General features: G+C 40.9%; 2 protein-coding genes, 2 long non-coding RNA genes and 1 pseudogene across 5 annotated transcripts; 3 read left to right on the forward strand and 2 right to left on the reverse strand.

Annotated features, from left to right (window-relative positions):
* Positions 1-7804: 7804 nt before the first annotated feature.
* On the forward strand, positions 7805-28869 carry PGK1 (phosphoglycerate kinase 1). Its single transcript, XM_032251356.1, has 11 exons — positions 7805-7993; positions 13514-13564; positions 17360-17515; positions 17632-17776; positions 20951-21054; positions 21689-21808; positions 25293-25407; positions 25658-25837; positions 27486-27663; positions 27932-28030; positions 28397-28869. Exons 1-11 carry the CDS (start codon positions 7929-7931, stop codon positions 28435-28437), a joined length of 1254 nt encoding a protein of 417 aa, XP_032107247.1. The 5' UTR covers positions 7805-7928; the 3' UTR covers positions 28438-28869.
* LOC116532263 lies at positions 22153-24984 on the forward strand. Its single transcript, XR_004260803.1, has 2 exons — positions 22153-22981; positions 23866-24984. It is a non-coding gene; the product is annotated as an uncharacterized LOC116532263 (long non-coding RNA).
* Positions 28870-31762: 2893 nt separating the features above from the next.
* Positions 31763-41989, reverse strand: TAF9B (TATA-box binding protein associated factor 9b). The gene is made up of 8 exons (XM_032251357.1): positions 41840-41989; positions 41115-41196; positions 40239-40375; positions 40023-40157; positions 38909-38984; positions 35623-35733; positions 33856-34070; positions 31763-33779 (listed from the first exon to the last, which is right to left on the reverse strand). The coding sequence occupies exons 1-7, from the start codon at positions 41888-41890 to the stop codon at positions 33907-33909; spliced, it is 756 nt and encodes a 251-aa protein (XP_032107248.1). The 5' UTR covers positions 41891-41989; the 3' UTR covers positions 31763-33779; positions 33856-33906.
* LOC116532262 lies at positions 34489-35227 on the forward strand. 2 transcript variants are annotated; one of them, XR_004260802.1, is made up of 2 exons: positions 34489-34913; positions 34949-35227. It is a non-coding gene; the product is annotated as an uncharacterized LOC116532262 (long non-coding RNA). The 2 variants fall into 2 exon arrangements; XR_004260801.1 differs by having other exon boundaries at positions 34489-34909.
* Positions 41990-55795: 13806 nt separating the features above from the next.
* Positions 55796-57393, reverse strand: LOC116532310 (annotated as a pseudogene).
* Positions 57394-71355: the final 13962 nt, after the last annotated feature.

The raw sequence follows: 71355 nt of genomic DNA on the forward strand, positions 1-71355 counted from the left end.
GGTGGCGTGTGCCTGTAATCCCAGCGACTCAGGAGGCTGAGGCAGGAGAATTGCCTGAACCCGGGAGGCGGAGGTTGCGGTGAGCCGAGATCGCGCCATTGCACTCCAGCCCGGGTAACAAGAGCAAAACTCCGTCTCAAAAAAAAAAAAAAAAAAAAAAATTATTTGCAGTGAGAAATGTAATTGTCATGGCCAGTAGATACCAGAAAGTTGCAGTTCACAAAGCTTATTGTGTATTAGATTCACCTCGGGTACTTCAGTGGTTTTATAACTTTCCTTTATGTGCATCACATTGTTGTTCCATCTGGAGTTTCACCGGACATATGATTTAATAAACCTAGTGGGGCTCGGGCATCTGTGTGGCAAGCTACATGGGACTAGGCTGTTTTTGTAATGGCTCCTCCATGACCAGGTCTGTACCTTGCCATTTTCCAGACTCTCAAGTTTCAAACCCCCATAATTGTTACTCTCCCAAGCCTGCCCTTTTCTGATACTATTCATTGCACTATTCCTTTTAGCCTTTCTTTCAGCATGAAAATCAAATAACTTATTGTTCACATTTCAGAACCCTAGTTAACAGACTAATGCATAATAACATTTGTATCCTTGGTAGGTTCAATGCAGAAAATCTGAGCAAGGGAGCTACTTAGTTTATCAAAAGCCATTTGAAGATCATTATCAATTTTCTTTACACATCTAGCTGTCTTTGCATATGTCCCAGAGGCTAAGTGATTCAACAAAAGCTCCTTGTGTTTTGTGTTCTCATTGTTGATGATCTCTGCCATTTTACTATGTGGTCTAGTGTGACTGCACATGAAACCATACTTGATGACAAGAAAAGGGACAGAAAGAAGTCTCATCTACCACCACAGAGAATACTGAATGCATCAACTTCTGTGTGAATTTCTACTGTTGTTTCATGGTATCTGGATTCTCTAGCCAGTTTATAGCCCAAGGACTTGCCAGTCTTCTTGATTTCCTTTTCTGTAGGTTCACTGGGGCACACTGGTATCCAGTGAGTTGTTTAGGTAGCAGCGACTACTGATAGCTTTGGGCTCTCAGAAATCTTGGGCTTTCCTAATGTAGCTCATGGATGATCTTGTTTCTCTAACCCCAATTTTTAAAAATTACTTATTTATTTTGAATAAGTAATACATTAACATGGTTCAAAAATTAAAACAAAATAACAAGATTTACATTTAGAATCCCCATACCTACTCCTGTCCCCATCTAAGTTACACTTCCTACTCCCATAAATAACTACATTATTCGTTTCTTATATATTCTTTCAGTGTTTCTTCTTCTTCTTCTTTTTTTTGTAGAGATACGGGGCTTACTATGTTGCCGAGGATGGTCTTGAACTCCTTGCCTCCAGCGATTATTCAGCTTTGGCCTCCCAAAGTGCTAGGAGACAGTCGTGAGCCACCGTGTCCTGCTAGTGTTTCTTTATGCAAACACAAGTCATATATATATATATATATATCTGTAGAGACAGGAGACAGAGTTTGTCTCTGCCACCCAGACGAGAGTGTAGTGGTGCCATCATAGCTTACTGCAGCCTTCAACTCCTGGGCTCAAGCAATTTTCCACCTCAGCCTTCTGAGTAGCTGGAATTACAGGTGTGTGCTGTGCTACCATGCCTGACTAATTTTTGTATTTTTTGTAGAGACAGGGTCTGACTTTGTGGCCCAGGCTGGTCTTGAATTCCCCACCTCACTCTCCCAAAATGCTGGGAATTACAGGCATGAGTCACTGTGCCCAGCCAAAAAACATACATTTTTTTTTTTTTTTTGAGACGGAGTCTCGTTCTGTCATCCAGGCTGGAGTGTGGTGGCACAATCTCGGCTCACTGCAACCTCTGCCTCCTAGGTTCAAACAATTCTCCTGCCTCAGCCTTCCAAGTAGCTGGGACTACAGGCGTGTGCCACCACACCTGGCTAATTTTCGTAATTTTAGTAGAGACAGGGTTTCACCATGTTGGCCAGGCTGGTCTCGAACTCCTGACTTCAGTTGATCTGCACGCCTCGGCCTCCCAAAATACTGGGATTACAGATGTGAGCCACTGCTCCTAGCCAAAAATACACATTCTTATTTTCCCCCTTTGGTACAAAAAAGGTAGCATATTACTGTACGCTGTTCTGCATCTTGCTTTCTTTCCCTAAGTACATCCTGGAGATCTTTCCATATCAGTACTTATAGAGCTTCCTCATTCTTAAGGTTCCTATAGTACAGTATTCAATTGTATCGATGTACCACAGTTTATTTAACTAGTCCTTTATTGACAGACACTTGGGATTTTTCCTGTCTTTTGCTGTGACAAACAACAAGAAAATGTACATACATAAATACACAAAGTACAGATTTATCCTTATACTGGATTCACAGAAATGGAACTGCTGGCTCAAAGGGTAAATGTATGAAATCTTTGTATCACTTAGAGTTTACCTGCTGTATGTGTGAAGAAGAGATCCAACTTTTCTCTATAGCTATGCAGTTGTCTCAACACCATTGATTTAAAATAAAAGTCAATTATTACACCACTGATTTGACTTGGTACTAATTTTCTATGTGCATTTGGTACTATTTATAAACTTTTGATTCTGTCCCATTGATCTTTCTACTCACGTTCCAGTGACTCAATGTGTGCTTTTCTCATTTTGCAAGGTTAGCTCATCATAGTTTTATTAGGGAGGGGACTGTTACTGTAACAAAGATTGTACACAAGTAGTTTAAACAAGATAGAAGTTGATTTCTCTGTCATGTTAACAGTATAGAAGTGAGTGGCCCAGGGCTGGTGAGGAAGCACTACCATCACTTAGGCCAAAGTGGCTGCCCCAGCTTCTGCCATCTCCCAGTCAGCAGAAGGCAGAAAAGGGCCAAAAGACAGCATGAACTTTCCTTTTTAGGGTCGCTCTGTGGAAAGGGCTTACATCAGTTGCCCAGAACTTGGTCACATGGCCACTCCAAGCCACAAGGAAGATAGAGAGATGTAGTCTCCTGCTAGATAGCCATGTGTTTGATTAAAATTTAGGAGTTCTATTAGTAAAGAAAGGGAAAAATGGTCTCTATTACAGTGATAATCTGATGGTAAGGACCTCAATGTAGAAGGTATTGGGGCATTGTAACCTAAATAGTGGCATAAACTTTCCTCCAGGAATTCACAATAGAGGATTGGTGCAGAGAAGTCTAGGGTTCACATAGGCTCTACCTCTTACTTTCATATTTTTGAGGTTCTCTTTGCTCAGAATTGTATTTACTGTTTGTTAGAGCTCTTGCATGCGCTTTCTCTTTCTTTCTGTATAAGTTGCAGTGTGTGCATTTTTTTCTTTTGTTCTTTTCTCACTGCTTTACTCACAGGTCCCTGGAGACATCAAGCTATTTCTGAGGCAACTCTTTGGGCTTGTTAATGTATTAATTGGCAAAAAGAAGCCTCTCAGGGAACAAAAGCCTGAGTCTGTTTATACCTCTGAATTTCCTATCTCTCTTCCTTTGATATCTCCCTTGAATGTGATAAAGAATAGTCAATTTAAGTGGCTCAAGTGGCTCTTTTACCTTTACAGAAGGCCATGCTTGTATATAAAAGGGGATCTGGGTAATGGGTAACTAAACTAAAGGATAGGAAAAAGCCACAAAGGAAAGATCCTATAGCCTTAGAGAAACCATATTATTTATCACCTAAACTGGGATGCTTTAAAGAGTTCAGGGAGGCTGGGCGTGGTGGCTCACACGTGTAGTCCTAGTTACTTGGAAGACTGAGGCAAAAAGATTCCTTGAGCCCAGGATGTTGTGTCTGATTGCAGTGAGCTGATTGCTGGACTGCACTCCAGCCTGGGAGATGGAGTGAGGTCCTGTCTTTAAAACAAGCAGACGAACAACCCCCCTGCCACCATGCCCCCCCCCAAAAAAAAAACAAAAAACCACAAGAAGATTTTCTTTTGGCACACACATGTTTTGATAAGTTTCTTAGTTATATCTGTCTCTAATATTGTGTTACTGGCATTTTTCTGAAAAATGTATTTTTTTCAATATGCTCTTATTGTTTTAAGTATTTTCATAAAACTGCCTGCAATCTGTCTCACAGTTGCATTTTATGGTTAACAAATGTAACATTACAGACATCTTCAATTGATTTTTTTCTCTATAGATCATGTCTACCTAAAAGGAAGAAGTGTAGGCAAAATATGGAGGGGTCATTCGGGCCAAGATTGAGAACTGCAGCCTGGGACACACTTCCAGGTTGCCTTGAAGAGTACTCTGGAGAACAAAGGGGAGACTGGAATTTTTTAAGAAAAAAGGATGAATCAGGAGAGGGAGTGATTGCAAAGTTGTCTGTCAGGAATTCTCATTGGTTTAAAGAAATAACATTGGGCCTGGTGTGGTGACTTACACCTGTAATCCCAGCACTTTAAGAGGCTGAGGCGGGTGGATCACTCAAGGTCAGGAGTTCGAGACCAGCCAGGCCAACATGGTGAAACTCCATCTCTACTAAAAATACAAAAATTAGCCGGGCATGGTGATGTGGGCTGGTAATCCCAGCTGCTTGGGAGGCTGAGGCAGGAGAATCACTTGAACCCGGGAAGTGGAGGTTGCAATGAGCCGAGATCACACCACTGCACTCCAGTCTGGGTAACAGAGTCAGACTCTGTCTCAAAAAAAAAAAAAAAAAAAATTGGGAGCCTAAGGCTGGTGGATCACGAGGTCAGGAGTTTAAGACCAGCCTGGCCAAGATGGTGAAACCCCATCTCTACTAAAAATACAAAAATTAGCCAGACGTGGTGGTGGGCGCTTGTAATCCCAGCTACTCGGAAGACTGAAGCAGAGAATTGCTTGAACCCGGAAGGTGGAGGTTGCAGTGAGCTGAGCGAGACTCCGTCTCAAAAACAACAAAAAGCCAGCAAGGGAGTCTCTCTAGAGCAAACTAGCAAGATGGAATCTCGTATCGATATCAGAATCTAATAATGGGAGTTATATTTCATCATTTTTGCCACATTCTATTGGTTAGAAGCCAGTCATAGGTCCAGCTCACATTCAAGGGGAGGGAATTATAGAAAGATGTGAACACGGCTGGGCGCGGTAGCTCATACCTATAATCCCAGCACTTTGGGTGGCTGAGGCGGGTGGATCACGAGGTCAAGAGATTGAGACTATCCTGGCCAGCATGGTGAAACACCACCTCTACTAAAAATACAAAAATTAGCTGGGCGTGGTGGTGCACGCCTGTAGTCCCAGATACTTGGGAGGCTGAGGCAGGAGAATCGCTTGAACCCGGGAGTTGGAGGTTACAGTGAGCCGAGATGGCACCACTGAACTCCAGTCTGGTGAAAGAGGTAGACTCAATCTAAAAAAAAAAAAAAAAAAAAAATGTGAACACTAGAGGGCAGAGATCATGGGCACCACCTTAGAATTCTTCCCAGTGTTCCCTGGGAAATGGCTCTGAGATTGAGATTTGTATGCAGGTGTATTACTGGGGGTTGCTTCTGGGAACAACACCTGTAAAGGAGTAAAGAAATCAGATTTGGATAGAGAGGGAGAAGTTTCAGTAGAGGCTTCAGTCAACCCCACAGACAGTTCTGAAGCAGAGTTGGTCCTTTAGAGATGTCCTGAAAAGAAGCAAGGAAGCCAGGCCTTTGGAACTGCATTGAGCAATCATCGATGGATGCCCTTGGGAAGTGAGTATAGCCTTAGGCAAGGCAGATTCCTTCATCAGAGGGCAGTTTCTGGGGAGAGACTCAGCTGTGAGCCATAAGCAACCAATACTCCCAGCAGCTAAGAATGAGTGCCTCAGTTCTGAAACAGGGAATCTGAGTGACGCATCACCTGTCCCTGCTCAGTCCCTGCCTGCAACCAATAATGCTGGTGGCAGGCCAAGTTTTCATTTGTATAGGAGTATAATTTTGTAACTTCACTTCAGCCTCTCATTGGTCGCTTTATGCAACCGATCAGACTGATCATGGGCCACTACTTCATTTGCATGGGGTGTACACCAAATGACCAATGGGAAACCTCTAAACGGTATTTAAACCCCAGAAAATTCTGTAACCAAGTTCTTGAGCTGCTTGCTCAGGCCTGCTCCCACCCTTTGGAGTATACTTTTGAAACAGATTCTGCAAAGATCATAACTGAGGAAATTATGACAGTGAAAGTGATCAGACCTACCCTACCTTCTTCTAACCTCTAAAATATCTTTGCTCATTCCTGGGTATAGGTCAAACTAGCTTTGGGAAGGAATTTACAAACTCTGAAACAAAATTGATAATAGCCCTTTCCCCTTCTTGCCTGGGGATCAGTCTGCCTTTGTAGGACTAACAAATTAGGTACAAGATTAGAAATTACGTTTTAGGGGCCATACAGCCTCTGGCTGCAAGAGTCTGAACCTCCCCAAATTGCTCTTCGAATAACATCACTGTTGCAAAACCTAGGATCAATGCTTGAGATATTTTGCAGACCCTGCATTCTGATGCAGAACATGACACTACTCAGACTGATACTCTGACTCAACTAGTTCCTGCGATCCCACCTAGGAAGAACTCCCTTCAGCAAGAACTTACTTTGACCCTCTTCGATTTCATCTTCAGCCCGACCAATCAATACTCCCCGCGTTCTGAGCCTATACCCCTCAAACTATCCTTAAAAACTCCGATCCCCGAATGCTCAGGGAGACTGATTTGAGTGATAATAAAACTCTGGTCTCCTGCACAGCCATTCTGCATGAATTACTCTTTCGCCATTGCAATTCTCCTGCCTTGATAAATTGGCTATGTCCAGGCAGCGGATAAGATGAACCCATTGAGCGGTTGCACTTTTGTTTTCAATAAATATCTGCTTTTATTGCTTCATTCTTTCCTTGCTTTGTGCATTTTGTACAATTCTTAGTTCAAAACGCCAAGAATTTGGACACCGTCCACGGGTAACAGGACTACAAACAAGGCTGGCTAATTTTTTGTATTACTTTCTTTTGGTATTTTTAGTAGAAATGGGGTTTCGTTATGCTGCTCAGGCTGGTCTCGAACCCCCTGGCTCAAGGAATCCGCCGGCCTTGGCCTCCCAAAGTGCCAGGATTAAAGGCGTCAGCCACAGCCTGGCCCGCTAAACTTCTCTATGCATCAGTTACTTCATTTGCTTAACGAGGATGACAGTACCCACTTCGGCGTTTTGTGAGCATTAGTTAATACATGAAAAATGCCATATGTGTTTGCCATTGGCATCAATCACGCCATAACTAGAAAAATTACATTGCATTTTTGAGTTGAAAATGGTGGGGGCCAGAGTGGACCTAGGCCTTTTCCGACTTCGGAGAGGTCTTTACTGTTAAGTAGGCCTTAAGTAGCAGAATTCCATGAAGGGAGCCAGGAAACCAGGGTTTTTCAAAAGGAGGTGGTATTTGCGCTGATGCCTGGTAGGGCAGTCACGAATTCCAAAGGTTGGGGGTGGCGCCTTTTCCAAGGCAGTCCTGGGCTTGCGCAGGGCTGCGGCTGCTCCGGGCGCGGTTCCTGGAAACGCAGCGGCGCCGACCTTGGGCCTAGCACACTCTTCACGTCAGTTCCCAGCGTCACCCGGATCTTCGCCACTTCACTTGTGGGCACCCCGGCGCTGCCTCCCGCTCCTCCCCTAAGTCGGGAAGGTTCCTTGCGGTTCGCGGCGTGCCGGACGTGACAACTGAAAGCCGCACGTCTCACTTGTACTCTCGCAGATGGACAGCGCCAAGAAGCAATGGCAGCGCGCCGACCGCCTTGGGCCGTGGCCAATAGCGGGTGCTTCTCACGGCGCGCCAGGAAGGGGCGGTATGGGAGGCGGGGCATCGGGGGGCGGTGTGGCCTAAGTTCCTGCCCACGCGGTGTTCGGTATTCTGCAAGGGTACAGAGCGCACGTCTGCAGCCGGCTCTCTCGCTGTCTGAATCACCGACCTCTCTCCCGGCTGTATTTCCAAAATGTCTCTTTCTAACAAGCTGACGCTGGACAAGCTGGACGTGAAAGGGAAGCGGGTCGTTATGAGGTAATTCTGCACGTTTGCCCTCGTGCCCTGTGTGTTCTGTCGCAAACCTCTTTGGCCCTAGCTGACTTATTCTCTTGTCTGCCCTAAGTTGCTTTTAGCTTTCAGCTGGGCCCCAGGAGTCCTAGGTTCGGAGGGCGAGGCTGCTCACAGGTTTGGTGATTCTAGCCCCATTTTCCCAGCCCAGAAAGCCGCCGAAGTCACCCTTCGGGGATGGATCCCACTAAGGAAGGGCTGAGATTGCTGCTGGGACCCATTTTGTCTTTTTTCCTATTGCTGAAATGGAGTTCCGTTGCCTCCACCTCCCACTCGGCAAGATAGGACTTAATGCTTATCCTGCAAATCTCTAGGCTTCAAGGAAGGGACCTTGAAAGGTCATTTTGTTAATTTCCCTTCCCCCACTGCCCTAGACCGTCCCAGACAAATGAGAAGCGGCCCACATCTCACAGGTCTCTGCACAAAAGGATATGTTTCCAAGAGGATGTTGGTTTAACTGTTCAGGAGTAGACCTCTTGTCCCCCGCCGCTAAATAATTGGGGTGGAAGGGTAGGGCGGGGCGCACCGGAGGAGGCCCTGCAGAGCTTATGTAACAGGCCTCTGCTGCCCTGCAGTGTGGTAACGTTGGACTCTTGGCCACACGATTTGCATCAGGATTATGACATACTAGGTAATGGTAGAGCAGGGTGTGGCTGCTCATACTTGCTGGCCTCCAACTGCATCGCCACGTGTGGCTAGAAAAGCAGAATATTAGAGGCAGGGGAGGATTCCTCGTGCACTTTGGGTCTCTTGCTCTGCGCATGTGGATCTCTGGTCACTTACCAACATGGCTTCTCTCTTACCTGCCAGAATTGTTAAGTATAATGTGGAGCTTTTACATTTATCCTTTTGTCACGTGTGGTATAATATTTGTGCATACCAGGAGCAAGGTGCAGGAGGATGATGTGGTATGTAACTGTTGGACTTGACTGGTCATATACCTTAACAGGATCCAAGAGTGGTGTATTTGAGGGGCCATAAAGGTTTGTGTTGATAGCATTTTGCAGCCTTGACCTTTTCTGGTAGTGGTTGATTGATGGGTAGGCATGTGGCTGGTGTAATCTAGCCCCTTTCCCAATTTGGGCCAGTTCAAATGAGGGTTTGTGTTGGATATTAACAGACACATAAGTCAGTAGGGGAGCTCCCTTTATTCTAGCTTCGACATATGAGGACACGTTTGAGTTAGGAAACTGTATGAGTGCCCTAAAAGTACACGTAGCTCTCCCCTTCACTCTAATTTCATTTTGGCCAATATTATGTTGCAGGCAACCTTCTCTGCCCTGCTATGGAGATGGGAGAACCCAATAATTTATGTCCATGAAAAATACCTATGTCATTTCCCCAAATGACATAGGCCTTTGTAATCTGGACAGAGTAGGAATCACAGCCCTGTTAGTACTAGAGGAATGCCCTTTCTCGCCCTCATACAATCCTAATAAAAGGGGATAGACCCTGTAAAAAACAGGACAGGTGGACATTGGCATGCAACTAGCTCTTAGGTTTTAATTAGTTTCTCATGTCTCCACTGCGTTCAAGGCTGACCTTTCCAGATGCATGGACCAACTAAAAGACAAGGAGTGGGACATCATGCTGATCATCTTCCTATAATTGCAGTCTTGGGCTTTATTTCCTCCCTCTCTACGGAAACTGGCTTGAGGAAGCTAGCTGGGGGTGGGATTGGAGGAGCTGCTTAACTTTTCTCCCTGTGGACCTAATGAAGTTTCAATTAACACACACACTAACCCCAAGCCTTGAAATGATTAGCAAGTCCTGTTTTGCTGATGGAAAATGACCTGTTCAAGGTTACTGAACTACCAAGTTGGTAGCAGAGTCAGGACTAGAATTTGGGTTTCCTTGGCTATCAACTAGATCATCTGAATACTCGAGGATACGTTGAAATAGACCTTTCTTCTGTAATCTGGATACCCTCTACTTATTGAAGCTGAGGACAGGAAGTTACATCATTCCCTGATTATTAATGTATTTCTTTTGAACAGAGAGTCACATTGTATGCCTACTTTTTTGGAGGCCCCTAGGCAGCCATGCAGTGTCAGCTCAATTCCTTTTTGTTTCAACGTGGTGATTGCTGGCAGTGTTTCCGTAATGGGGCTTCCTGAGTAGTGGCTGCCTCATTTATCGTCTTTGTCCTGCAGAACTGATCTCGGGTATTTGCTGACTCTTCTGGTCCACTGATTTGGATTGCCAAGGGAAACTGATTTGTTGAGGGAACATGGGATAGCCAGAAACCTCTGACTTGTTAATTGCCAAGTTCCACCTTAGTTTTTTAGGACTTTAGTTCACTTTACAGCCTCTTTGAATACACTTCTGCTTATTTTTGCAGTCATTTCTTTTTTTTTCTCTCATAGGTTGCCAGTCATCCGTTGCGTGCTTGTAAAGCACTTCCTTTTTGCTTGCTCCCACCTTTTTTTTTTTTAAAACCTCACTGGTTTTCCTTAACTTGTTGTAACTTGTAAAGGAACTGCCTTGGTGTAGTGGGAAGAGAAACAGGAAAAAATTGAGAGCAGAGGAAAAAAGTCTCTAAGATAGCCATAATATCCCAGTTTTCTAGTTAGGGGAAGTGAAGCATTGATGGACATGGTTCCTTTGAGAGTTTTTAATGGAACTGGACCTGGGATCTGAGATTTCATGTGATAGAGACTTGATATTCTTATTCCAGCTAAATCAGTGTATTTTTTAATGTTTTATTTTGAAATAATTGAAGATTCACAGGAGGTTACAAAGTTAGTAGAGTGGTCTTGTGTACACCCATTTCCCCCGATGGATGCATCTTACCTAATTATAGTACAATATCAAAAGTAGGAAATTGACATTGGTATAAAGTGTGTATACTTCTCTGCCATTTTATTACATGTGTAGATTTGTGTAACCACCACCACTATCAAGATACAAAACTATTCAGTCACCACCCAACAAGATCTCCTTCATGCCACCCCTTTATAGTAATAACCGGCTCCCTTCCTAACTCCTGGTAACTACTAATCTGTCCACTGTTTCTAAAATTTTGTCACTTCAAAAATTCTATACAGATAGTATCATATGGTATATACCCTTTTGGGATTAACTTTTTTCACTTAATATCCTCAAAATTTATCCACATAGTCACATGTATCAACAGTTCATTTCTGTGTATTGCTGAGTAGTATTTCATGGTATGGATGTGTCATAGTTTGTTTATCCATTAAAGGATATTAGGGTTGTTTCCGATTTGGGGCTGTTAGAAATAAAGCTTGTGTGAGCATTTGTATACAAGCCTTGGTATGGACATATGCTGTCATTTTTCATGGGTAAACATCCAGGAGTGGAATTACTGGGCCATATCCTTTTGAGGTATCCCCAGACTATTTTCCAAGGTGGCTGCACCATTTTACATTTCTACCAGCAGTATGTGAGTAACGAGTTTCCCTGCATCATTACCAGCACTTGGTGGTGCCATTATTTTTTATTTTAGTTACTCTGTGTTCAGATGGATATGTAGTGATAACTGACTTTGTGCCTGAAGCAGAGCTCAGGCATGTTATAAGGAAATAAAAAAAAAAAAAGGAAAGTGTGCATATTTTATGTAAAATGAAACAAGTAGAATGTGTAAGCAAGAGCAGTTCCTGTGTTGGAGTCCTCAGAGGAGAAGCTAAAAGCAAAGCTGTTGTGAATGTAAGAGATGAGGGGAGGTAATCCAGAGGGCACTGAGGAGAGAGTATAAAACAAGTCTAATTCATTAGTAACTGACACCATGGCAGCTTGGATAGACAAGACAGATTCTTAGGTGTCTCTGCCCAAAGATATTCCTCCCTGTAAGGGTTGGGGGTAGAGAGTAGCACTGCAAGAAGTGGCGTGTGCCCACCCTTTTTCCATTAGTCCTTTTGAGCATAGGTCTTCTGGGAGGTTGCATGGGGGAAAATGACCCATGGTAATGGGATACTCTCTCTATTCTTTGGAATGTACCTTAAGGCTGGCAGGCTCCTTGTTCAGGATATTTAAAGAAGTTGCTTAGAGAATCAAGTGGCCTGAAAGAAGAGTGTATTTCTTTCATCAGAGGCGTACTGTCTTTAATTTTGAACACTTTAAAAAATGTTTTAATATAGATTTCCCTCAACCTACCTTTGGAAAGGCTGTTCTTCGGTGAGGTAGATTGGAATTCAGGCCTAGTGGGTATAGGAAATTGGGGGTCTTCTCAGTATGTCTGTAGGAGTCTGTAATTGCCTTAGCCTTATAGAGGAATGGGTATTTAAAAAGGCAGAGGAAAAAGTTGGAGGCTTATAATCAAGGATAGCAGCAGTCTTCTTGATTAGGTCATACTTTACGTAGTCCCTTTGCAAGTGATGCTAGCTGTTGTGGTTGATTACTTGTTAAATCACAGAATTACATTTTGGAGAAACATAACAACAGCTAAGACTTTTACGGCACTTACTGTGTGTCAGGTACTCTTCTAAGCATTTTACAAATTGCGAACTTACTTAATTCTCTCAATAACTATGAGGTAGATACCGTCATCTCCATGAGAAAAAATCACTTAAAGATGATCTTGGCAGGCAAAACTCTTGGACCTTAAAAATAGCTGCCATGCAGTATTGTTTTCATTCACATTGAAGTAGGCTGAGGTTCCACGGAGTTCAGAATAATTGGTTCTTAAGAATGGTAAAACAGTAATCTGTTGGGTAAGAGAGACTGCAGTACATTATTTTCTTGTGCCATCTTGATTACTTCCCTTCTAATTTGCCTTTTTGTCAGGTGGACCGGGGCACATGTCCCACCCTCTCTTCTAAGGCTTTTTGAAAGATGCTGTCTTATGTTGTGTGTATATTGCTTGAAAGATATTGTGTGAACTTTGTACTAGACACTGGGTTTCTTCCCCCTAGTCTTAAGGCCTCAGACTTTCTCCATAAAGAATGATTTTCTCTTAATGTGTTTTATTTTTTCAGTTAATTTTTTTCTTTCGAGTCATGTTAATTTCACAAGGACGCCGAGATAGTATCAAATGAATAGGATAAAGATGCATTCCTTATTATTCATCACCCCTCCAGCTGCTACTCAGATACTATTGTGCCAGGCCGAGGCAGACATCTTTTTAGATGGAACTGGTGGCTTTAGCTTCTCAGATCTTCAGGGCTAGTTCCCGTGATTTAAGTTATTTTTTTTTTTTTTTTTAAATTCTTTTTAAAGTGTGAGATACATACCTGAAAGAGCACAAATTATAAGCTCAAAGAATTATCACAAAATGAGCATATTTGTATGATCATAGAGGTTAAGTGATAGAACATTACCAGAACCCCAAAGCCTTTGGTGTTTCATTCCAGTCACTACTCCCTCCATCCTCCCCATGACTAAGCACTATTTTGACTTTTAATGCCACTGATTATTTTTAAGATGAGATTTGGATTTCCAGCTTATTTAACTGGTTCATTAAAAGTGCATCTCCTAATCTTTGATGGAACAATAATTTGATCATGGCTCTGAATCTTTCTTTTTTAGAGTCGACTTCAATGTTCCTATGAAGAACAACCAGATAACAAACAACCAGAGGTAAGGTCCCTGCTAAGCCTTGGGCTGGGTTTAAGATGTGTGTAGGTACATAGGATGAAATGGTTTTCCTTTCATATTGTAGTATAGAACTGGAGCAATTTAAGACATATGATTTTGGCTTTCTATCAACTCACTATCTGATATGCTTTCTTATTTATGAGTATATTCAAATATAAGCGAAATCTTAAGAAAGTGATTCCCCTCCCCTTGTTTTTTGAAAATTAGAAGAATTTGGAGTTCACTTTCTTTTTTCTTTTTTTGAGACAGGGTCTTGCTTTTTCACCCAGACTGGAGTGCAGTGGTATGATCATGGTTCACTGCAGCCTCAACCGTCTGGGCTCAAGCAATCCTCTGGCCTTAGCATCCTGCGTAGCTGGGACAACAGGTGTATGCCACTATGCCTGGTTAAATTAAAAAAAATTTTTTTTTGGTGGAGATGGGGTCTCACTATATTTCCTAGGCTGGTCTCAAACTCCTGGACTCAAGTGATCCTCCTGCCTTGGCTTCCTAAAGTGCTGGGACCACAGGTGTGAGCTACCATGCCTGGCAGAGTTATTCATTTTTAAAGAATAAAAAAATTGGCTGGGTGTGGTGGCTCACACTTGTAATCCTAGCACTTTAGAAGGCCGAGGCAAGAGGATTGCTTGAGGCCAATAGTTTGAGACCAGCCTGGCCAACGTAGTGAGATACCATCTCTATAAAATACAAACACATAAAAAGAATATAAAAGTTTAAGGTTACGTGGCTTCTCTTGCAAAATGAAGAACTGTGTAAAAGAAGGATTTTAAAAGTACCAGTAGTTATTGAGGTTACATATAGTTTTACAAGTCCCCGTTCCAGATGGCTCAGATAAAATCAATTTTTGAGGATTTTCATTTGTTTTCGCTTCCAAAAAACAGAAAAGACTTCAGAAGTACATTTTCAGTCAGTTTAGCTGCTCCAGCGTCTTGGATCGTAGATTTAGAAACAAATTTTAAGTGAGAGTACTGTTCTTGCTTTTGACTAGATTGTAAAATATTTTTATTTATTTATTTTTGTCTTTATTTTCTTTTTAATTTTTTTTAACTTATAGATTACATATATTTATGGGTCACATGAGATATTTTGATACAAGCATGCAATACATAATAATCACATCAGGTTAAATGGGGTATCCATCAAGAAGATTTTTATTTACTTTTTTTCTTTTTGCTTCTTTCTGTCACCTAGGCTGGAGTGCAGTGGCATGATCTTGGCTTACTGTAACCTCTGCCTCCTGGGCTCAAGTGATCCTCTCATCTCAGCCTCCCAGGTAGCTGGGACCACAGGCATGGGCCACCACACTTGGCTACTTTTTTGTATTTTTTTTTTTGTAGAGACAGGGTTTTGCCATGTTGCCCAGGCTGGTCTTGAACTCCTGGACTTCACCTACGTTGGCCTCCCAAAGTGCTGGGATTACAGGCAAGAGCCCCTGTGCTCAGCCTGTTTTAAATTTTAAATGAAGGGTTTGTGCTGGCAAGGTGCTTTCCAATGATTTAGACCAGTGCTATCTAATAGAAATATAATGTGAACCAAATTGTATTAATTAAATTAAGGGACATTTAACTTTTTTTGTACTAAGTCTTCAAGATCTGTTATATGTTTTTATACTTATAGCACATCTCAATTTGATCTAGTTGTATATCTAATACTCAACGGACATACATGACTAAATAACTATTGGACAGTGCAAGTCTAGACCCAGAACCCCTTCAGATATTGGTCCCAGAACAGAGCGTGTCATTTTGTCAAGTACTTCCCTGCTGCACCATAGTGGCAGGGTCTTTTTACAGGCAGATCTGATCCCTCTTGATCTTCATTATTATGTAGCACACAGAAAAGATTGGAAATATGCCTGTCAAAGTATTTTAAGAGTAAAGAGCAAAGAAACATGTTTGGAAGTATTTTCATTTCCAGAAATCCATGGAATTGATTAATAAAATGAAGCATTAGAAGTAATAGAACTTGCTGATAAGGGATAGTCCTGAAAACTAATTGGTTCCATTGCACAAACTTTGTACTTGATACAGATTTTTAAAATTTGATAGAAATGAATTCTTATATCTGCTAAATATTAATAGCATAAGATATTTTAGAAATACAACTTTTTTATCATTCAATTATTGCTCAAATGTTATCAGACTGTCCTGGCCATCCTGTCTAAAAATCTCCTCCACTATTGTTCCCCAATCAGAACAGTGGTTTATTTTTTCTGTATTTCACCATCTGATATATTACATGCACACACACAGACACACATATGTTTATTGTCTCTCCCCATTAGAATTACACTTCCATGAGAATAGAGACTTTTTAAAAAAGTTTTTTGTATTATTCTCAGAACCTGGAATGATGCCTGGCACAAAAGAAGCATTCAGTAAATATTTGTCGAATAAATAAAAGCTTTTCTTGATGAATTTTAATTTCTTATAAACTGGCAAAATGGCAAGTTAGTAGCAGGCTTGTAACAAAACTTTTAAATGTTTAAAGGGAGTTAATTTTTTGATTCATTTGTAATCTAATAAATGTGATACATTGTGGAAACCAAGCTCTATACAGTACATTTATTTTTTCCTACATAAAAAAGTGACTTAGGATCTATTAATATAATAGGTGCAGAAAAGTTACTACGTGTTTTTGATTTTTCCCTAAATTTCCTTTAATGGTTTCAATATTTGGGAATTTTATGTATTTTCCATAGTCATATAAGAAGAGTGTTATTATAGGGGTCCCCAAGACCACCTACATATCCCACGGTGATTTGCTACGACTCAGAGTTGTTCTCGTGGCTAAAGTTTATTATGGTGAAAGAATGCATGACAAGATTAGCAAGAGGAAAAGACATGGGGGAGTCTGGAGAAATCCATGGGCTTCCAGTTTCCTGTGAGGGGACATGTCAAGTGTTCTCCTTTCTTCAGCAGTGAAAAATGCAGTAATTGTCGTCAATGTTTCTGCCTGGAGAAGCCTGCTAGAGACTCAGATCCCAAGATTTTTATTGGAAACTGGTTATGTAGGTATCCTCTGCCTAGCAACTACCAAAATTCCAAATTTAGGCTGGGTGTGGTAGCCCATGCCTGTATTCCCCGCGGTTTGGGAGGCGGAGGCCTGCAGATTGCTTGAGCCCAGGAGTTCAAGATCAGCCTGGAAAACATGGCAAAACCCCTACAAAAAATACAAAAATTAGCTGGGCATGCTGGTGTGTTCCTGTAGTCCCAGCTACTTGGGAGGCTGAGGTGGGAGGGTCACCTGAGCCCCCAGGGAGGTTGAAGCTGCAGTGAGCTGAGATTGTGCCTCTTCTGCCTCTCCACTCCAGCCTGCTGAGTGACAGAGTGAGACTGTGTCTCAAAAAAAAAAAAAAAAAATTCTAGACTTCTAGAGTGGGGCAAGTGTTTAGCATAAATCATCTTGTTTGTATAGACAGTCTTGGAATAGTGAATAGCCCTTTCTCTTGTCAGTTAACTTTGAAAGCCAAGTTCCCAGATACCAGCCAAGATCCAATTGTGCAAGCAGGTCCTTCTGTAGACAGCAGCCTCAGGCCTGCTGTGTTAACTCTTTTCTGTGAAAGGGGCAGATACATAGTAAGATTTTACAATCCTACATAGAGGGTTGGCATTGTATTTAACTTCTTCCCCCAAGGACCACCACTGAATTACTGATAGATTTGAAGGAACTTGGAGAAGAAAAAGAGCTTTATGTTTTATAAGTTTATCAATAAACCAGTTCCCACCAATTTCTAGAAGTAACTTTGTTCTGTTTGTTGTTTCTTTTTCGTTGAAGGATTAAGGCTGCTGTCCCAAGCATCAAATTCTGCTTAGATAATGGAGCCAAGTCAGTAGTCCTTATGAGCCACCTAGGCCGGCCTGATGGTGTCCCTATGCCTGACAAGTACTCCTTAGAGCCAGTTGCTGTGGAACTCAAATCTCTGCTGGGCAAGTAAGTGCCAGGCTCTGGTGCTGATGGACTTTGTGGCGGGGGAGGTTGTCAAGCTTGTCGTTACTGGTTCTTAACTTTCAGACTGCTCAAGTGTCTTCATCTCTTCCTCTCCTCAGGGATGTTCTGTTCTTGAAAGACTGTGTAGGCCCAGAAGTGGAGAAAGCCTGTGCCAGCCCAGCTGCTGGGTCTGTCATCTTGCTGGAGAACCTCCGTTTTCATGTGGAGGAAGAAGGGAAGGGAAAAGATGCTTCTGGGAACAAGGTAGGACCTATGATTTTGACATTATTGAGGGAGAGGGCCTGAGTCTGTAAGAGACGGTGGTTGAAGAATAGAGAAAGTTCATTTATTTTTCCTTAGACACCTTTTATTGAAGTATTCATAGAAAAATGCACAGCTTAATGGATTATCTCAAAGTAAACACACTTGTGTAACCACTGCCCAGGTCAAGGGATAGAATCTTACCAACATCCCAGAAAGCCTTCCTTCATGTTCAGGTGGTTTTTAAATACGTTTGAAAAGCATGTGAACACCTTTGTGGTGGAAGAGTATTCAGTGAATATGATGGTCATGATGATGTCACCTTGGATTTAAGGCATTTTCTTAAGAAGTGTAAAGCATTTTCCTCTAAATCTGTCTTTAAGATAAGGAGGTACAGGTATCACCTTATTTCATAAAGAAACTAAGTCTCAAAAGAAAACACTAAGTTTCAGGAAGGCAGTCATGATTAAAGTTAGAGACAGTGGTGCTGTTGATGGGCTTTAGAGCTCATCCTATTCGATCAGCAAACATTTTCTATAAATGGCCGGATAGTCAATATTTAAGGCTTTCTGTGTTGTGCAGTGAGTTCCATCTGCGTATAGTCTCTGTTGGAACTACTCACCTCTGCTGATATTGTGCAAAAGCAGTCACAGATAACTCACCAAACAGATTACTGTGAACTGACAACCAGAATTCAAATATTCAGTGATAAACCTGGCTCTTTGCAGATGATTTTGAATTTGCCCATTGGCTAGAATGGAAGCTAAAGGCATTTTTTAGTACTTTCCACTATTTTGGTTTTCAGTGTCTAGAGAACAAGATGCTCTGAGTCTAGTATCTCAATCCCCTTTGGCTTCTCACATTTCTTAAGGTCATTGGGAGTGCCTGCTTTCAAGCAGTTTCTTTTTTTAGCACCAAAGGTCCTGGTCTTGCCTTCTCCTGCTTTTGGCATGGTCTTCCTACAGTGTTAGGAGTCAAATGCTGACCTGAAATTTGGTGTTCTTTTAAACTAGAACTGATGATGCATGAACTCAGGGCTTAGAAGTGGCAGGAGGTAACGGGCAAATTGAAGCATAACTTTTTATTCAGGAAATGATGAGCTATGCTAGCTTATGACTTTTTAAATTAATTGACTTGACATTTACTATGTAATGGCTTTTAATACCTGTGATTTCAGGAGTCAGTCCCAAGTTCAAAATGGATTAAAAAAACAAAGTGAGGCTGGGCACGGTGGCTCATGCCTGTAATCCCAGCACTTTGGGAGGCTGAGGTGGGCAGATCATGAGGTCAGGAGTTCGAGACCAGCCTGGCCAACCTGGTGAAACCCTGTCTCTACAAAAAATACAAAAAAGTTAGCTGAGTGTGGTGGCAAGTGCCTGTAATCCCAGGTAGTCGGGAGGCTGAGGCAGGAGAATTGCTTGAACCTGGGAGGTGGAGGTTGCAGTGAGCTGAGATCACGCCACTGTATTCCATCCAGTCTGGGCGACAGAGCAAAACTCTGTATCAAAAAACAAAAACAAAAACAAAGTGAGGACATGAGGACATAAACATTTTACCTTTATCCAAAGTGCCCATATTGATCTTTTAAGGGTCTTCTCTTTCTTCTAGTTATTTGCAGATCAAAAATGAGAAATGAGTTCTGATTGATATTTTTATTTCCATGGCACCTTTTTTCATGAAGAGCTTTCCATTTACTCCGTTTTTCTTTAAACGACTTTAAAGATACAGGATCTTGCTCTGTTGCCCAGGATGGAGTGCAGTGGCATGATCCTGACTCATTGCAGCCTCAAACTTGTGGGCTGAAGTGATCCTTCTACCTCATCCTCCCAAGTAGCTAGGACTACAGGCACATACCACCATGCGCAGCTGACTTTTAACTTATTTTTTTCTGGTAGAGAAATGGTCTTGCTGTGTTGCCCAGGCTGGTCTTGAACTTCTGGATTTAAGTGATCCTCCCATATTGGCCTCCCAAAGTGTTGGGATTATAGGCATGAGCTACTGCACCTGGATTCCTTAACTTGTTCTTAAACAGAGGGGTTATTATACCTTTTTGATAGAAGGGGAAATTTCACAGTCAGAGAGCAACTTCCCAAAGGTTACAGAATGAATTAGTTTCAGAGCTGGTCATAGAACTCGGTCTCCTTACATTTGAGCAGTATTATCGTTACTACATGTGTCATCTTCCAATCACACTAGTGGCAGATGTTGTTCTATTCTAGAGAGGTTATGGGAGCACCATAGTCTTCAATTTTAGCATTAGTGTCTGCAATTCTTTGGGTCTTTAGGGAAAAGCCCCATTTTTTATGGCAGTCATCTTCACCTCCTTGATACATACATACGGGCATAGGAGAAGGCAGTGACTAAAATGAACATCTGCTGTGTGCTGTGTACTCTTCTGTGCCATGTCCCCTTTCATCTGGCTTGCTTCTTGTGAATCTTGGCTTAATCTCCTGTCAGAGACTATTTGTTTTGCCTATCCTCCCATCTTGCTACCTGTCCCCTTTGGGGTATCCCTTGATGGCAAGCTGGCATTTTAAAGCTCTATGTTTAACTTCTACATTTTCTTCCTCTCTCTCTTTGTAGAAGGATATTTCTTGTGTTCTCTGATGTCTGGCTTCCAGGGAAGGCCATAAAATACCTCTTTGTCAATGTAAAGTGTTTCTGAGGTCCTTTTCTGTTGTCATGTTTCTATCTGCCTTCTCTGTCCGAACTTGCCCTTGTTGCTTTTATGAGGAATATGTGTGGGAGCCTCTTTTACTTCATAGAAAGGCCTTGGTAGCCAGCAGCTTGAATCAGGTATGATACTAACTTTCACAAAGAGAATGTGTTAAAATGAGGAACTAAGTCAAGGAGAGGCAAGGATAATCAGAACCTTGAGCTGAAGGCTGGGGAGAGGCTAGTGGGACGTGGTTGACTTAATGTGATTAGAGGTTAAGCCATGGTTCAGGAATATTAGGTTTGCAATTTGAGGGAAGGTAAGGGATAGCAGAAACATGCAGAAATGACCAAAGTACCTGGAATATTTGGAAGAAAGAACACATCCTATTGCTGGTTGTAAAAAATTGCTGTCTCACCTACTCGGTCTTTAGAGATGTTCAAGAGGACTCTTGGTGTATGAAATGCTTTTCTAGTTGCCTTTGGAGCCATCACATTTTCTCTTTCTGTTTTTCTGTCTAGGTTAAAGCTGAACCAGCCAAAATAGAAGCTTTCCGAGCTTCACTTTCCAAGCTAGGGGATGTTTATGTTAACGATGCTTTTGGCACTGCTCACAGAGCCCACAGGTACCAAGAACTTTGTTCACTACCACACTGAGAACAGTATTCCTGTTTACTTGAGTAGCCCAAGCTCTGGGTTGCTTTTGGAGAGTTCTGTATTATACTGAGATCCTTTCAGCTTGTCTAATTGGAGCTACCACTGTGGCTCTTGTGAGTATCTCTCATCCAAAGAGGAAATAATGGTAAAAAAAAAAATTGGTAACTGTAGAGCTTTTTATGGAGTTTCAGGAAGAGGTTACTCTTTTCCACCTTAGATATTTTGTGTAGTTATCCCTTTGTGAATGTTATAAGATCAGATGATCATGCTTTCAGTAGGAAGCCAAATTGAGGAATCCTCTTCTGCTATCATCAGCCGGCCAGTTTACATATTGTGATTAGCTCTTTGGCCTGCTGAAGAGTGTTAACTGGGTATCTTAAATTCAACTTAAGTTCATTACTTTGTACTCTTTCCCCTTGACCTTGCACTATGAGTTAAAAATTGTATCTTGTACCAAAGTGTTTTTTGTTGCAACGTGGGGATGAAAACCATGATCTCCTTCAGTCCAGAAGTAGAAATATTTCAGTGATAAGGAGCTGGCCTCTAGGAGTAGGAGGAGTGATAGGGATTGACTAGAATTTGAATGTCTTTGGTCTTTTCTAGCTCCATGGTAGGAGTCAATCTGCCACAGAAGGCTGGTGGTTTTTTGATGAAGAAGGAGCTGAACTACTTTGCCAAGGCCTTGGAGAGCCCAGAGCGACCCTTCCTGGCCATCCTGGGCGGGTATGAAGAACTCTTTAAGATCATGCTTTAAGTATTGTTTGACTGGTAGTAGGTCATAACTTGGGCGTTTATTGTCATATAGCTCAGTCACAATGGGCTAACTGAGGAGAATTTAATAAAGGAACTACAGGCTGGGCATGGTGGCTCACACCTGTAATCCCAGCACTTTGGGAGGGCCCAGGCAGGAAGATTGCTTGAGCCCAGGAGTTTGAGACGGGCTTAGGCAACATAGTAAGATCCCATGTCTACAAAAAAAATTAGCTGGGCCATGGTGGTATCCACCTGTGGTCCCAGCTACCAGGGAGGCTGAGATGGGAGGATCACTTGAGCCTGGAAGGTAGAGGCTGCAGTGCACTTGTGATCATGCCACTGCTCTCCAGCCTGGGTGATAGAGCAAGACCCTGTTTCAAAAATAAATAAAAGAGCTACATACAGAGGTGAGGGTAGGGTTCAGGGAAACCACAAAGGGACAGTACAGTAATTTGGGGCCAGCAACTGCCATCATGATCTCTAGGCCTGAAGGGACAAAGGGAGGGGAATGGTTATCAGAATTCAGAGAGGATAGTTGGTGTGGAGAGAGTCATCTGATGGGAACTGTAGCCTTTGGTCAAAGGACACAAGATCTGGTAGGGAGGGAGCCAGGGAAATAAGTACTCTGGTCTCCTTTCAGTCTCCTGCTGCTGCACCCACTCCCACCCTCAACGGGCTTTGTTCTCCAACTTTCTGTAGACCTGGAATATGGGAGTGAGTGCTACCTAGTGCCACCTGAAGGTTAGGTTTTTAGATTCAGACTGACATAGCTGTTATGGGGAAGTGGATGAGAGATTTTTTTGCCCCCTTCCTTGCAGTGTAGTTTCCCTAGGCCATTAACAGTTTTTGGGGAGAATTTTATATTTTATTAAACAAGCTTTATGGTAGAAACACTCATAGGTACGGAAGTTGAGAATAGTACTGTGAACTCCCAGGTACCTATTACCCTGTTTCAACAATTAATTGACATTTTTGCTAATCTTGTTTCTTCTATATCCTAACCCTCTTTTTTTTTTGTCAGGAATGTATACATATATATACACACACACACATATATATGTGTATATTCCCGACAAAGTGAATTTGTTAGGAACATACGCATATTCCAGACAAAGTGAATACAAGTGAAATAAGTATGCGTGTGTGTGTGTGTGTGTGCGTGCGTGTGCGTGTGCGTGTATAGATACAGGGTCTCACTCTGCTGCCCAGGCTGAAGTGCTGTGGCATGATCACAGCTCACTGCAGCTTTGACCATCCACGCTCAAGTGATCCTCCCACCTCAGCCTCCCAAGTAGCTGGGGCTACAGGCATGCATTAGCATGCTCGGCTAAGTTTTGAATTTTTTTGTAGAGATAGGGTCTCACTATGTTGCCCAGGCTGGTCTTGAACTCCTGGGCTCAGGCGATCCACCTTCCTTGGTCTCCCAAAGTGTTGGGATTACAGGCGTGAGCCCATTCCCTGCTTTCAGGAATGTTTTTAAGTTAGTCTTAGACATCATATACTTTCACTTACATAGGTTGAGTATCTCTTAACTGAAATGCTTGGGACCAGAAATGTTTTGGATTCCAGATTTATTTTTGGATTTTGGAATATTTGCATGGTACTTGTTGAGCATCCTAATCTGAAAATATGAAATCTGAAATGTTCCAATGGTATTTCCTTTGCGCTCAAACAGTTTTGATCTTGGAGGATTTCAGAGTTTTGGATTAGGGATACTCAATCAGTGATACTCCTGTATGCATCTTGTAACTGATAAGCAGATTTCTTTTAATCATCATATTATACCTAACAAATTAAGCAGTTTTGTTACTATGATCTAATACCCAGTCTGTATTCAGATATTCTTGATCATCTCAGAAGTGTCTTTTTACAGTTCGTTTGTTGGAATAAGGAACCAAATGAAGTCCATGCATTGCCTTTGGCTGTTAGGTATCTCATGTAATACCCTATTTATTATTTTCACTCTGTTGATTTGTTGAAGAAACAGAGGCATTTGAGGTGTAAGCTATTCTTTAGAAGAAATTGAGGTGCTTTCTTCCCTTTGTGTGTGTGTGTGTGTGTGTGTGTATGTATTTAAAACAATCCATCTATATCCTTGGTGGTAATCAATCTTTACAAGTGAAATAAGTAGTAAATAGTTTCTTGTCATTGATTCACACACATCACTGTTGTTTCATACCTCCTTTTCACAAATCCTAGCCTAGGGTCTCTCTCAGGATAGGCATTATCTTGTTTATTGAATGAAGAAGGAAACAGACTCAAGGTGATCTGTCCATATAAGTGGTATTTAGATATATGGAAATGTTTATGGAAGACAAGCTATAACATTGTTTCTCTTTAGTTTGGATCTTTTTTCTCTCATAGGGAGATGAAAGATGCATGTGTATTTACCTTATTTTCTTTTACTAGAAAATAAGCTCCCAAAGGGTAGGGATCTTTCCTTTGCTTTTGCCCACTGATGTTTCTCAAAGACCTACAATAGTGCTTGGCACAGAGTAGGTGCCCAGTAAATGTATTGAATTGGGTGATCCAAAAAAAAACAAATGCCATAAAGAAAATGTCCCAGGCTGGACATGGTGGCTTATGTGTGTAACCCTAGTGCTTTGGAATACCAAGGCAGGAGGATCCCTTGAGCTTAGGAGTTTGACACTAGCCTGGAAAACATAGTGAGACCTTGTCTCTACAAAAAAATTAAAAAAGAAAAATTATCCAGGGGTAGTGTTGTACGCCTGTAGTCCCAGCTACTTGAGAGGTTGACGCAAGAGGATTGCTTGAGCCTAGGAGTTCCAGATTATAGTGAGCTATGATTGCACCACTGCACTCCAGCCTTGGCAACATAGTGAGACTTTGCATTGAAAAGAGAGAGAAAAAAAGAAAATGTCCTAGTAACTGAGCATAGGGTATGACTTTAGGAATATCTATTTTTGTGCAGTATATATTTATTTGGTATACAGTCTGATCTCTGCTGTAAGGTTAGGATAATTGTGAGTGGGCTCCAGGATGCCATAATTAGCAGTCGTACTCAGACACAATTAGCCATCTTGATGCTCTGAATTGTGTGTGTGTGTGTTAGGGAGTGTGAAAAATAGGTATATTTGGAACTCATAGTTTCCTTAGCCAAGAGTAGGTCTTCTGAGCCCTACTTAGAATATGGGTTTAAATCTGTTGTCTGTCAGCTTCTAGGTAGAATTTTTAAAAAGATGTACTGATGGTAAGTTGGGTGAGGAATTTTTAAAAAGATGTACTGATGTCTGGAGCCATACCTTAAAAGGATTTCTTAGAAATGGATTGAGTTTTTGGGTTGGAGAAACATAGGGCAAAGTTAGGCAGTACTTTTGTCACTTTGAGACATTTCTCTTTTCCTGTGCCTTGATATAGAAACTCAGGTTCTGTGTAATATATCACTTCTCTAGTACATTGTTCTTTAAGTGATGATATTTGCTTTCTCTTCTAGAGCTAAAGTTGCAGACAAGATCCAGCTGATCAATAATATGCTGGACAAAGTCAATGAGATGATTATTGGTGGTGGAATGGCTTTTACCTTCCTTAAGGTGCTCAACAACATGGAGGTAGGAAACCAATGCCAAGTGGATGTGAAATAGCTCTCCATGATAATAGCAGGTTGTATAAATGTAAAAAGAAAATGATCTTTTGACATAAGCCCTGAAAACTCCCATTTTTATTTATTTTGGCAAGTTTTTCTTTTGTCTTTGCCTTGTTCCTTTATATTGCATTGTGTGTGGTTCCTGTCTGCTTTGCAAGGCAGTCTTGTTCTTAGTATAGATGCTGACCTTCATCATTTTGGGCTCCCCTGTGTAGATCGGTACTTCTCTGTTTGATGAAGAGGGAGCCAAGATTGTCAAAGACCTAATGTCCAAAGCTGAGAAGAATGGTGTGAAGATTACCTTGCCTGTTGACTTTGTCACTGCTGACAAGTTTGATGAGAATGCCAAGACTGGCCAAGCCACTGTGGCTTCTGGCATACCTGCTGGCTGGATGGTGAGTCACTTGAGTGGGTTGGTAGTGTGAGTGAATAGAAACTTTGTGGTGTCATTCATTCATTGATTCAGCCAACCAACAAGCATTTTAAAACAACCTCTATAGGAGATCTCTGTCAGAGAGTGTGCCGCATGTTGCAGTGAGTCACTTATTATGGGAGAATCCATGAGAGAAAAGCAGTGCTATTGGACTACTGGCGTCTTCATCAGTAATATTGCAAAACCATTTTTTTTTTTTTTGCGATGGAGTCTTGCTCTGTTGCCAGGCTGGAGTGCAGTGGCATGACCTTGGCTCACTGCAACCTCTGCCTCCCAGGTTTAAGCGATTCTCCTGCCTCAGCCTCCCGAGTAGCTGGGACTACAGGCGTGTGCTACCACGCCCAGCTAATTTTCATATTTTTAGTAGAGACGGGGTTTCACCATGTTGACCAGGATCATCTCGATCTTTTGACCTCGTGATTTACCCGCCTCAGCCTCCCAAAGTGCTGGGATTACAGGCGTGAGCAACTGTGCGCGGCCCATTTTTTGTTTTATCTGTTTTTTACTTCTTATGTTTAATGTGTATTAAGTACTTACTATGTGCTGGAGATAGTGTTATGCACTTTCATGGTTTGGGTTGCTTTGGATTATTTTGCTACCTAGAAACCTATATAAGAAAACTTTCTTGGCTGGGTGCGGTGGCTCACACCTGTAATCCCAGCACTTTGGGAGGCCGAGGAAGGTGAATTACCTGACGTCAGGAGTTCAAGACCAGTCTGACCAACATGGTGAAACCCTGTCTCAAAAAAAAAAAAAAAAAAAAAAAAAGAAAACTTTCTCATATGAAAAGATTAAGAAGTATACCGATTACGAGCAGGGAGAAATGTACGTGTATATATTAATATAGTTGATTTTAGGGTGCTCTGAATATCATTTTTATACTATATAAAATTGCAACATGTTTTTACTTGCTAGTTTGCTTAGTTTTTCTTTCGTCAGGCATTCAGGTATTATTTAGTTCAGTGTTTCTCAAAGTGTGTTCCTAAGACCAGCAGTATCAGTATCATTTTTGGAACTTGTTAAAAATGCAAGTTCTTAGGCCCCACCCCAGACCTACTGAATCAGAAATTGGGGGTGGGGCTGAGCAGTCTGTTTGAATAAGCCCTTCTGGTGATTCTCATGCATGGCAGAGTTTGAGTACTCCTGATCTAGTTCACTGTCATTCCCAACACTATTGACATCTGTTGTTTTATGAGTGACTGTTGAATTGTAAGGTTGTTTAAAGCAGCCTTGGCCACTAGATGCCAGTAACACCCTCCCAAGTTGCAACAACAAAAATATCTCCAGACATTGCCACATGTCTATCCATTGCGGAAGGGCAGAACTGACCCTGGTTGAGAAACACTGATCTAGTCTTCACTAACATAAATAGTATGGCTAAGAATGTCCTTATTAAATAACTTTTGAGGTTTTCCTTTAGACTTGATTTTCCATACAGTAGAATTTTTGAGTACAAAGGGCATGAACAGTTTTCTAATTTTAAAGACTGAAGGGTAACATTTGGTTCTAGAAGAAACTGGTGTGCAGCCTTGAGTTCTGGTCTTGGTGGAGGTGGTGTTTCAGTAGCTTTTCTTGATAGCTCATCTTTCTCTTCCAACTCTGCCCCTCAGGGCTTGGACTGTGGTCCTGAAAGCAGCAAGAAGTATGCTGAGGCTGTCACTCGGGCTAAGCAGATTGTGTGGAATGGCCCTGTGGGGGTATTTGAATGGGAAGCTTTTGCCCGGGGAACCAAAGCCCTCATGGATGAAGTGGTGAAAGCCACTTCTAGGGGCTGCATCACTATCATAGGTAAGTGGTCCTATACAAAGGTAATACCAATATGAGCTGTTAGAATTCTGATCAGAGGAAGGTAGAACAGAGAACTTCTGTCTCTTCATTCTGGATAAATCTTAAGAGCTAAACAGGTAGATAATTTACAGAGGAGCCTCTTGGTAAGATAGAGTTGGGGGTTTATCAGCTACCTTTTGGGTTAGAGAGCACACTGCCTTACAGTTTTGGTGCCAATCCTTGTTTTTTCTTTTCTCTTTTCCCTTTTTACCTGGCTTTCATTCAACAGGTGGTGGAGACACTGCCACTTGCTGTGCCAAATGGAACACGGAGGATAAAGTCAGCCATGTGAGCACTGGGGGTGGTGCCAGTTTAGAGCTCCTGGAAGGTGAGGTTCTTTTGTTTTTTGGCTTGCTTGGGAGAAGGGTGGGGCTGTGCAGTGAGAGGTGGGTAAAATGGAGTAGAGAAAGTTGATAGGTTCTGTTGTCATTAGCAGTCATTACTAGCTGGGCAGTACAGAGGAACTTCAGATAAAGCTCCTGGCATCCACTGAGGTGGGGAGGGACAGAAAGAAACTTGTTCTGAGAGCTATGGTCTAGCAGACATGGAATCCAAAATGCACAATTCCCCAACTCCTGGCCATATATCCTAAAAAAGAGCTGGCATGTTATTGGGAAGATAAATGTAGGGGGAGATCTGGCTTACTGGGCCCTATAGTAATGCTGTCTATGTATATGTGCTCTCTCAAAAACAGGTAAAGTCCTTCCTGGGGTGGATGCTCTCAGCAATATTTAGTACTTTCCTGCCTTTAGTTCCTGTGCACAGCCCCCAAGTCAACTTAGCATTTTCTGCATCTCCACTTGGCATTAGCCAAAACCTTCCATGTCGATTCAGCTAGTGGCCAAGAGATGCAGTGCCAGGAACCCTTAAACAGTTGCACAGTATCTCAGCTCATCTTTACTGCACCCTGGATATGCCTACATTCTTCAAGATCCCATTTGAATTTCTTAGTGACTAAACCGTTGTGCATTCTAGAGTGCATATATTTATATTTTGCCTGTTAGTGAGCTGTGTTAGCTTAGTTCTCTTTTGATGTAGCTTATTCTTATTAGCTTTGTCACTGTTTCACTACTCAGAGTGGAAACAAGATGAAATTGACTTTGTAGGTAGGGAGGTGAAATTGATGATCCATTAAATAAACAATAAAAGTGTCCACTGAAACCGTGATTTTTTTTTCCTGTCATACTTTGTTAGGAAGGGTGAGAATAGAATCTCGAGGAATGGATCAGATATCTACATTGCTGAATGCAAGAAGTGGGGCAGCAGTGGAGAGATAGGACAATTAGATAAATGTTTATTCTTTATCAAGGGCCTACTTTGTGGCAGACATTGTTTTAGTGCTTTTATTCTAACTTATTTTTATTAGTTACACATGGTCATCCTTTAAAAAGTTAAGGCTTATAACAAAAAAGCCCCAGCCCATTCTTCCCATTCAAGATTCCCACTCCCCAGAGGTGACCACTTTCAACTCTTGAGTTTTTCTGGTATATACCTTTAGGTTTCTAAGTAATATGCTTATATTGTTCACTTCTTTTTTTTTCTTTTTCTTTTAAAGAAATCTGTTAATTTCATACCATGGAAGAAGTCTCTGTTCCACGTATATTTCCACTTCTTCATTCTCTCAGTATAGTTTTGTCACAATTTTAGATCAAAAGTCTATATAACTAATACAGCTGAGCTATGTAGTATGCTATGATTAAATTTACTTATGTAACTTTTATTTTTTTGGAGTTAAGTGTTTAAAAAAATTTCTTTTCTATATATACCTATCAGTGATTCATTCCCAAATCTTCCAGAAGCATGTGTCAATATATTGAAACATGCTGAATAATCCTTGTCAGAGCTATCCCTGCAGGAGTCTTCGGTGCCCTTTTTTCCATTTGTACTTGATGCCCTTTACGTAAGCTGTACAGCTGTTGCTCTGGGATTTCCTATAACCTTCTTGGGGATTCCTTTTACCTCCTGTGTTGGACTCGTTTTCTAAATTCCCCCTTTTCCTTCTTTCTTGGTCTACTTTTTGTAGAACACAAGACTCTACTAGCTTCCTGAGAAAGGGTGCCTGGGAGGCAAAATCTCTAAGACCTTGTAAGTCTGAAAATGTCTTTATTCAACCCTTATACCTGATTCCTAGTTTGGCTATATATAGAATTTTAGCCTGGGTATCACTTTTTGAGACTCGAAGCCATTGTTTCATTGTCACTGTCAAGAAACTAATGGCCATTTGGATTCTTTCATCGTCCTTATAATTTTACCTTCCTATCTCTTTCCTGTCCTTTTAATGGAGTTCTGGGAGAGAGCAGAGGTAAACATCATTTGAAAAAGCTATGTCTAACCAGAAATTCTGTACTGGGCATTTTACACGCAAGATACATATTTCACCTTTAGGTATGAAGAAATAAACTTTGGACAGGATCACAGAGCTAAGTAACAGCAGGGATTCAAGTCCAGGTTTGTCTGGTTCCAATGGCTGATGCTTTTCCAATGTGCCTCCCTCCCTGACATCATGCTTGTAGACTATATCTTTTTTGTTTAACCCTGGATAGAATAGCAAAAGAAAATTTTGGTTGCTCTAAACAAAACTTTGAAAGCTGAAGTTTTTTCTTGGTTCACTGTATTTTAGTTAATACTGTATGCATATTTGTAGTTAATTTTAAATTGTACTGTGTTTCTGCATACCTCTAAGGGTACTAAGGAATTCTAGTCCAATTTTTGTGACTTTTTATTCCTACTGATTACCTTTCCTCCAACATTTTAAAAATTATTTCAAATGGAACTGAAAGCAGCATAAACTCATAAACCCAGTACCTAGACTCTACAATTGCCAACATTATCTATCCAACAATCTCTGACAGTACCTTGTAAGTACTTTCTACTGGACTCAGCTTCCATGATTTCCCTCACCCCCTATTTATTTGGGTTGTTAACCTAGAGAATGAATGGGGGAAATGCCAGTCATAAACAACTTGGCAGTTAGCCAATTTGAGTATCTGCTATATGCTTGAAGACATGATGGTGGGAATATAAGATAGCATTTATGTTCTGAAGGAATTTTTAACCTGGTCAAAGAAAATAGTAGATAAACAATTGTGAGCATATAAACTAGAACAGTATAAGGGGCTGGGCATGGTGGCTTATGCCTGTAATCCCAGCACTTTGGGATCACCTGAGGTCAGGAGTTTGGGACCAGCCTGGCCAACATGGTGAAACCCTGTTTCTATCAAAAATACAAAAATTAGCTGAGTGTGATGGTAGGTGCCCATAGTCCCAGCTACTCTGGAGGCTGAGGCCGGAGAATCACTTGAACCTGGGAGGTGGAGGTTGCAGTGAGCTGAGATCACGCCACTGCACTTTAGCCTGGGTGACAGAGCAAGACTTAGTCTTAGAAACCACCCCACAAAACAGTGTTAAGGATGCACTTTCTGATTTAATTTAGAATTACGAATTACTGGTAAAATAATGCAAAGGTATATGCTTTAAGTGTAAATTCACCTTTAACCATAGATTATGTGTTTTTATATGCAGGAAAGAAAGTAATTCCTATGTTGTAAGTGAACAATTCAGTCTCTTATTTAGCTCAGTGTTTTCCTGTTTTCTTCATTTCCAAAATTTTCCTCTAGCACAGGGGTTTACACATGATCAAAAAGGAGTATACAATGAAGACTCCTTAAATCAGTCCCCTAGCTACCAGTTTCCCTTCCCAGAAGCAACCTCTGAAGACCAGTTTCCTTCAATCTAAGGCTACTTAATATACAATTAAGAGCATACCCATGTGTTTGTATATTTGTATATAAAGATATTAAAATGTAAATGGTGGCATACCTTCTGTTCTGTAGTTCTGATTAGTGTTTTCTTTTTTACCTCTTGAGTTATTCCCTGTCACTTTGGATTCCTTAGACCATAGTGTGCATCACATCTTCCATTCTCCCCCCGTCCCATGCTGGCTATATTCCTATATTCGTACTCTGATCATAGACATTTGTTTGCTATCTGTAAAAGGAAGAACTGGAGATAACAGTGTCCTCACCCCATTTACCTCTTTTTAAAAATTACACCTAGAAGCTGAAGGACAACAGATTTAATCCCATAATCTTTTACTCATTTTCAATTTGCTTCACTATGATGTGCCACATGCTGATTCCAGATAAAAGCAAGTGATTTCCTGATACATAATTAACCATTAAACAAATCTTAATGGCTTTTGGCCATCAGAATTCCTGGGCTTTGTTCAATCTCTCTTGAATCCTTTAAGTACAAATGAAAGAGCACTGATAAGCTCAAATTTTTATTAATAACCTTGGAACAAATACATTAGTAATTCTTTATAGTCATATAGCATTTCACAATTTTGAAATAACTTTCACATAATACCAATTGAACCCTCACAACAGCCCTGTGAGGTAGGCAGGGTAGGTGTTATTTTCCTACTAGTGAGGAGAACAAGGCTAACAGGTGAAGTAAGGTCACACAGTTGGTAAATGATGGAGCTAGGACTAGAACCTAGGCCTTCTGACTTGCCTCCCTGAGAACATTCAAGTAATGATATCCTATGCTATATAATGAAGATTCATCTCCTATGATGTTGATCAGGTCTGTTTTTATACATTTTACCTGTTTTTATATTACCTTTCCCTAATATTGAAAAACACTAAAACTGATGAGACATTTCTTCTCTGTTACTGGACTTTTTCTTGGATATATCAAACACTATCCTAAGATGAAACTTCTGTTTTGAGCATCCTTGGCTATAAATTCTAAATTATGATATGAACATTTATTTTACAAAATTCTGCAAAAGTATGTTGAACTTAAGAAAAACAAAACAGGTCTGTTTATATTCTAAAAAGCTTTGCCGTCTTTCCCAGTACTACTTTATGATGTGTATACATGGAAATAAGGGAAAGGTGTTCAACAACATTACAATATTATTGGGAAACCTATGCAGAGTGCACCTAAATGCAAGCCATATAACAGTAATTTGTTTTCCTTGTTGGCCTTATAGAGGATGGAGAACCATTAGTGTCTTATCTCAGGTTTGATCTTATTTTATATGTGACATCCTCAGCAACAAGCTAAAAAATGATGTGAATTATATCAATAGGAGGGCTCAAGCAGCAGTGATGAAAACATATGTACAGTATGTGGTAAAAAGGAACACTTGGTTCTTCAGTGGTTTTGCCTAGGTCCAGTGTAATTACTTAACAAAACAGATTTTAAGCTACAGCATCTCTGTTAAATTTAGAAATGTGAAATACGGTAGAGTTATCAACTTGGAATACAAGACTAAAACTGAATGTAACTGACCCAAAACTCCTGTCAAAAGCACAATAAAGCTCAACAGGCATAAAAACTAAGGGATAAAACCCAACTGCTCTGACGTAGAGTGAAAAACAGCAAATGCAAACCATCAGGTTGAAGTGAATTACAAAACATTAGGCATGTGAGCATGTTTTAAAAATATGAAAATGACACTGAGCTGTATTACCAGGAATGATATTTTTAAAATTCCAGGTATGGCCTTTTACATTTAAGAGCAATGGAGAGAAGCCTATGGGGGAGGTACAGAAAATGAATGCGATCTAGAAATGGAGTTGAGCTGGGGAGTTAAAGGCGGCCAAGAAACAAACACATTCAAAATGGATTTAGAATCTCTCCTCTAAATCCACCCTTTCCAAAAAATGTTTCCTAAATTGAAACATTGGTAAAAATAAAGCTAGTGACAATGAAAGTGACTATATTACCTTATAAAATAAAGTAGTATTTAAATGTAGATTAGAGATTATGCTGTTAAAAGATAAATCTGCCGGCCAGGCTGTAGAACCTGAAACTTAAGTGCTGCTGTCAGTGATAGAAGGCAGAAAAGTGTCTCAAAAATAGAATTGCCATACTAGGACTCAACATTTATGAAACTGTTAAGAAAAAAGTACATAACTGTTTGTAATTGAAGCCTAATTGACAAACACATTTGTATGTTTACTAAAGAGATCTAACAGTTTTAACTAATATGAAAATACTGCAGCTACGTTTCAGTCTTTTAAGGTAAAACAAGAAGATCTAGAATATTCTAGTTCACTATACATTGAACTCAGGAGGCAGAGGTTGCAGTGAGCCAAGATCACACCACTGCACTCCAGCCTGGGCGACAAGTACAGTACAGGCTCAAAACCACCTTTCCTTTTGAAATGCATCTATACTAGACTATATTCCTTACATAGTATCATTGTCATCATCATCTTCATGTTTTCTCTTCAGTGGGTTTGCTTCATTGGCCGTGTTCTGTGATGAAACCATGTTGGTGGTAATAAGAATATTTTTGGGCCCAATCATTGAAGGATTAATCAGAACATTTTGAACTGCAGTTGTTGCAGGAACTGTAAACAGAGAAGCCCCCCCACCAAGCTATGAATTACCCAGAATCCAAAACATACAATAAAAAGTATTTAACAAAGCTGAATGCAATTCTAATACCAATTTCAATAGCATGAAGTGCAACTATATCATAGAAGAAACACAGGTACTTACACTACAATGAGTTGAATTTTTAAAAATCTTTATTTTTAGTTGGCAAATAATTGTATTTATTTTTAAATTATTTATTTTTTTGAGACAGTGTCTTGCCCTGTCACGCAGGCTGGAGGCAGTGGTGTGATCTTGGCTCACTGCAACCTCTGCCTCCTGAGTTCAAGTGATTCTCATGCCTCAGGTTCCCAAGTAGCTGGGATTATAGGCGCATGCCACCATACCTGGCTAATTTTTGTAGTTTTAGTAGAGACGGGGTTTCACCATGTTGGCCAGGCTGGTCTCGAACTCCTGGCCTCAAGTGGTCCTCCCGTCTCCCAAAGTGCTGGGATTACAGGTGTGAACCATCGTGCTCTGCCAATAATTGTCTATATTTATGCAGTATAATGTGATGTTCTGATCTATGTATACATAAAAATTAAATGTATCTAGTACAAGGTTGAAAAAGTTCTGTTGTATTTTAACAACCTAGATTTTCAATTCACTCATGCAAAACTGCACTGGATTCATCATGCAACATACTAAATAAAGGCCTATGTTCAAGGTCAGGAATCACACTTCCCTAATAGGCCAGTATTTTACATAAGTTGCTTGTTACATGCAGTTAGGTTTCAGAAGACGTGAAATCTAAACATATACGTTCATAAACTGCTATGACAGAATTCTGCTTATTCTGTGTGTGTGTGTGTGTGTGTGTGTGTGTGTGTGTGTGTGCGTGCGCGCGCGCGAGTGCTATGAAGTTAGTAAAGGTACAACTTTCATTTGAATTTACATTTATGTTCTGGATTGCATACACATATTCATCGCTAAGTTTTGTCGCTTTCTTGAACTTAAGTGCTTTTCCTTGAAGATGCCTTAGATTTGTGGACCCTAACTGGTTAGTTCATGGTGTTCTTTGAAAATCTGATGAACACACTGAATACTTTCCCTCCTCCCTAAAATGTTACATATATAGTAGTTCCCCCTTATCCGCAGTTTCAGTTACTTATGGTCAACTGTGATCCAAAAATAGGTAAGTACTAAGATACTTCAAGAGAGATCACATTCATATATATTTTATTATAGTATGTTGTTAAAATTTTTTTTTTATTGTTAATTTTTTGCTGTGTCTGATTTATAAATTAAATTTTATAATTTAGAAGGTTTATAAACTTTAAAGTTATAAATTTAACTGGGGGGTATTGGAACATAATCCCTCAAGGACAATGGAGGAGACTACTGTATGTAAAATTTCACAGAATTTTAGAGAGCTCATAGGTCCCTCTGAAGACCCCTGATTTGCAGCATTACTGCCACCTTCCTGTTGGGATATTAAGACAAGTTTACCTCTTGATATAGGAATACAAACTGTTCTACAATTTCAAATTATTCACAAATTCTGTCTCCCACACCCAATCACATTACCTGGTTTGACAGGTGTGGACTGAGAAGGTGGAATCTGCACCGTAAATCTTTGGCTTGTCACCGACATTGGAGTTGCAACTTTATTTGGGACAGACACTGTTTGTGGGGTCGCTGTAGTTACAATAAACAGACCATGTTACTTAGGTGACTTATACAGATTTATATTCTGCACTCCTTAGCTTACCACAAACTACCTTAAAAGCAAAGGAAACTAATAAAAGGTGAGGAAAAAGTTATTAGAAATAAGAGGAAAACAACCTTAAAAAATTTACAAGCTTGTTTAGATGTTACAAAATTCAATATAGAATAGTGGTGAAGAATGTAGGCTCTGGAGCCTACCTGTTTGAGTTTGAATCCAGGCTCTATCACCTACTAGCTGAGTGTCCTTGGGCAAGTTATTTAAATTTTTGTGCCTCAGTTTTCTCCTCTATAAAACAGGGGATAAGATCACCCATTTCATATAATTGTGAAAATAAATACAAATAAAAATAATCCCTGTAAAAACTCTTCAAACAGCATCTGGTACATAGTAAGCACTGAGGTTTAGCCGGATGAAGACAAAGTTAAGAGTTTAAACTACCAGAATAAAGACCCAGGTTTTCTATTTATTATCTTAGTTGGCACTTTTAATCTTGGTCACTTGCTGAGAATCAGAAGATGTCATCTATGCCCATGAAACTAAAGCAGAGATCAAATATAACACTCCTTGAGGTCTCCAGGTGGGCCCAGAAAATTTATTCCCTTTCTGTGTTCAGATACTTTTTAAGCAGAAAAATATCTTGGATATAACATAGTCTAAACCCCCAATCATCTAAATTCTACCCATTATTCCAAGGTACAACTCAAATACCACCCTATTTTAGAAAACTTTTCTTAATTTGCTCAAATGCCTTTTTCTTATCTTATCTCATTCACTAGATTACAAGCCTTGGCTAACATTTTTCATCCTTGTGAGCACAGGGCTCTTATACCTTGCTCCAAACAGGTATTCAACAAAGACTTAATATAATATACTGACATCATTGCTCTCTCAAAAAATGCATTTGTGGAAGTGTATCCGTTTCTACTTTTTTAATCTGGGGATGCAGGCTTTCCAGTACATCCTTTCCCCCTAGAACCAGCAGTTTACCCAGAGATTAGAGTTGCTGAGGACACTACAACTACCATTTCTAGAGAAAAAGGTGAAAAAAGTAAATAAGGAAAGAAAGCCCAGAGGTACTGAGAAATCTGTGTTTTATTTACTGCTCTCTACCAAACCCAGAAGGTGAGACCCTCCTCTAAAATATCTCCATCCCTAGATAAGTTTTCCCATGTATTAAGGATTAGTTAAGAGAATCTGGTGAAGCATAATGAAGCAATGTAAATATTTTATCAAGAAAAGAAAATTCACAGTAGGTGGGTGTTTTCTTGGCCTAAGAATTGTCAGTAAATTGAAGCAAGTATGGAGTTGAGGCTTTAAAAGTGAACACAGTAGACTGTAGATGTAGTCCCCTCCCACCCCCAATTGAAGAGAGTAAATACTCATGTCTTAAGGTCTATATAACTCATTTTAATTTTTTTTTTTTTTTTGAGACAGAGTCTTACTCTGTCACCCAAACTGGGGTGCAGTGGTGTAATCTTGGCTCACTGGGTTCAAGCGATTCTTGTGCCTCGGCCTCCTGAGTAGCTGGGATTACAGGCACCCACCACCATGCCCAGCGAATTTTTGTATTTTTAGTAGAGACGGGGTTTCACCATGTTGGCCAGGCTGGTCTTGAACTCCTTACCTCAAGTGATGCACCTGCCTTGGCCTCCCAAACTCCTAGGATTACAGGTGTGAGTCACTGTGCCTGGTCAACTCATTTTAATTTTTTAAAGTTTAAAACTTCCATCTTTAGGCTTGGTGTGGTGCCTCATGCCTGTAATCCTAGCACTTTGGGAGGCCGAGGTGGGCAGATCACTTGAGATAAGGAGTTCAAGACCAGCCTGGCCAACATGGTGAAACCCCATCTCTACTGAAAACAAAACAAAACAAAACAAAACAAAACAAAACAAACTAAGTTAGCTGGGTGTGGTGGTGCACACCTGTAATCCCAGTTATTTGGGAGGCTGAGACAGGAGAATTGTTTGAACCTGGGAGGCGGAGGTTGCAGTAAGCCAAGATTGCGCCATTGCACTCCAGCCTGGGTGACAGAGTAAGACTGTGTCTCAAAAAAAAAAACAAAAACAAAATAACATAAAAACCTTGCATCTTTAAAACTATCAGGTGTTTTTTGGTAGTGCCCTCACTCTACATTTTAAAAATCTCTGAAGTTTGTAGAGCAAATGTCTAGCTAGGAATAAAAATCATAACTGATAACTAAAATTGGTTAACCTGCCTGGCATGTGAAACTGATTACCAGCCTAAAACAGCTGGTATTCATTTAAGTAATGTGAATCCACAAACAGAATATGATGAAAATTTACAAAGATTATAATGCAGATTTCTGTCCACAAGGGTCACAGGTAGGTAATTACACATGTACAACTGATACTATACCAAAGTGGCTTTACAATGTTGAAATGCAAATTTACATCCTGAGAATATGAAGAGATGGTTTAGACACCGCAAAAATCAAATGCTGCTTATACTTGAGCTATATGGCAGCCATGGGACTCAAGTTATAAGCAATAAGAGCCAATAATTTAATACTGATGAAGAGGGATTTTTCTGAAAATACTTTGATTACTAGACTATGTATGCAAGGAACCCAGCAGGAATGTAGGAAAAAAAGTCAGGAAATCTAAGTACATTATTTGTTTTCCTTACTATCTAAACAACGATATTAAGAAAAAAACAATGGATTCTGAATACCATTCTCCACCAAAAGGAACCAGGGCTCTTTGGAGAAGTGGATGATTCTAGGACCTGGGCAGGAAAAGTATGAGTTTGCAACATCTTGTTGCATCAGAAGCAAAAAATGCTCACAGAGTGACACAGATCTGTCAAAAGGACACATACATTTGTATAGAAGGCATAAAGTACACAGCTAAGAGTAAACTCCTGTTTTTGGTATCAGAGTTTATACCAACAACAATGTGGGCAATGTCCAATTTTATACTTATTTGAGATCAGATGTTCCTGGTGTCTTTCTCATTTTGAAATCCAGTAACATGTATGTTTATAGCTTTACTAGATGAATAAAATTATTAATAATAACACATATGCAGAATTTCTGACTCAATTTTTGTCTTGCATTATAGTTCAAAACCAAGTGCTGAGGTACTGCTTTACCAGCCAGAAAAGCCATTTTCTCCTTTCACTTACCTACAGTAGGAGTGGTAGGTTTGCTACTAACAGCACCAACACTTAATCGTGGAACTAGTCTCCCTTGGTTAGGTCCCTAGGAGATTTAAAAAACAAATTAATGTTAAGATGTGACACCTTAATTTTCCAGGAATGAAATTAGGATTGTTGAGGTAAATGATTACGGATAATTCATGGCAAGAAAGTCCTGTTTTTGTTCTATCAGTGTTTTAAGTCCAACATTTAATCTGGGGTTTGCATAAACATATATACATGTCTTTATGTGAAAATAGATATGAAGGCCGGGCACGGTGGCTCACGCCTGGGAGGCTGAGACGGGTGGATTACGAGGTCAGGAGCTCAATACCAGCCTGGCAAACATACTGAAACCCCGTCTCTACTAAAAATACAAAAATTAGCTGGGCGCAGTGGCAGATGCCTGTAATCCCAGCTACTTGGGAAGCTGAGGCAGGAGAATTGCTTGAACCTGGGAGGCGGAGGTTGCAGTTAGCTGAGATTGTGACACTGCACTCCAGCTGGGTGACAGCAAGATTCCATCTTGGGGGAAAAAAAAGATATGAATACATATATAATCTTATTCAGTATTAAAGTTTAAGATAGAGTGTTATTTGAATGGGGATAACAACTAACTTCTTTGTGATTTTTAATCTTAACTAGTCAATTTCTTAACCCAAAAAGGAATAAAACTCTTATAGTGGAACTTCAGAAAACAAAGGCACCCTATCGTGGGGATAACTTTTTCAGTGGTGGGAGAGCTTTAGGTCATATTTCAGAAAGCTGGCCCAATTCCTGATGGTATATCATTCCCTCTGTTATTAGGCCTCACTAAAAAAACTACAATACAGTGGAAAGATTGGGAGTTATGAGGCTTGGAATCAGTCCTAGCTTTGCTACTAACTTCATAAATGAGTTCAGGCTCCAATTCCTGATGTGAAAAATGATTGTAGCATTAAATGAACACTAAAGTTCCTTCTAGGAACTATAAAATTTTTGAAAATTAAAAAAATTCTATTATCTTAACCTTTACTATACTAGCTACAGGAATTTGCTTTTCACAAAGTCCCCTATCATATCCCACCTTTTGAAAAAAGCGAAGTTGATTAAAATGTCTTACCTTTTTAATTAAGGACTTCAGCCTGTAGTTTGGAGCTGTTAAGCAGTATCTATCAGGTGGCAGTCTAGGTCCTGCATATGGCTTAATCAGTGGCAAAGGGGTTTGATTTTTCTGCCTTGCGATGTCCAGTAAAAACTAAAAAAGAAAAAAATCCTTATTAGAACTACAGATTAAAAAATTGTAAGTAAAAATAACTTCAAATCAAAGTTTGCTTACATCTCTTGGGGGAGGAGAGGTAAAAGACTGATCAGCACGACACTGGATTGCCAGTCTCACATCATCTGCATCAACATTGGGTTTCTTAGCATGGCTTGAATAAATTTTTGCATCATCCAGAATTGTAGTCACATATCCTTTAAGAACAAAACAATCTTTTCTTAAACATATGAAGACAGCTTAATATTTATGGCTACTTGTCTTAATACAAGTTTCCACTAATTTGTATACAGTTTATGAATTTTTTGTTTTCTGTAGAGATGGGGTCTCACTATGTTGCCCAGGCATAACTTGAACTCCTGGCCTCCCACCTCAGCCTCCCAAAGTGCTGAGATTACAGGTGTAAGCTACTGTGACCAGCCTAAATGCTGCCTTTAATAGCTAATCATCCTGTCTATATGATCAGTTTTAAACAGATATAACCATGTGAGTACTACTGTCCCCTAGCTTGAGCTCCTTTTTAACTGCGTTAGGCTGAATTCTATACTATTAACGTAATTAGTTGAAAATGTTCTTACAAGGCTGGGCACCACCTGTAATGCCAGCACTTTGGGAGGCCCGGATGGGCAGATAACCCGAGTCAGGAGTTCAAGACCAGCCTGTGCAATGTGGCAAAACCCCGCCTCTACTAAAAATACCAAACTTAGCCCAGTGTGGTGGTGTGTGCCTGTAGTCCCAGCTACTCAGGAGACTGAGGCATGAGAATCGCTTGAACCCGGGAGGGGGAGGCTGCAATGAGCCGAGATTGTGCCACTGCCCTCCAGCCTGGGCGACAGAGCAAGACCCTGTCTCAAAAAAAAAAAAAGAAAAAAGTTCTTACAATAAAAATATTTTTTCAAATTCACAAGTTAGACAAGTTTTTGGTGTTTAACTTACGGAAGGCAAATTCCAACATTTGATTTATAACCCTTGGTTCGTATTCTGTGATTCCCATATCCTTCAGGATCTGTGCCATCACCTGTGGATTCAAATAAAAACGCCAGATGCAGAATTTGGTGCTGGAAATCAAGGCTAGCCTGAAGGGTAGTATTTACATTTATTATACAAGGTTCCCTTTCTTTGGGCTTCAAAGTCCTACTCACCCTTGTCTTCCCAAGTGAGTCAGCGATCACACCAAATCGCACAGTACGCTTTTGCTGAAAAGTTTTATTTTTATTTTTTGGCGGGATTGGGAGCCGGTGGTGGGGGGGGAAGCAAAGAGAAGACAGGAGTTGGCTTCCCCAGCAGAAGTAGGGGTAGCTTCAGCTGGCTGTCATTTTTGGTTTTGGCAGCGAGTTAAGCTAGCGTCAGAACCCTGGACGCGGGGTCAGGGCTGGCGGATAGGTAGAGACGAGGAGGCGGCACGGGCCCGAAGCCCAGGACACAAAGCTGGGCAGCCGTTCCACAAACTCCGCTGGACCGCGACCCCCTGGTAAGGCTTGGCCCGAGCGGAGAGAGGGGCCCCGGGGCCAGGGCGCATCTCCATCACCCTCTCCTCCTGGCGGCCATGACTGGACTGAAGCGACCGCGCGAGCCCACCCTTAGGCCCTCAGCGTGGCTTTGCCTCGCAGGTCCCTGGCTGCACCCGGCTTCGCGCTCCGCCGCTCATCCTTCGCACTTACCAAGGCATCTCTCGGAGCGTTCTTGGGAGGCGCCATCTTGCCCGACTCCATGTTATCCAGCGACTCGTCATCCGGGGAGACAGGGGAGAAGGGGCAGCTTGCGGTCTCCTCACTCAGGCCACACCCCTGCGGGGAGCGGGAGGAGGGGAGCGGGAGGAGAGAAGCGGAAGGCGGGGTTACGTGCCAGCCGCTGGGGGCGGGAGTTTCAGCAAGACGCTGGCCAGGGGGAAGAGACGCGCTCGGGCGTCCGTGTTCAGGAGGATTGGAAGAAGCAGGGAATCCTTCCCCGTGGAGCCTGCTGGGGGCTAAAAGAAGTAGAAGAGCCGAGAGGCTCGACTTCCCAGAGTTGTTCTGCGGCAAAGGGCACCAAATGGGAAAAGCTCACCTTTGCGGGGGTCCCTCCTCACACCTCCACCGCTACCACCATCGCCCCTCTTGGCTTACGGAAATTCCAGACCTAGTCAATGTTAGGGCTGCTTAGTAAAACACAGTTGGACCCGTTAGATTTGAATGTCATATCAACAACAAATACATTTTTAATATATCCCAAATTCGCACAGGCCGTACTTATGCTACGAAATAATTGTTGATCTGATATTCATATTTAAACGGGTGTCCCGGATTTTTATTAGCTAAATCTGGCAACCCTACCCAATAGCCTGCTCTCCACACAGCAGGACTTTGGTCTGCTCTTGCCACACTCAAAGCCCTACTTGGCTGCCCATTTCACCCTGATGGAAAACTAAAGCCTTCACTTGGCCTTGAGCAGCTTCCTGTCTGTCCCCGTTGAGGCCAACGCAGGACCCTTCCTTGCCTCCCAGTTACACCCTTCCCAGCCCCTCCCCACAGAACAGCCCCAATGACTTTCGTGAGAACCGACCATCCCGCCCAAGTGACTTTAAAAAATGTGCATCAGTTAACTATGTCTGTCTTAAAACGTCGCAGATAACTCATTCTTACCCTCCACATCCACCAATGCCCTAGCATCTTCCATCTCAGGAACAGGCACCGTGACTCGCTCAGGCCGGAGAGGGTGTAACTGGCAGGCAGCCATATTGCTGTTTCCCTCACAATCCACACTCAATCTAGCAACAAGTCTTGTCCAGGTGACCTCCCAAATTTCTATCCATGTCTTCACATCTCCATCCAGTACTACTATGATGCTAACGAGTCCAAGCCAACACCCTTACCAAGATTACAGAAATATACTCCCCAAATAGGGTCCCCCCCCCCGCATTCCTTACACAGCTAGAGGACCCTTTTAGTCATAAATCCAATCACTGTTTTCCTTAAAACCCTCCAGTGGCTCTCCTCACAAACACATACACAAATACATACTGATTTCCCAGGCTTAGTGGGCCCTTCAGTTTTGTGAAGCAACTAACCTCATCAGACTCGTCACAACCAGCCGTCCGCTGGGCCGCCATCTTGAAGTTTGGGCCGGCTTGCCAAGAAACACGTGTTATCGATACATTGTTTCCAGTGAGAGCACGTGCTCCCATGCTGAGATGGTGCCTTTCCCCACTCTCACTGTGGCCAGCCTCTGTGTAAAATTAATAACAGTCCCTTGGTTTAGAATATTTTCAGTGTACAACATTTAAAAATAGGTGGAGGCTGGGCGCAGTGGCTCACGCCTATAATTTCAGCAGTTTGGGAGCCCCAGGCGGGTAGATCACTTAAGGTCAGGAGTTTGAGACCAGCCTGGCCAACATGGTGAAACCCTTTCTCTTCTAAAAATACAAAAATTAGCCCTGCATGGTGGCTCATGCCTGTAGTCCCACCTACTCAGGAGGCTGAGGCGGGAGAATTGCTGAAACCCGGGAGGTGGAGGTTGCAGTGAGCCGAGACTCCATCTCAAAAAAAGAAAAAAAAAAAAAAAATAGCTGGTATATTTGCAGGGTACAACATTTAAGAGTATTTAAAAATATCCTAGTAAAAGAAAATTTTTCTTACCTGTTCTGGCCACTGATGTCACTTTCACAGAAGGCATCATTGTTTACCAGTTTCTATTCTATGCAATTTACAAATAGTATCTTGTTTATATATTTTTTATATAAACAAGATGGTACTATAGTCTTAGGGTGACCAACCTTCAGAGAGCCAACCCAGGACGTAGATGTGCTAGATGAAGAAAACCCATAACATAAATAATTGTGCATATGTATCATTACTTAAGAATAAGTATTTGAAATTATATGTTTTTTATGTATTATTTTCTGTTACATAAGTGCTATTTAAACAAAACATTAGGACTAAACAGTGGCCATTAGTATTAATTAACAGTAGCATAAGTTAAATAATAGGTGTGAGAAAAACTAACAAGATTTTTCATTATATTTCTGTCCTCTATCACAATTTAACTCTTGCACATTTACATTTTGTAAGTTGTAGTGTGTATTCTTTATATACAGAAGTATAAGACTTTTAAAAGAATATAAATACAGTAAGACAAACAGCTATCACCTATCTATATATATTTTTAATTTTTAATTTTTCTGTGTATATAGTAAGTATATTTATGGGGTACATGAAACGTTTTGATGCATGCACACAATGTGAAATAATCACATTATGGAAAATAAGATATCCATCTCTTCAAGCATTTAGCCTTTGTATTACAAGCAGTCCAATTGCACTTTTAGTTGTTTTAAAGTGTACAATTAAATTATTGACTATAGTCACCCTGTTGTGCTAGCAAATATCAGGTCTTATTCATTGTTTCTATTTTGTTGTACACATAAACCTATCTGCCCCTCCACCCTCCCACTATCCTTTCAAGCCTCTGGTTACCATCTTTCTACTCTCTGTGTCTATGATTTCAATTGTTTTGAGTTTTAGATCCCACAAATAAGTAAAACAGGTGATGTTTGTCTTTCTGTGCTTGGCTTATTTCACTTACCATAATGATCTCCAGTTCCATCCATATGGTTGCGAATGACAGGATCTCATTCTTTTTTATGGCTGAGTAGTACTCTATTGTATATAAGTACCACATTAAAAAAAAATCTTATGTTCAGGGATATATGTGGAGGTTCGTTATATAGGTAAACTTGTGTCATAGCAGTTTGTCATACAGATTATCTTGTCACCCTAGTACCCAATAGTTATTTTTCCTAATCCTCTCCCACCTCCCACCCTCCAACCTTAAGTAGGCCCCAGTGTCTGTTGTTCCCCTCTTTGTGTCCGTGAGTTTTCATCATTTACCTCCCACTTATGAGTGAGAACATGTGGTATTTGATTTTCTGTTCCTGTGTTAGTTTGCCAAGGATAATGGCCTCCAGCTCCATCCATGTTCTCACAAAAGACCTGATCTTGTTCATTTTTATAGCTGCATAGTATTCCATGGTGTATGTGTACCACAATTTCTTTATATGATCTGTCATTGATGGGCATTTAGGTTGATTCCATGTCTTTACTATTGTGCATAGTGCTGCAATGAACATTCACATGAGTGTTTTTTTTTTTTTTTTTTTTTTGAGATGGAGTATCACTCTGTTGCCCAGGCTGGAGGGTAGTGGTGCGATCTTGGCTCATTGCAACCTCTGCCTCTCAGGTTCAAGTGATTTCCAGCTAGTTTACATATATATGTAAATATATACATAAATATATATATGTAAATATATACATAAATATACATATGTAAATATATATGTAAATATATATAAAAATATATATGTAAATATATATGTGTAAATATATGTGTAAATATATATGCAAATATATATGTAAATATATATGCAAATATATATGTAAATAAATTAAAAAAATATATATATATATATTTTTTTTTTTTAGTAGAGACAGGGTTTCATCATGTTGGCCGGGCTGGTCTTGAACTCCTGACCCCAAGTGATCCACCCGCCTCAGCCTCCCAAAGTGCTAGGATTAAGGCGGGAGCCACTGCACGTGGCCTGCATGTGTCTTTATGGTAGAATGATTTATATTCCTTTGGGTATATACCCAGTTATGGGATTGCTGGGTTGAATGGGAGTTCTGTGTTTAGCTCTTTGAGGAATCACCATGCTGCTTTCCAGAATGGCTGAATTAATTTACACTCCCTCCAACAGTGTATAAGTGTTCCCTTTTCTCTGCAACCTTGTCAACATCTGCCATTTTTTGACTTCTTTTTATCTGAGACAGGTTTTCACTCTGTCACCCAGGATGGACTACAGAGGCACGCTCACATCTCATTGCAGGTTTGACCTCTTGGGCTCAAGTGATCCTCCTACCTCAGCTTCTTTAGTAGCTGGGACTACAGGTGTGTACCACCATGCCCAGCTAATTTTTGTACTTTTTGTAGAGGTGGGGTTTTGCCATATTGCCCAGGCTTGCCTCTAACTCCTGGGCTCAAGCGATCTGCCCACTTCAGCCTCCCCAAGTGCTAGAATTACAGAAATAAGCCACCGTGCCCAGCCTGACTTTTTAATAATGACCATTCTGACTGGTGTGAAATGGTATCTTAGTGTGGCTTTGATTTGCATTTCTCTAGTGATCAGTGATATTGAGCTTTTTTCATATACTTCTTGGCCGCATGCATGTCTTCTTTTGAAAAGTAGCTTTGCCGTTTTTTTAATGGGGTTGTTTTTTCTTGTAAATTTGTTTTAAGTTGCTTAAGAGATGCTGGATATTAGACTTTTGTCAGATGCATAGTTTGCAAATATTTTCTCCCATTCTGTAGGTTGTCTGTTTACTCAGTTGATAGTTTCTTTTGCAGTACAGAAGCTCTTAAGTTTAATTAGAAGCCATTTGTCATTTTTTGCTTTTGTTGCAATTGCTTTTGGCATCTTCATTATGAAATCTTTGCTCATTCCTATGTCCAGAATGGTATTGCCTGAGTTGTCTTTCAGGATTTTTACAGTTTTGAGTTTTACATTTAAGTCTTTAATCCATTATATGTTGATTTTTTGTATGGTATAAGAAAGGGGTTCAGTTTCAATTTTTTGTCTATGGCTAGTCAGAGATCCTAGCACTATTTACTGAATAGAGAATACTTTCCCCATTGCTTGCTTTTGTCAGCTTTGTTGAAGTTCAGATGGTTGTAGGTGTATGACCTTATTTCTGGGTTCCCTATTCTGTTCTATTGGTCTGTGTGTCTGTTTTTGTATTAGTATTGTGCTATTTTGATTACTGTAGTCCTGTAGTATAGTTTGAAGTCAGGTAACGTGATACCTCCAGCTTTGTTCTCTTTGCTCAGGATTGCCTGGGTTATTTGGGCTCTGCTTTTGGGTTCCAGATTAATTTAAAAATAGTTTTTTGGCCAGACGTGGTGGCTTACGCCTGTAATCCCAGCACTTTGGGAGACTGAGGCGGGTGGATCACCTGAGGTCAGGAGTTTGAAAGCAACCTGGCCAACATGGCAGAACCCCGTCTCTGCTAAAAACACAAAAACTAGCCAGACGTGGTGGTGGGTGCCTGTAATCCCAGCTACTCGGGAGACCAAGGCAGGAGAATTGCTTGAACCCGGGAGGCAGAGGTTGTAGTGAGCCGAGATTGCACCATTGCACTCCAGCCTGGGCGACAGAGCAAGACTCCATCTAAAAAAAAAAAAAAAAAAGTTTTTTTCTAGTTCTGTGAAGAATGTCATTGTGATTTGATAGGAATAGCATTGAATCTGTAAATTGCTTTGTTCAATATGGCCATTTAAACAATATTGATTCTTCCTATCTATGAGCATGGAATATTTTTCCATTTGTTTGTATCATCTCAGATTTCTTTGAGCTGTGTTTTGGAGTTCTCATTGCAGAGCTGTTTCACCTCACAAGTTAGCTATATTTCTAGGTATTTTATTCTTTTTATGGCAATTGTGAATGGGATTATATTCCTGATTTGTCTCTTGGCTTCACTGTTGTTGGTGTATAGAAATGCTGGTGATTTTTGTCCATTGATTTTATACCCTGAAACTTTGCTGAAGTCATTTATCAGCTGAAGGAGCTTTTGGCCTGAGACTGTGGGTTTTATAGATATGGAATCATGTCATCTGCAAACAGGGATTTTGGATGACCTTTGTTTGTTTCTGTTTGGATGCCCTTTGTTTCTTTTGCCTGATGGCTCTGGCCAGGAATCCAATGCTATGTTGAATAGGAGTGGTGAGAGAGGGTATCCTTATTTTGGTACCACATTTTCTTTATCCACTCCTCTGTTGATGGATACTTAGATTGCTTCCAAATGATGGCTATCGTGAAGACTGCTGCAACAAACATGGGAGTGCAGACATCTCTTTGGTATACAGATTTTCCTTCTTTTGGGTATACCTAGCAGTTGGATTCCTGGATTACATGGTAGCTCTATTTTTAGCTTTTTTTTTTTTGAGGAACCTCCAAACCTCTTCTTCATAGCTGTCATACTATTAATAATTTACAATCCCACCAACAGTATCCGGGGTTCTCTTTTCTGCACATCCTTGTCAGCATTTATTATTGCCTATCTTTTGTATAAAAGTCATTTTAACTGGAATGAGATAATATCTTATTGTAGTTTTGATTTGTATTTCTCTGATGGTCAATGGTGTCAAACACCTTTTCATATACATTTTCCACTTTGGTGTCTTCTTTTGAGAATGTCTATTCAAATCTTTTGCCTATTTTCAAATCAGATTGTTAGATTGTTTTCCTATAGAGTTGTTTGAGCTTCTTATATTGTCTAGTTATTAATTCCTTGTCAGATGGGTAGTTTGCAAATATTTTCTCCTGTTCTGTATGTAGTCTATTCACTTTGTTGATTGTATTTTTTTGCTGTGCAGAAGCTTTTTATTTTTTTTATTTTTATTTATTTATTTTTTTTTGGGACGGAGTTTCGCTCTTGTTACCCAGGCTGGAGTGCAATGGCGCGATCTCGGCTCACCGCAACCTCCGCCTCCTGGGTTCAGGCAATTCTCCTGCCTCAGCTTCCTGAGTAGCTGGGATTACAGGCACGTGCCACCATGCCCAGCAAATGTTTTGTATTTTTAGTAGAGACGGGGTTTCACCGTGTTGACCAGGATGGTCTCGATCTCTTGACCTCATGATCCACCCGCCTCGGCCTCCCAAAGTGCTGGGATTACAGGCTTGAGCCACTGCGCCCGGCCTGCAGAAGCTTTTTAACTTGATGTGATCTCATTTGTCTATTTTTGCTTTGGTTGCCTGTGCTTGTGGAATATTACTCAAGAAATCTTTGCCCAGATTGATGTCTTTGGGAGTTTCTCCAATGTTTAGTTTCAGGTCTTAGATTTAGGTGTTTAATTCATTTTGATTTGATTTTTGTATATGGCAAGAGATATATGAGTCTAGTTTCATTCTTCTGCATATGGATATGGATATTCAGTTTTCCCAGCATGATTTATTGAAAAGAGTGTCTTTTTCCCAGTGTATATTCTTGGCACGTTTGTCAACAATGAGTTCACTGTATTTGTGTTGATTTGTTTCTGGGTTTTCTATTTTGTTCCATTGGTCTATGTGTCTGTTTTTATGCCATTACCATGCTGTTTTGGTAGCCATAGCTCTGTAGCATAATTTGAGGTCAGGTAATGTGATTCCTTCAGTTTTGTTCTTTTTTCTTAGGATAGTATTGGCTATTCTGGAGTTTTATTGGTTCTATATACATTTTAGGATTTTTTTTTCTATTTCTGTAAAGAATGTCATTGGTATACTGATAGAAATTTTATTGAATCTGTAGATTGCTTGTACCTTACAGATCTCTTGGCCTGTAAGGTTTTTTTCTGAAAAGTTTGTTGCCAGATGTATTGCAGCTCCATTGTATGTTATTTGTTTCTTCTCTTTTGCTGCTTTTAGGAGCCTTTGTTTGTCCTTGACCTTTGGGGTTCTGATGATGATGATTATTATTATTATTATTTGAGACAGAGTTTTGCTCTTGTTGCCCAGGCTGGAGTGCAATGGCATGATCTGGGGTCACTGCAACCTTCAACTCCTGGGTTCAAGTGATTCTTCTGCCTCAGTCCCCCTAGTAGCTGGGATTACAGGCAGATGCCATGTCGCCCAGCTAATTTTTATATTTTTAGTAGAGACGAGGTTTCACCATGTTGGTCAGGCTGGTTTCGAACTCCTGACCTCAGGTGATCTGTCTGCCTTGGCCTCTCAAAGTGCTCGGATTACAGGCGTGAGCGACCACACCCGGCCTGGGTTTCTGATTATTAAATGCCTTGACGTAGTCTTCTTTGTGTAGTGATATAGTTTGGCTGCGTCCTCATCCAAATCTCATCTTGAATTGTAACTCCCATATTTCCTGCATGTCATGGGAGGACCCTGGTGGGAGGTGATTGAATTATGGGGGCGGGTCTTTCCTGCACTGTTCTCGTGATAGTGAATGAGTGTCATGAGATCTGATAGTTTTAAAAAATCGAGAATTTTTCTGCATAAGGTCCCTCTTTTTGCCTGCTTCCATTCATGTAAGACGTGACTTGCTCCTCCTTGCCTTCTGCCATGATTGCGGGGTCTCCCCAGCCATGTGGAACTGAGTCTAATTAAATCTCTTTCTTTTGTAAATTGCCCAGTCTTGGGTATGTCTTTATCAGCAGTATGAAAGTGGACTAATACAGTAAATTGGTATGAGGAATGGGGTGCTGCTGAAAATATACCCAAAAATGTGAAAGTGATTTTGGAACTATATAACAAGCAGAGGTTGGAACAGTTTGGAGGGCTCAGAAGAAGACAGGAAAGTTTGAAACTCCCTAGGGAGTTGTTGAATGGCTTTGCCAAAAATGCTGATAGCAGTATGGACAAGAAAGTCCATGCTGAGGTGGTCTCTGATGGAAGTGAAGAACTTGCTGGGAATTGGAGCAGAGGTGACTCTTGTTATGTTTTAGCAAAGAGACTGGTGGAATTTTGCCCCTGCTCTAGAGATTTGTGGAGCTTTGAACTTGATAGAGATGATTTAGGATATCTGGAGGAAGAAATGTCTAAGCAGCAAAGCATTCAAGAGGTGACATTGGTGCTATTAAAAGCATTCTGTTTTATAAGGGAAGCAGAGTATAAAAGTTTGGAAAATTTGCAGCCTTACAATGCCATAGAAGAGAAAATCTCATTTTCTGAGGACAAATTCAAGCCCACTGCAGAATTTTGCGTAAGTAACAAGGAGCTGAATGTCAATCCACAAGACAATGGGGAAAATGTATCCAGGGCATGTCAGAAGTCTTCAAGGCAGGCCCTCCCATTACAGGCCCAGAGGCCTAGGAGGATAAAGTGATTTCATGGGCTGGGTTCAGGTTCCCTGTGCTGTGTTCACCCCTAGGGACTTGATGCTCTGCATCACAGCCACTCTAGCCGTGGCTGAAAGGGGTCAATGTAGAGCTTGGGCCATGGCTTTAGAGGGTTCAAGCCTCAAGCCTTTCTTGCAGGTTGAGCCTGCAAGAGCATAGAAGTCAAGAATTGAGGTTTGGGAACCTCTGCCTAGGTCTCAGAGGATGTATGGAAATGTTTGGATGCCCAGGCAGAAGTTTGCTGCAGGGGTGGAGTTTTCATGTAGAACCTCTACTAGGGCAATGTGGAAGGGAAATATGGGATCGGATTTCTCACAAAGAGTCCCTACTGGGGCACCACCTAGTGGACCTGTGAGAAGAGGGTCACTGTCTGCCAGACCCCAGAATGGTAGATCCACTGACAGCTTGTATTGTATGCCTGGAAAAGCCGCAGACACTCACTGCCAGACTGTGAAGGCAGCTGGGAGGGAGGCTATACCCTGCAAAGCCACAGGGCTGGAGGTACCCAAGACCATAGGAACCCACCTCTTGTATCAGTGTGACCTGGATGTGAGACATAGAGTCGAAGGAGATCATTTTGGAGCTGTAAGATTTGATTGCCCCACTGAAATTTGGACTTGCAATGGGGCCTGTAGCCCCTTTGTTTTGGCCAATTTCTCCCATTTGGAATGCCTGTATTTCCCCAATGCCTATATATTCATTGTATCTAGAAAGTAAGTAACTTGCTTTTTGATTTTACAGGCTCATAGGTGGAAGGGACTTGCCTTGTCTTAGATGAGACTTTGGACTGTGGACTTTTGAGTTAATGCTGAAATGAGTTAAGACTTTGGGGGACTGTTAGAAAGGCACGATTGGCTTTGAAATGTGAGGACATGAGATTTGGGAGGGGCCAAGGGTGGAGTGATATGGTTTGGCTGTGTCCCTACCCAAATTTCATCTTGAATTGTAACTGCCACAATTCCCACATGTGGCATGTGGGACCCAGTGGGAGGTAATCGAATCATGGGGGTGGATTTTTCCTGTGCTGTTTTCACAGTAGTGAATAAGTCTCAGGAGATCTGATGGTTTTATAAAGAGGAGTTCTCCTACACAAGCTCTCTCTTTGCCTGCTACCATCCATATAAGACAAGATGTGCTCCTTCTTGCCTTCCACCATGATTATGAGGCCTCCCCAGCCATGTAGAACTCTAAGTTGATTAAACCTGTTTCTTTTGCAAATTTTCCAATCTTGGGTATGTCTTTATCAGCAGTGTGGAAATGAACTAATACACCTTCTTAAGTCAATTTTTAGGTATTTAAATTTATTTGTGGCAATTTTAAATAGGATTATTTATTTATTTATTTATTTATTTTTTGAGATGAAGTCTCACTCTGTCGCCCAGGCTGGAGTGCAGTGGCATGATCTTGGCTCACTGCAACCTCTGCCTCCCAGGTTCAGGCAATTCTCCTGCCTCAGCCTCCTGAGTAGCTGGGATTACAGGCATGTGCCACCACGCCCAGCTAATTTTTGTATTTTTAGTAAAGATGAGGTTTCACCATATTGGTCAGGCTGGTCTCGAACTCCTGACCTCATGATCCACCTGCCTCAGCCTCCCAAAGTGCTGGGATTACAGGCATGAGCCACCGTGCCCGGCCTTTATTTCTTATTCACATTGTTTATTGTTGGTATATAGAAATGCTACTGATTTTTGTATGCTGACTTTGTATTCTGCAACTTTACTGAATTTGTCAGTTCTGATGGTTTTTTGATGGACTCTTTAGATTTTTCCAAATATAGGATGATATCATCTGCAAACAAGGATAATTTGACTTCTTCCTTTCCAATTTGGGTGCCCTGTATTTCTTTCTCTTGTCTGATTGCTCTAGCAAGCCCTTCCAGTACTATGGTGAATAACAGTCGTGAAAGTGGGCATCCTTGTCCTGTTCCAGATCTCAGAGGAAGGGCTTTATGTTGTTCCCCATTTAGTATGATACTAGCTATTGGTCTGTCATATATGGCTTTTATTATGTTGAGGTATGTTCCTTCTATACTCAGTTTTCTGATGGTTTTTATCCTGAAGGGATGTTGAATTTTTTCAAATGCTTTTCAGCATCAATTGAAATAACCATTATGGTTTTCATTCTTCATTTTGTTGCTAAGATCTATCATGTGTATTGTTTTATTCACAAATTCAACAATTTGTTGAATCATTTTTGCATCCCATCGATAAATCTCACTTGATCATGATGAATGATCTTCTTAATGTTTTGTTCAACTTGTATTGTGGCTAAGCTGACACTCAAGCAACAGGATGCAGTTTTTTCCACTCTTCCCTCCCTTTTCCAAAGGCAGAGTAGCCTCACCATGTAGCCACTGCCATCCCAGGCCATGAGGAGTACTGGCAGACTACCAGCTAATGTTCCTCTAAGGCCCATGGGCTTTTAAGTCAGTTTGTTGTGAATGCTGCCTGGCCTGGGACTCACCCTTGAAGGTAGTAGGCTCCTTTCTGGCTCTGGGCAGGTTCAGAAATAGCATCCAAGAGTCACAACCTGGAATCAGAGACCCCAGGAACTTGCTTGGTGCTCTGCCCCAGTGTGGCTGTGCTGGTACCTAATGTGTCAGCAAAGTCCAATTTACTTTTTCCTCTGCTTTTCTCAGGCAGAAGTTTTGCCTCATAGCCACCATAGCTAGTAATGTGCTGAGTCTCACATGAAGCCAGCAAGCCTCAGAGGCTCACCCAAGGCCCTTGATGTAGTACCTGGGTATTGCTGCTGGTTATTCAGGGCCCAAGGGCTCTTCAGTTAGCAGATGATGAATGCTGACACAACTGGGTTTTTCATTTGAAGCAGCAGGATCCCTTCTGGCAAAAGGTGTGTCTAGAGATGTTGCCTGGAAGCTAAGCCTTGTAATGGGGGCATTAGTACTCTGTCTGGTACCCTATCCTGCTGTGGCTGTGCTGATATCCAAGATGCAAGACAAAGTCCTCCTCACCCTTCCATGTCTTCTCCTCAAGAAGAAAGAAGGGGTCTCTTTTGGACCTGTGAGCTGTGCAGTCTGAAGTTAGGGGAAGGGTGATGGCAGCATTCCCTTGGCTTCCCTAGCTGGTGTTTCAATATGTCACATGTCCTCCCACTCAAATCGCAGTCTCTGGGCCTAGTTCAGCACTAGGACTTGCCTAGGAGTTGCATTTCTTATGGCCTTGGTTACTTTTCAAATTTACTTTGAGACATAGGGTGCAGTAGCCTCAGTGGTGACTTTTGTAGGAGCTCACATTCCAACCACTGGGATCAGTGATTCTCTTCTGGCTAGGGCTGGTTTACATTTTCCCTCCAAGGGCAGGCATAAGCTGAGTTTGATCAGGTTTTTCTTTCTGCTCTAACAGGACAACACTGAGTTCAAAGCCTCACAATTACTGTGTTCTCTCTCCCTAGTGCCCAGAGAAGATGCTCTCTGCACCACGCTGCCACAGGAGGTAAGAGAGGGGTGTCGTCGGTGACTTGGAACTGTTTTTTCTATCTTCTCAGTGCCTCTTTCAGTGATATGAAGTTAAAACCATGTACTACAAATGTGCACCTAATTTTTGGTTCTTATAAAGTTTTTTTTAATTGTAGATAGTTGCTAAGATGGTGTGCTTGTGGTGGGGATGATTGGTGGAGCCTTGTATTCTGCCATCTTGCTCCACTTCTCTAAAAACCATTTTATAATGAGGTTTTACTCTGTATTATTGACAATCATCAGCAATGTAAATGTAGTTTGGGAAAAGGTTTAAATATATGTCTTTATATTTGTTAGAAAACAAATTTAGTGGAGGCTCTCACTGAGAATGCAGCCATGACTGGGATGGATGTGTGTGTGTGTGTGTATATATATATATATATATATATATATGCAGGAAATGTGTTTATTTTAAAAAAGAAAAACAAAAACTAAAACAAAATAATAATCACCTCTGCCCCCTCCATTTGAGAGAATAATTCCAGAGTTCTGTGTGTCTAGTCCCCAGCCTGGTGGGGGAGTTCGTTTTCAGAAGCTCAGGGGTGGGCCTTCCCTAGCCCCACCAGCAAATCATCTTTCCCTGCCTCCGGGAGGGTAATTACTCTTCAACGAGCAGGGCTTCATGGGCCAGGAAGGATGACAGGAAGAGGTATGTGGGGTACCATGTCCCTCATGCTGGGAATCCATAAGCCAAGATGCTCAAGATTCTACCATTAGCCACCTGTCTTGTAGAAGCCCCTCTGTGAGATTCAGGGGCAAAGGAGAGAGGGCAGGGGCCTGTATCAACCCTTCTGGCCATGTCTAGGTTGTGTTGACTGCCACTCTTGTTACTACCATGGACTGTCACATCAGCAGCAGATGGCCCAGGAGGGCTTGCTTTTTGCTGGCTGCTGCTTCCTGTTGTCTCGGTGCCATGCCTGGGAGGTAGTTGGTACTTACTATAATCCACATTGCATGGATGAGGAAACAGGCACAGAGAAGCCAAGTGACTTCCACAAGGTCACACAGCCGGAAGGGACAGCTTTGCCCTCCCAGCTGTTTCTCTTCTAACACCCTTGGGCCTGCGTCCAGCTAAATGCTGCTGCAAATCAGTCCTCTCTTGAGAGTCAAAGCAAAGGAGATCTGAACCTGTAGTCACAGGTACTGTGATACAGAGTTAGGCATAGAGCTATGCCTTACATTTCCGGGTTCCATGGGAGGCCTGTGACCTTCCCCACAGTCCCTAGTGGGCACTTGCGTTCTTGGTTCAAGTACTCAGGCTCTGCCTCTCTGCTCCTGCTGCTTGCTCTGTGACCTTGCCTCTCTGGACCTGACCCGTTTCTGGCTGTTGGCAATGGGGGAGGGGTTGGTGGCCTCCCTAGGCGGGACAGCGCAGGGTGTGGAAGTCAGCGGAAGAGAAGAGCCACAGCATGTTTACCAGAGGGAATGTGAGCAGTGCTCTGAGCAGCGAGCCCAGCTGCACTGTGGGCCCGCACCACAACAGAGCTCTGTGGCTGCGGTTGCGCTGGATCATGCCCAGCATCACCTTTAAGTAGCTAAGGCAGCTGCTGAACAGCACCCATGAGGCCACGATGAGGACTTCCCCCCTCAGTGGCCCTGCAGGAGGGGGGCAGGGGCTCATCACCGCCATGGCCATGTTGTAGCCCCCAAAACAGGCCTTGAGCAGAGAGAGGACCCCCAGGAACAGCAGAGACCGGTTAGGCAGGAACATGGAGAGCAAGGAGGCAAGAGTGTTGGCCATAATGCTTAGGATGGTGGCCAGGTGGTAGGCAACCGGCCCATAGGACAGGCAGGAGTAGGTTTGCACAGAGGGCAGCACGCCATTGCACGCCATTGGTGAGCGTGTAGACAAAGACCACCAGGGTATAGATGAAGGTCAGGTGGGCTGGGAAGCAGGGGCTGCTTTCTCATCTAGATGCCTCTGGCCCTGGCTGCTGTCCACCGTGCCTGAAGGGACCAAGTCATTCTCTTCCTGCGGCCGGATCGAGTGGAAGGTGACCTGGTTGTTGAGGAGGTCTTCCATGGAGGCCTACCAGCACCAGGGTTGACGCTGGAGGACAAAGAACACCACGAGGCAGCAGGCCATCATGAAGGACAGTAGGAGGAAGAAGACCAGGGGTGAGAAGTGGGTGGGGAGGTAGCGGCTCCCCAGGTGGGATAGGGGTGCTGCTGTTCTGGGGAGGGCAGACTCCAAAGCTCTGGGAATTCCCTGTGCGATGTCAGTCTCCCCTGTGGGCACAGGGCTTGGTATGCTGTCTGATGTCTCAGTGACATTGATGCAGGTAGTGAGACCTGAGCCCTGGGTAAGAGCCACCAGAGCAGGCAAGAGGCCACTGAGTCTTTTATCCACAAAGAAGGAAGTCAGATATTAGGTGGGCAGCTGGCTTATGAAGAGGAGGAAGGTGACCGAAGAGGCGCAGTCCACCAGGGCCAGGAATAAGGTGAGGACCAAGAAGGCGATGCTGTGGTGGCTGTCCAGCACCCAGGAGGTCATATTCCAGAGGAAGGCAAAGATGATGCAGGTGACAGTTCCCATACCCAGCAGGGGAAAGATGATGGACACTTTGTAAAGGCAGCTGGGCTGGAAGTTATGGAGCAGGGTAACCAGGAGGGGCCCAATGTTGGCCAGCTGGATGACCACTGTGAGGTAGGAGGGCAGGTACTAGCCCTCGGACAGTTCCATCACCAGCAGGGGCAGCTCTACCCAGAGCCCATTGATGGTCACCCAGGAGCCCATTCCAAAGATGCAGACCAGCAGGTGCATCAGGAAGGCTGTGGCGGTATCTGTCCTGGGTCAGAGGCCTCCGACTGGGATCTTACTTCTTGACAGCATTATTTTATTTTCTGAATTCATCGTCAATTTTCACATATCAGTTTGTTTCACTTCATGATAATGTAAATGTGCTCTTAAAGACAACTGTATCTTATGAATTGTTGTGATCATTTTTTGTAGGCTCTTGAGACTGCAACTACTTTTAAATAATTGACTTACTGTACATATTGGGCTGTGCATGTCTGGTTTTAGCATATTTTGCATATGAAGACTAATACATTAAATAATAAAATAACTGTTCAAAAATACTGCCTGCTTAACTGAGGTTATAAAATAAATGGCTACAAAAAGTGCTTAAGTTGTAATGAGTTCCATCTTCCCCTATACTCATGGAAACATATAATTTCTAAGTTCATGGAAGAATATTCTTGTCTATGTCATCTTCTGGAAAAACTAAATATTCTTTCTGGGTAGGTAATAACTTATATATATGTATAGAGTGTTTGGTAGGGAGGCAGTCCAAAATGGATTGGAAAGTATTTGGGACTAGTGGGTCCTTTCTGGAAGAGACCCAGAGTCATCATGGGATTAGGGTAGAGGTGTCAACCAGGTATCACAAAATGCTACTGTGGGTACTTCTATACTCCAATGCTGTTTTTTAAGCCTCCAGAGCCATTTATCTGTAAAATTACTGTGAAAAGCAGGGAGAGAGGGGTATTATATGTAGATGAAGGCTCATCTCTCCTGCTGGGCTACAGAAACCACCTACACAAAGAAATTGGATTTAGCCTTAGTTTGGGACTATTTCTCTAAAAGACACAGAGAATATGAATTGAGAGATCTTTTAACCTAAAAATAATTTAGCCATTGAACAGGAGAGTCAAAATATATAAATTGAATCTTAAACTAAGGCTGATTAAATTTTAACTAGCTGAAGCATAAATAATGTTTCTTTACTAATGAAAACATTTGGGGTGGCAGGGCTAAACAGTGGACTAGAAGGAGCTTGTGTTCACCACTCACACAGAGAGAAAATGAAAGGGCTACTGAAAATAGACCCTGCAGGCCTATTATCTCAGAAACCAAAGCGGGATCCATCAGGGCATCAGAGAAACGCAGTGAACAGAGAGGAGCAAAGCTGGGCATCAGCCTGTCTGGGCTCAGCACAGAGCCAGGAGAACCTCTTCAACACAGGAAAGGGTGAATGAATGAGAGCCTCCAGGGGGATTCACACTGTCCACAGGCACCTGTGTAAGACTGGAATGGGAGAACCACCCTGGCCCTCCCCGCAACCCCCACCATGCTTCTAGACCGAGGCAGAGAGACACCTGGACATTTTGTAGGGGCAACTCCTGAGTCCAGTGGGACTTTCACAAGCCCTGGGCCCTGGAGAAGACCAGCAGTGCTGCCACCTCTCCAAATAGAGGTCACAGGTGCAGTGCCATGTTGTCTACCACTGCTTGCTGGCCAGGGCTCAGCACCAGCTTTTAGCCCAGCAGTCCTGCTTTGGCCTGAACTCATCTGGCCACCTCTCCCATCTCTGCCACTGGTATCCAGCTGGGCGATGCTTGCTGGAGCCTCCAGTTCAGTGCTCCCACTTTTGTGTGAACTAAGCTGGACGTTGCAGCTTTCTATTTTCACAGGCAACACCCTAATGGCAGAGCATGAGACCCCCACCCACCCTGCCACTGGTAGGAGCTGGGCAACACTTGTTAAAGCTTCTGTCCCAACAGCGTTGCCTTTTCATGAACTTAGCTGGAGGGCATAGCTCCTGTGGTCACAGGAAATACCCCAATGGCATAGCATGAGACCTCACCCTCCCCTGCCGTTGGTAGCCATATGGACAGCAACTGCTAGAGCCTCCAGCCCAGTGGTCCTAATTTTATGTGAACTCAGCTGGAGGGAACACTTTCCTGTTGTCACAGGAAACACCCAATGATGGAGCAAATGACCTAACCCACACCTGCCACTAGTACCCACCAGGATGACACCTGTTAGAGCCTCTGGCCTAGCAGCCTTGCTTTTGCATAAACCCAGCTGGAGAGTTCAGCTTCTTCTTGTAACGGGAAACACTTGGATGGCAGAGCCTGAGACACCCACCTGTTCCTGCCACTGGTGGCCAGGTGGGCAAAACCTTCTAGAGCTTCCAGAACAGTAGGCATGCTTTTGTAGTAAACTCAGCTGGAGGTTGCAGCTTCTTGTTGTCACAGGAAACAGTCAGACAGCACAGCATGGGAGCCCACTTGCCCCCACCACTGGTATCCAGGCAGGCAACACCTACAGCTTCTATCCCAGTGGCCTTGCTTCTGTGTGAGCTTGACTACAGGCGCAGCTTCCTGATGTTCCAAGAAACACTTGGATGATAAAGAATGAGTCTCCACTTGCCCTCACCACTGGTAGCCAGGTGGGCAACACTTGATAAAGCTTTTGACCCAATAGCCCCACTTCTGTGTGAACTCAGCTGGAGAGTGTAGCCTCCTGTTGTCCCAGTGGTAGGATTCATCAACCTACTCACTCCCATCACTAATAGCTAGGTGGGCAACACCTGCTGGAGCTTCCAGTCCAACTGTTTTACACCTGCCTGAATGTGCCTAGGGGCATAGCCTCCTATTGCCCTGGAAACCCCTAAACAACAAGACTGGCAATCCCACCCCCACCCATTCCCATAGCCAGATGGGCCACACCCACTAGAGTTTCCAACCCAGCAGTTCCACATCCACCTGAACTCTGTGGGTGGAGATAACCATATGTTTCCCCAGGAAGCACATAAATGGCAGATTAGGGGCAACCTGGCAAGGACATAATTTGGCCAACTTTATCCCCAGCCTGAGGGAGCCCTGTGGACCAGAGCTCTCAAGAAAAGAAACATGGGTACAGAGACAGCAATTGGAGGGGTTCCTCCAAGACCCAGGAGAGAACTAGTATTGAAGCCAGTCAATTAAACCCACCTTATCTCTTTATCAAATCTCCAAGGACATCAAAGAAGAAAAAAATCAAAACAATCTATCCAAAGGACAGAAACTTCACAGATTGAAGGAACATTAACTCACACAAATGGGAAAGAAACAGCACAAGAACTCTGGCAAATCAAAAAGCCAGAGTGCATTCTTTCCTTCAAACAACCACAGTTATTCTCCAGCAAGGGCTTTTAACCAGGCTGAGATGGCTGAAATGACAGAAATAGAATTCAGAATATGGATAGGAATGAAGAGCAGTGAGCTTCAGGAAAACATTGATACCCAATCCAAGGAAGCTAAGAATCACAATAAAATGATGCAGGAGCTGACAGACAAAATTGCCAATATAGAAATAATGTATCTGACCTGATAGAACTGAAAAAGGCACTACAAGAATTTTATAATGCAATTGCAAGTATCAACAGCAGAATAGACCAAGCTGAAAAGAATTTCAGAACTTGAACCCTGGCTTTCTGAAATATGATAGTCAGACAAGGATAAAGAAAAAGGAATAAAAATGAATGAACAAAGCCCCTGAGAATTGTAAGATTATGTAAAAAGAACAAATCTATAACTCATTGATGTCCCAGAAAAAGATGGGGAGAAAGGGAAGAACTTGGAAAACATTTCAGAATATCATTTATGAGAACTTCCTTAGCCTAGCTAGAGATGCCAACATTCAAATTCAGGAAATGCAGAGAACTCTCACAAAATTCTTCACAAGAAGACCATCTCCAAGACACATAATCATCCTCAAGGTTGAATGAAAGAAAAAATGTTAAAGGCAGCTAGAGAAAGAGGACATGTCACCTAACAGGAGAAACCCATGACTAACAATGGACCTCTCAGCAGAAACCCTACAGGCCAGAAGGTATTGGGGGCCTATATTTAACATTTTTGAAGAGAAGAAATTCCAACCAATAATTTCATATCTGGCCAAACTAAACTTCATAAGCAAAGGAGAAATAAAATCCTTTACAGAGAAGCAAATTTGAAGGCAATTTGTTACCTACCACCAGGCCTGCCTTACAAGAGCTCCTGAAAGAAGTACTAAATATGGAAAGGAAAGACCAGTATCAGCCACTACAAAAACACACTTAAGTACATAGACTAGTGTAGCAACCACACAAACAAGTATGCATAATAACCAGCTAGTGACACAATGACAAGATCAAATTCACACATATCAATACTAACCTTAAATGTAAATAGGCTAAGTGTCTCAGTTAAAAGTCATAGAGTGGCAAACTGGATAAAGAAGCAAGATCCAATAGTATGCTGTCTTCATGAAACCCATTTCACATGGAAAGACACCCATAGGTCCAAACATAGAGGAATGGAGATAAATATATAAGCAAATGGAAAACAGAAAAAAAAAGCAGGGGTTGCAATCCTAATATCAGACAAAACAGACTTTAAACAACAAAGATAAAAAAGACAAGGGGATTACATAATGGTAAAGGGTTCAATCCAACAAGAAGACCTAAATATCCTAAATCTGTTAGCACCCAATGCAGGTGCACCCAGATTTATAAAGCAAATTCTTAGAGACCTACAAAGAGACCTAGATTTACACACAATAATAGTGGGAGACCTCAACACCTTACTGACAGTATTAGACAGATGATTGAGCAGAAAGTTAACAAAGAGATTCCAGACCTGAATTTAACACATCAGATCTCATGAGAACTCACTAAGTATCATGAAAACAGCACGGGGGAAACTTTCCCCATGATCCAATCACCTCCCTCCCTTGATACATGGGGATTACAGGTCCCTCCCTTCACACGTGGAGATTTCAATTTAAGATGGGATTATGGGAGGGGACACAGAGCCAACCTTCTCAATGCAGAAGATTGAAACTGGACGCCTTTCTTACACCATATACAAAAATCAATTCAAGATGAATTAAGGACCTAAATATAATACTAAAAACTATAAAACCCCTGTAATATAACCTAAGAAATACCATTCTGGACATAGAAACTGGCAAAGATTTCATGATGGAAATGCCAAAAGCAATTGCAACCAAAGCAAAAATTGACAAATTGGACTTAATTAAACTCCAGAGCTCTGCACAGTGAAAGAAACTATCAACAGAGTCAACATGCAGCCTGTAGAATGGGAGAAAATACTTGTAAATTATACATCTGACAAAGGTCTAATTTTCAGAACCTACAAGGAATTGAAACATTCAAGCAAAATACAAGCAAAGGACATGAACAGACACCATTCAAAAGAAGACATACATGTGGCCAAGAATAATATGAAAAAATGCCCAATATCACTAACCATTAAAGAAATGTAATTCAAAACCACAACAATGAGATACCATCTCACACCAGTTTGAATGGCTATTATTAAAAAGACAAAAAATAACAGATGCTGGTGAGGTTACAGAGAAAAGGGAATGTTTATACACTGCTGGTGTATAAACTTTCTGCCACAGTGCTTTCTACCATTGTAGAAATGAGGAGAAAGAGGTTCAGGAAAAAAAAAAAAAACCTGTTGGGTACTATGTTTAGTACCCAGATGATGAAATAGTTTGTACACTAAGCCTCTGAGTCAGTAGTTTACCTATATAGCAAACCAACACATGTACCCCTGAACCTAAAATAAAAGTTAAAACATGTAAAAAGACATACTGTTAATTGAACACACATGTACAAATTGGGGAAACATTTACAGTCTTCAATCATTTTTCTGAAAAACTTATAAAGAGTGAATGTATAAAAACATATATATGTATGCATTTTCTAATATGTTTGTAGGAAGATACACAGGTGACTAATAACATTGTCTGCTTCCAGAAAGGGAAAATGGGTGACTGGACAGAGAGGTGGAGAAAGACTGTGCACCAAATACTCATTCTATGTTTTGATTCTTGAAACATGAGTTCATTAAGTATTCAACAAAATATTGTACTGTTCATGCACTAAAGCAAAATAACTTTAAATCTTAAAAAAATTTAAGTCAAAATGAATAGTATGTTATCTCTGTGGACTAAAATAATATATAAATAGTTAATAAAAATGGAATAACTCCTTAAATGGCTTAGTAATAAAAGGTTTAGTATCTTCTTTAATTATTGATTGATATTTAGCGGTTTATAAGTTATAAATCCATAAATAACCTACAAAATATTAATTAAAAGCTACAGTAAAACTCGGTTACTTAAAAACTACAGTAAAACTCTAATATAAAAATTATTATAGTACTAATTTTTGCTTATATAAATTTATGGAGTATAAGTGTAATTTTGTTACATGTATAGATTCTGTAGTGGTGATGTCAGGGCATTTATAGTATCCATTATCCAAATAATGTACATTGTACCTATTAAGTAATTTTCCATCCTTCACCCCCTCAAATCCCCTTGTCCTTGAGTCTCCATTGTCTTATCCCACATTCTATATTCACATGTACATATTGTTTAGCTCCCATTTATAAGTGAGAACATGTGATTGTTGTCTTTCTGTGTTTGAGTGGTTTTACTTAAGGTAATAGGTTTCAGTTCCATCCATATTACTGACAAAGATATTGTTTCATTATTTTTTAAGGCCGAATAGTATTCCATTGTGTACATATACCACATTTTCTTTATCCAGTCATCCATTGATGGATATTTAATTTGATTCCATGTCTTTGCTATTGTGAATAGTGCTGTTATAAATATATGGATACTGGTATCTTTTAGATATAATTATTTCTTTTCCTTTGGGTAAATGCCCAGTAATGGGATTGCTGGATTGATTGGAAGTCCTATTTTTAGTTCTTTGAGAATCTTTATATTGTTTTTTATAGAGGCTATACTAATTTACATTCCCACCAACAGTATATTGGCATTTTCTTTCTTCAAATCCTCCTATTTTTTTTGTAATTTTACTAAGAGCCATTCTAAGTCCTATATTTCTCGTTGTGGTTTCAGTTAGCATTTTTCTAATAATTAGTGATGTTGAACATTTTTTCATATGGTTGTTGGTCATTTGTATGTCTTATTTTGAAAAACATCTATTCATGTCCTGTGTTCACTTTTTAATGGGGTTACTTTTATTTTGTTGATAAGCTGAGTCCCTTGTAAATTATGGATATCAGTCCCCTGTTGGATGCATAGTTTGCAAATATTTTTTGTCATTCTGTGTGTTGTCTCTTAACTGTTTATTGTTTCTTTTGCTGTGCAGAATATTTTCAGTTTAAGTTTCATTTATTTATTTTTGTTTTTGCTGCTTGTCCTTCTGAGGTCTTAGTCATATGTGTATATTTATTTATTTATTTATTTTTGCCTAGACCAATGTCCAAAAGAGTTTTTCCTAGGTTTTCTTCTAGTATTTTTATATTTTCAGGTCTTACATTTGAGTCTTTAATCCATCTTGAGTTGGCTTTTGTACATGGTGAGAAATAGGGGTCCAGTTTTATTCTTCTGCATATGGTGACCAAATTTTCCCAATGCCATTTATTGAAAAGTGGTGTCCTTTCCTCAGTGTATGTTCTTTTCAACTTTGTCAAAGATCAGTTGGCTCTATGTATGTGACTTTATTTCTTGGTTTTCTATTCTGTTCCACTGATCTATGCATCTATTTTTATATTAGCATGATGCTGTTATGGTTACTCTGGTTTTGAAGTGCAATTTGAAGTCAGGCAATGGAATGCCTGTAGCTATTTTTTTAAATTAGTATTGTTTTGGCTATTTGGGTTCTTTTCTGGTTCCTATGAATTTCAGGATTGTTTTTCCTAATTCTTTGAAAAATGACATTTGTTTTTATAGGGATTGCATTGAAACTGTAGATTGCTTTGGGGAGCATGCTCATTTTTACAGTAGTAATTCTTCTGATCCATAAAAATGAATGTTTTCCACTTGTATATTTCATCTATAATTTCTTTTATCAGTGTTTTATAGTTTTTACTATAGAGCTCTTTCAACTCCTTGATTAAATATATTCCCACTTTTTTTTGTAGCTTAAGTAAGTGATATTGCCTCTTTGATTTGTTTAGCAGGTTGATCACTATTAGTGTATAGAAATACTACTGATTTTTGCACATTGATTTTGCATCCTGAAACTTCACTGAAGGGATATGTCAAATCTAAGAGTTTTTTTTTTTTTTCAGAGTCTTTAGGGTTTTCTAAATATAAATCATTAATCTCATCAATGGATAGAAATAATTTCACATCCTCTTTTCCATGTAGCACACCTTTTATTTCCTTCACTTGCCTGATTTCATTGGCTAGCACTTCCAGTACTATGTTGAATAGAAGTGGTGAATTGGACGTTCTTGTTGCAGTTCTCTGAGGAAATACTTTTAACATTTCCCAGTTTGATATGATGTTGGCTATGGATTTGTCATGTATGGCCTAGTTGGTTGAGAGTTTTTTTTAAAAATCATGAAGTGATGCTATTTTTACCAAATGCTTTTTCCACATTTGTTGAGATGATCATGTGGTTTTTGTCCTTGATTCTGTTCATGTGTTGTATTACATTTAGTGATATGCATGTGTTGAACTAAAAATGCATTCTTGGTATGAAACACACTTGATTATAGTGTATTATCTTTTTAATGTGCTGTTGGATTCAGTTTGGTAGTATTGTGTTGATAGTTTATGTACCTATGTTTATTAGTGACATTGGGTTGCAGTTCTATTCTTTTGTGTATGTTCTTGCCTGGTTTTGGCATCACAGTGACACCAGCCTATGGAGAATTCCTTCCTAAGTGTTTTGAAATAGTTTTTGGAGGATTGTTATTAGCTCTCCTTTTATTTTATTTTTTTTTAGAATTCAGCTGTTAATTCATCTGGCCTGGCATTTTCTTTCTTGGGAGAGTTTTAACTACTGACTCAATCTCACTACTCATTATTGAACTGTTCACATTTTCTATCTCTTCTTGGTTCATTTGGAAGATTATATGTTTCCCAGAATTAATCCAGTTTCTCTAGGCTTTTTAGTTTGTGAGGATATAGTTTTTCATAATAGTCTGTGATGACCTTTTGTATTACTATGGTATTAATTGTAGTGTTTCTTTTGTTGTAACTGATTTTATTTATTTGAATTTTCTTTCTTCTTTTCTTGGTTAGACTAACTAGCAGCTTGTCAATTTTGTTTATTTATTTATTTTGAGATAGTGTCTCACTTTGCAACCAGGCTAGAGTGCAGTGGCATAATCATGGTTTACTGTAGCCTCAAACTCCCAGGCTCAAGCAATCTTTCTGCCTCAGCCTCCTGAGTAAATGGGACTACAGGTCCCACCACACCTGGCTAATTTTTAATTTTTTTTTGTAGTGATGGGAGTCTGACTTTGTTGCCCAGGCTGGTCTTGAACTTCTGTGCTCAAGTAGTCCTTCCATTTCGGCCTCTGGAATTGCTGGGATTACAGGCATGAGTTACTGTGCTTGGCCTGTTTGTCTTTTTGAAGAACCAACTTTTTGTTTTGTTGATCCTTTGTATTGTTTTTCATCTCTATTTTATTTAGTTCTGTTGTAATGTTTGCTATTTTTTTCTTCTGCTAACTTTAGGTTAGGTATGTTCCTGCTTTTCTAGCTCCTTGAGGTGCAATATTAAGTTGTTGATTTATAATTTTTCCTCTTTTTTGATGTAGGCATTTAATGCTATAAACTTCCATGTTACCACTGCTTTTGCTATATCTCATAGATTTTGGGATGTTCTGTTTCCATTTTCATTTGCTTTAAAAAATGTTCTCAATTTCTTTCTTAATTTCTTCATTGATCCAATAATCATTCAGGAGCATGTGGTTTAATTTCCATGTATTTGTATAGTTTGCAGAGTTTCTCTTGGTATTGATTTCTACTTTTATTTCACTGTGATCTGAGATGATATTTGATATAATTCGATTTTTAAAAAATTGTTGAGATTTGTTTTATGGTATAACATATGGACTATCATGGAGAATGTTCTATTGATGAGAATAATGCATATTCTGTACTTGTTGGGTAGAAAGTTCTGCAAATGTCTGTTAGGTTTATTTGATTTGAAGTTGATTTTCGGTCTAGATGATTTGTCCCATGCTGTGAGTAGGGAATTAAAGACCTCCACTATTATTGTATTGCTGTCTATCTCTTTCTTTAGGTCCAATAATATTAGTTTTATGAATATGGGTGCTCCAGTGTTGGGTGCATATATATTTAGAATTCTTACAGCCTTTTGTTGAATAGACACCTTTATCAATGTATAATAATCTTCTTTGACTATTTTTACTGTTTTTAATTTAAAGTCTGTTTTGTCTGATATCAGTGTTGTTATTCCTACTTGCTTTTGGCTTCAGTTTGCATGGAATATTTTTGCCATCTCTCTTTTTTTAAAATTTTCTTTTTATGTTTTAATATCAATAATAGTTTTTCACAGGATATTACAAACATTATATTTCCCCCAAATGTATCCATAATGCCTAGTAAATCAACTAGTAAATTTGTAATTTGCATTTGCTTTGGATCCTTTAGAGTGTTGCTTATACAATCTTCCCTTTTTTTTTCCCATTTATTTATTACTGCATTTTAGGTTTTGGGGTACATGTGAAGAACATGCAAGATTGTTGCATAGGTACACAGGTGGCAGTGTGATTTGCCGCCTTCCTCCCCATCACCTACATCTGGCATCTCTCCCCTTGCTATCTCTCCCCAGCTCCCCACCCCCCACCATCCCTCCCCTACTTCCCTCCAAGTGACCCCAGTGTGTAGTGCTCCCCTCCCTGTGTCCATGTGTTCTCATTGTTCAACACCCGCCTATAAGTGAGAACATGCGGTGTTTGATCTTCTGCTCTTCTGTCAGTTTGCTGAGAATGATGATTTCCAGGTTCATCCATGTCCCTACAAAGGACCCAAACTCATCGTTTTTGATGGCTGCATAATATTCCATGGTGTATATGTGCTACATTTTCCCTATCCAGTCTATCCTCAATGGGCATTTGGGTTGGTTCCAGGTCTTTGCTATTGTAAACAGTGCTGCAATGAACATTCGTGTGCACGTGTCCTTATAGTAGAACGATTTGTAATCCTTTGGATATATACCCAGTAATGGGATTGCTGGGTCAAATGGAATTTCTATTTCTAGGTCCTTGAGGAATCGCCACACTGTCTTCCACAATGGTTGAACTAATTTACACTCCCACCAACAGTGTAAAAGTGTTCCTATTTCTCCACATCCTCTCCAGCATCTGTTGTCTCCAGACTTTTTAACGATCGCCATTCTAGCTGGCGTGAGATGGTATCTCAAGGTAGTTTTGATTTGCAATTCTCTGGTGACCAGTGATGATGAGCATTTTTTCATATGTTTGTTGGCCTCATGTATGTCCTTCTTTTGTAAAGTGTCTGTTCATATCCTTTGCCCACTTTTGAATGGGCTTGTTAGTTTTTTTCTTGTAAATCTGTTTTAGTTCTTTGTAAATTCTGGATATCAGCCCTTTGTCAGATGGGTAAACTGCAAACATTTTTTCCCATTCTGTTGGATGCCGATTCACTCTAATGACTGTTTCTTTTGCTGTGCAGAAGCTGTGAAGTTTGATTAGGTCCCATTTGTCTATTTTGGCTTTTGTTGTCAACGCTTTTGTGTTTTGGTCATGAAGTCCTTGCCTACACCTATGTCCTGAATGGTTTTGTCTAGATTTTCTTCTAGGGCTTTTATGGTGCTAGGTCTTATGTTTAAATCTTTAATCCATCTGGAGTTAATTTTATTGTAAGGTGTCAGGAAGGGGTCCAGTTTCTGCTTTCTGCACATGGCTAGCCAGTTTCCCCAACACCATTTATTAAACAGGCAATCCTTTCCTTATTGCTTGTTTTTGTCTGGTTTGTCAAAGATCAGATGTTTGTAGATGTGTTGAGTTGCCTCCGAGACCTCTGTTCTGTTCCATTGGTCTATATCTCTGTTTTGGTACCAGTACCATGCTGTTTTGATTAATGTAGCCTTGTAGTATAGTTTGAAGTCCGATAGTGTGATGCCTCCCGCTTTGTTCTTTTTGCTTAGAATTGACTTGGCTATGCTGGCTCTCTTTTGGTTCCATATGAAGTTTAAGGTGGTTTTTTCCAGTTCTGCGAAGAAGGTCATTGGTAGCTTGATGGGGATAGCATTGAATCTGTAAATTACTTTGGGCAGTATGGCCATTTTCACGATATTGATTCTTCCTAACCATGAACATGGAATGTTTCTCCATCTGTGTCCTCTCTTATTTTGTTGAGCAGTGGCTTGTAGTTCCCCTTGAAGAGGTCCTTTACATTCCTTGTTAGTTGTATTCCTAGGTATTTTATTCTCTTTGTGGCAATTGTGAATGGAAGTTTGTTCTTGATTTGGCTCTCTTTAAGTCTGTTGTTGGTGTATAGGAATGCATGTGATTTTTGCACATTGATTTTGTATCCTGAGACTTTGCTGAAGTTGCTTATCAGTTTCAGGAGATTTTGGGCTGAGACGATGGGGTCTTCTAGATATACAAACATGTCGTCTGCAAATAGAGACCATTTGACTTCCTCCTTTCCTATTTGAATGCCCTTTATTTCTTTTTCTTGCCTGATTGCTCTGGCTAGAACTTCTAATACTATATTGAATAGGAGTGGTGAGAGAGGGCATCCTTGTCTGGTGCCACATTTCAAGGGGAATGCTTCCAGTTTTTGCCCATTCAGTATGATATTGGCTGTTGGTTTGTCATAAATAGCTTTTATTATTTTGAGATACGTTCCGTCAATACCTAGCTTATTGAGGGTTTTTAGCATAAAGGGCTGTTGAATTTTGTCAAAGACCTTCTCTGCATCAATTGAGAAAATCATGTGGTTTTTGTCTTTGGTTCTGTTTTTGTGGTGAATTATGTTTATAGACTTGCGTATGTTGAACCAGCCTTGCATCCCCGGTATGAAGCCTACTTGATCATGATGGATAAGCTTTTTGATGTGATGTTGCAATCAGATTGTCAGTATTTTATTGAAGATTTTTGCATCTATGTTCATTATGGATTTGGCCTGAAGTTTTCTTTTCTTGTTGAGTCTCTGCCGGGTTTTGGAACCAGGATGATGTTGGTCTCATAAAATGATTTGGGAAGAATTCCCTCTTTTTGTATTGTTTAGAATAGTTTCAGAAGGAATGGTACCAGTTCCTCTTTGTATGTCTGGTAGAATTTGGCTGTGAACCCGTCTCGACCTGGGCTTTTTTTGGGCGGTAAACTCTTAATTGCTGCCTCAACTTCAGACCTTGTTATGGGTCTGTTCAGGGTTTTGGGTTCTTCCTGGTTCAGGCTTGGCAGGAGGCAAGTGTCCAGGAATTTATCCATTTCTTCCAGGTTTACTAGTTTATGTGCATAGAGTTGTTTGTAATAATCTCTGATGATGGTTTGAATTTCTGTCGAATCTGTGGTTATATCCCTTTATCATTTTTTATTGTACCAATTTGGTTATTCTCTCTTTTCTTTTTTATTAATCTGTCTAGTGGTCTATTTTGTTGATCTTGTCAAAAAACCAGCTCCTGGATTTATTGATTTTTTGAAGTGTTTTTTCTGTCTCTATCTCCTTCAATTCTGCTCTGATCTTAGCTATTTCTTGTCTTCTGCTAGACTTTGAGTTTTTTTGATCTTGCTCCTCTAGCTCTTTCAGTTTTGACGATAGGGTGTCAATTTTTGATCTCTCCTTGCTTCTCATGTGGGCACTTATTGCTATATATTTTCCTCTAGAGACTGCTCTAAATGTGTCCCAGAGATTCTGGTATGTTGTGTCTTCATTCTTGTTGATTTCGAAGAACATCTTTATTTCTGTCTTCATTTCATTGTTTATCCAGTCAACATTCAAGAGCCACTTGTTCAGTTTCCATGAAGCTGTGCGGTTCTGAGTTAGTTTTTGAATTCTGAGTTCTAACTTGATTGCACTGTGGTCTGAGAGACTGTTTGTTACGATTTCCATTCTTTTGCATTTGCTGAGGAGTGATTTACTCCCAATTATGTGGTCAATTTTAGAGTAGGTGTGATGTGGTGCTGAGAAGAATGTATATTCTGTGGATTTGGGGTGGAGAGTTCTGTAAATGTCTATTAGGTTTGCTTGGTCCAGGTCTGAGTTCAAGTCCTGGATATCCTTGTTAATTTTCTGTCTGGTTGATCTGTCTAATATTGACAATGGGGTGTTAAAGTCTCCCAGTATTATTGTGT

The sequence above is a fragment of the Sapajus apella genome, unplaced genomic scaffold (assembly GCF_009761245.1).
Source record: "Sapajus apella isolate SASKATOON/1434 unplaced genomic scaffold, GSC_monkey_1.0 scaffold75, whole genome shotgun sequence".
Classification (NCBI taxonomy): Eukaryota; Metazoa; Chordata; class Mammalia; order Primates; family Cebidae; genus Sapajus; species Sapajus apella.

Bases quoted from the DNA above. Each gene is read 5' to 3' on its own strand.
- PGK1 (XM_032251356.1), top strand. From the start codon at position 7,929: ATGTCTCTTTCTAACAAGCTGACGCTGGACAAGCTGGACGTGAAAGGG. The intron at 21,055-21,688 runs GTACCAAGAACT...GGTCTTTTCTAG, and splicing joins ACTGCTCACAGAGCCCACAG to CTCCATGGTAGGAGTCAATC. The intron at 21,809-25,292 runs GTATGAAGAACT...TTTCTCTTCTAG, and splicing joins TTCCTGGCCATCCTGGGCGG to AGCTAAAGTTGCAGACAAGA.
- TAF9B (XM_032251357.1), bottom strand. From the start codon at position 41,890: ATGGAGTCGGGCAAGATGGCGCCTCCCAAGAACGCTCCGAGAGATGCC. The intron at 40,376-41,114 runs GTAAGTTAAACA...TTGTTCTTAAAG, and splicing joins AATGTTGGAATTTGCCTTCC to GATATGTGACTACAATTCTG. The intron at 40,158-40,238 runs GTAAGCAAACTT...TTTCTTTTTTAG, and splicing joins CCTCTCCTCCCCCAAGAGAT to TTTTTACTGGACATCGCAAG.